General features: G+C 35.5%; 1 protein-coding gene and 1 long non-coding RNA gene across 2 annotated transcripts; both read left to right on the top strand.

The window, feature by feature from the left end:
* The first annotated feature begins 16,148 nt into the window (after window positions 1-16,148).
* Window positions 16,149-18,940, top strand: LOC146730248 (uncharacterized). Its single transcript, XR_014927428.1, has 3 exons — window positions 16,149-16,236; window positions 18,170-18,352; window positions 18,780-18,940. It is a non-coding gene; the product is annotated as an uncharacterized LOC146730248 (long non-coding RNA).
* A 19,493-nt stretch (window positions 18,941-38,433) lies between these two features.
* On the top strand, window positions 38,434-59,069 carry LOC100366428 (suppressor of tumorigenicity 14 protein homolog). The gene is made up of 20 exons (XM_006825028.3): window positions 38,434-38,706; window positions 41,360-41,690; window positions 41,836-42,026; window positions 43,390-43,648; window positions 44,718-44,857; window positions 45,110-45,347; window positions 45,811-45,947; window positions 46,156-46,387; window positions 46,707-46,823; window positions 47,277-47,407; window positions 48,859-49,084; window positions 50,193-50,315; window positions 51,027-51,160; window positions 51,937-52,171; window positions 52,646-52,768; window positions 53,103-53,230; window positions 55,149-55,240; window positions 56,416-56,681; window positions 56,878-57,023; window positions 57,874-59,069. The coding sequence occupies exons 1-20, from the start codon at window positions 38,626-38,628 to the stop codon at window positions 58,036-58,038; spliced, it is 3,495 nt and encodes a 1,164-aa protein (XP_006825091.1). The 5' UTR covers window positions 38,434-38,625; the 3' UTR covers window positions 58,039-59,069.
* Window positions 59,070-72,089: the final 13,020 nt, after the last annotated feature.

The following is a 72,089-nucleotide window of genomic DNA, read 5'->3' as shown; positions in this document are numbered from 1 at the left end:
CGTGGCTCTTTTCAGACCCGCGACAATTCTCTGAAATCGGTAGAAGAGGTATGTACGATCGGTGTCAGTACTTTGGGTGACACCTTTATGTACGTTGAACCGCTGGTGAAACCAGCTACTAAATTTGTATTATCCGGTGTACCACCATTCATATCCAATGCAGTCCTTGAGGAAGCATTAAAGCGTTGTTGGCGTGTTGTGAGTACTCTACGGATAATACCGCTGGCGTGTAAAAAAACAGATCTAAGACACGTCAAGTCTTTCAGAAGACAGGTCTATATGATCTGTGTGGACAAATTAGAAGGCGTCATTATAGTTACACACGAAGAGCAACCATACAGAATTTATCTTTCAACTGATGAAATTACCCGCAACAAATATCATAAAAAGGGGCATATTCAACGCAATAGCAGAGAAAAATCCAAGAAAATGAATATGCCGCATCCATATAAATCATCAGCTGGTCACCAAAACATCACTGTTCGTGACGTAAATACGGTGAAACTATCTTGCATACAGACTCTGAAACTGGTACAAACACAAACAAAACTTATATTGACATCGACCAAAAGGATCAAAATAGTCATAAAAAAGTTGATACAATTGATATGGAAATTGATGAAAGCGACGCACACGAACCATTAACACCAGTCGTGAGTGAAAACAATAACAAACTCAATGAAAACGATATGCAACCAACCACTGATCGCACCATAACGAGCACAATCACACCAAACCAAAATAAACCCGATCACGATACATAGATAATACTGCCGACACTATTGTAAACTATGCAAAACAAAATAAATCAACTGATTATCAAACAAAAAACAAAAACCACAAGTCAAGCCAAAGCAAATGCATATCAACAAAACACGTGTATAAACAATATAAATGGAAATGAGCTCACTCAAAATAACTATTCGACTGTTAAACCTAACGTCAGCAGCGCTAACATAACAGGTATTGAAGACGTTATTTGTAGTCCGTCAATGTCAAATGATAATAAGGTACCTGAAACCCCTGCTGTTGAGGAGAGGGTACGAACCCCTCCCTCACTCCCCTTACCCACGGACGGGCCTGATCCTCCTCTTTTTCCCGGCCCTGGAGACACACAGAGTGTTTTTCGGGCTTTTGATGTCTTTGATCGGCAGGTCGGAAACCCATCAGACGACAGGGAATAGGTTGCGTCTATCGCCTCTGACATATCTGACTTGTCTCAGGTTTTATGGAGAACTGTTTTAATGAAAAAGAAAAAATCTACTTTCCCACGAATCACTTGCTACTTTACTTAGCGATTCGTTCAATTCCAGAAACTTATTGATCATGCAACCTTGTTCTGTCCTGACCACAGACTTTTAGTCAGATCATTGACGCACTACCGTAAGAACACAGAACTCGAAAATAAAGACAAAATCAGGATACCGAGAATATCACCCAGAATAGCAAAACACTTCCACGACCGATGGTGTGGAACGGCTTGCTTTTTTAAGGTTTTAAACAATTTCTAAATGGTCTAAATCAAGATCCAGTCATCATAGGAGGAGACTATAATTGCTCTGCAAACCCTGTTATAGACCGATTAGACAGCCCCGAACCACATCCTCCATCCGCTAATTTGTTATCAAACACTGAAAGGCGCTACAAACTTATTGACTCATGGCATTATTTCAATACCACATCACGGGAATACACATGGTCAAGAAATCAAAGTAAATCCCGTATTGACACTTTCTTTTTATCTAAATCTCTTGCTGCCAGAATTAAAGTTGCATCTATTCAGCCTCATCACGATTTTTCCGACCATTGCCTTATCAAGCTTCGTTTGTCGTTTAAGCAGATCAGCAACCATAACCTGATATGGTGCTTTAATTTAAACCTGCTACAGGACGACGAATACTGTCAAATACTTAATGATTACTGGTTGTCATGGCGTATACAAAAACACGTTTTGACTCAAATGTGCAAATGTAGTGGGATGTCGGTAAACATAAAATAAAAGAGCTAACTAAACAATGTAGTGCTAAGCTCACTCATAGTTACAAACAAACCAAGCACACACTCTGTAAAGAAGTCAATGAACTAGAACAAGTACATGAACCAAGTATCTTAGTCGCTGCACAACTTAATGAAAAAAAGACGCTACTTGATGATTTAATGATAAATGAATGCAAAGGGGCAGCTATAAGGGCTCGCCACAAAATCCTGAACGAAAAACACAATGGGAGCAAAAGGATTATGACCCAACTACAAAAGCCAGACGGTACAACCACTGACTCCCAGGCCGAAATACGCCTGTTAACTAAATAATTTTATACCGATCTCTTCTCCTCTGATCCGGTGTCAGTTGAGTTTCAAAATATCATTTTAGAAGATCTCCCTCAACTTGAAGTCGCCTTGAAAGAGGATTGCGATGCACATTTGTCGTTTGATGAGCTTTCTGTGACCGTTAAATTGTTGTCTAAAGGTAGTTCTCCAGGCATTGATGGTTTACCTGTTGAGTTTTACAGGCACTTCTGGTATCTTCAGGGTCCTGATCTCCACCAAGTTACCTCTGCCTCTCTTGAGGACGGTCAGCTCTCTGTCATGTCGGCGTGCAGTGATTACGCTTCTACATAAGAAGGGCAACAACTGCTTATTGAAAAATTGGAGACCGATGAGTCTTCTATGTGCGAACTACAACATTTTAACGAAATCACTCTCAATCAGGCTAAGATCCGCAATTGGTAACATTATTCATGATAATCAAAACTACTCCATACCTGGTAGGCACAACATAAATTTAGTGCGCGACTGGATCACGAGAAAGCCTTTGATTGAGTGAATCATTGATATCTTTTTAAAACACTTGAAGCATTCGGTTTTGGGAATACATTTTTAAAATACATGAAACTGATATATACTGGCACACAGAGTCTTGTACTTCATACTATTGCTATTGTACCACTTCTGCATTATATAAGAACCAAGAGCGATATACATGGTGTTGAAGTAAATGACTCTGGTGGAAAACACGTGAATCTCACCGCCTATGCTGATGATATCAGCTTCTTTCTTACCCAGCAGTGCGACTTTTCTAAACTTGAGAAATGGCTGCGAATTTATGAAGGCGCCAGCAACTCGCGTGTGAACTACACAAAGTCGCAAAGATTATGGGTTGTGAAGTGGCGAGATAGAACTGACACACCTCTGGGTATCGATTGGAATAGTGACTATTAGAATACTAATATGACTAATACTAGTCTGAGGTCCGCCGAAACATATGGTCGACTCCTTGCAGACTCTTTTTCTTGAGTTCTTTTGGCAGGGACGCCACTGGATTCCAGCGGAATTACTTTATATGATTTGTTGGAAAATGGTAAATGGCTGAATGCTGCAGCATTACATGGATCCGTGCCGAGTTATTCAAAAAGACTGCTGGCAACCGCCCTCAACGTTGTACATAGAGCCATACCGGCAAAATGGAAAACTATTTTAAATAGACACGACATTGAGAGTGATATCACACCACTTGATCTAAAGTACTCACTTGAACTTACGTATATCGATGAAGGATGAAGATATTCTTCTAAACTGTCCACTATACAAATTCGAGAAGGGAGAAATATACAAATTTATCATAGCAAAGCAAAAATTCAGGAAATATGCAAGCCGCTATGATACTGTATGGAGGAACATCTTATCTTTCAATCATGAAGACATCCCCAATTTCAAGGACTGCTATCTAGCTCCGATCACTAAGAAAGACGGTGACCTACAATGGCGCCTACTGCATGGCGGATACCCCACGGGTGGCTTTTTGCTTAAGTCCAAAATACATAACACCGATGCATGTCTCTTTTGCCATAAAAACCCATGACCTGGCTCACATTTTCATCGAGGCCCAAGATTGGCACCACTTTTCAACCTTTTTTTAAAATTATCGTCCACAGACTACTTGACATTGACAAAGTTCAACTGTTCTGGTACATACTAGGTCCACCATATAAGCGACCAACTCCAAGTCACAGCCTCTTATGCTTTAGCATCACCACCATGAAAGCAGCTATACACGTGACTAGATTCAATAAGATGAATGAACTCTTCCATACTGATGTAGTGGAGTACTTTAAAACCAGAATCAGGCAAAGGTTGATAAATGAGTATAACAAATTTGGTGCTTTGGTGCATCAACGACGCCATATCCACTGTTGTTGGACAAGTACTAGAGCACCCGGACTACATGCGTAATGGAGTTGATGTTAGCAGAGGAATGATGCTGATGAATATGCCGACACATAAATATATCAGAACTGCATTTTCTCGTAATTGTTATGTATACGATGTGAATCGCTAGCAAACAAGGCTAGCAAGGTTTTTTTTGCTCCTTTCATACAGTGTTTTTTAATTACTTCCTGTACATATCTTTATTAATGCAATGTTAATTGCCTTTTAAAACATCTCCCAGATTGTACCACTATCCAAGCGTAAGAGAATATAAACAAAGTGCTTACAAAGTTGTGAACTGCTTGTGCACAGTTACATTATCGAAACCTATAGTTTAAAAGTTCGGAAAAGTGAATAAATATTTCGTAAAATGCCGTTTGAATATTGTAGTTGCTCCCGAAGCACGTGGAATTTTTAAACATTGCAAAACATTAAATTTTGTCCAATTTCAATAAAATTCAAATGATTCTCATAGGTGAGTGGTCAGGTGGTCGACCGATCACAAATTTAAAGATCAATCGGTCGTGGTTAGTACTTGCATGGGAGACAATCTGGAAAAACCAGAGGTAGATTTGATTTTTGTTTTGCCTTACACATTGAAAAGACAATTACGCAATTTTTGTGCATTATTTCCTACTCTAATGTCAAACATTTAAAAAGAAATTTGTGGAAATTACTGTAAATATTCAAGTTCATAGAGAGTTTTATAATATGCTTGTATTGTAATGAAAAAAACAGTCCGCACTTAGTTGTTCTAAAGCTGATAAAACAGCGTGCAAAGTTGTGCAAAGCGATTGCAAAGTTGGTAGATTTGTGTGTTTATTTGACCTAAGTTGTTGTTATATCGAACCCTGCCGTTATAAAGTACGAAAAATCTATAATAAAATCTATGTTATGTTTTGATGTTAGCAGCCTGTCATATGAGCCAGCCGTAAAAGGTACAAAAAACAGCTTAAAATTTGAAAAGCGATTGAAAAGTTGGTAGATATGCGTGTACATTTCCCCCTAAGTCATTTCATATAGAACCCCGCAGTTAAATGAAAAAAAATATATACAAAAGTCTAAAAAATCATATATGTTCGCAGATTGTACCACTGCCCAAGCGTAACAAGATAAACAAAGTGCTTACAAAGTTCTGAAAAGCTAGAGCAAAGTTGTCAGATTTACATGGAAATGTTACCTATGGTGTTACATTACCGAGACCTGGAGTTAAATGTTCGGAACCGTGAATAAATATTTCGTAAAATTCCGTTTAAATATCGTAGTTGTCCCGAAGCACGTGGAATTATGAAACATTGTCAAACATTAAATGGTCTCTAATTTCAATAAATTTAAAATGATTCTCATAGGTGAGTGGTCAGGTGATCGACGAATCACAAAAGTAAAGATCAATCGGTCGTGGCTAGTACTTGAATGGGAGACCAACTTAGAAAACCGTCGGTATAACTTTTTTTTTTGGTTTTGAATTACACATTTTGAAAATACAATTGATATCAGGCCTTATCTGATCCAGTGTTGCCATCCTCTCCGTGTTTTGCTCATTTACTATTTCTTGGATTCTTTTCTACTATATCTACCGGATATCTGTGTAGTATCTCTATTATTTAGTGAGTTTCTGTTCAGGCTGAGAACAAAGACAATATGGACGCCATTAGTGGCATTCATCGTAGTTCATCGTAGGTAATATGAAGACGACGGCAATTCCGACTAAGAATAATACGGTTACTATCGTGGATGACCAATTACGCGCATTGGAAATTATTAAGGCTGTTCACGAAGCAACTAATGACGTTAACTCTGTTGTTTCATGTATGATCGTAAATGGACTGTGGCAAGTAACATTACGTGAAAATGAACATTTTGTTTAATTATTGGAACAAAGAATTGATATTGATGGATCTGGCTATGAAGTTCGGGGACTCAACCGATCATTTGTGACCGTTTCTTTCTTCAATGTGCCATCTTTCTTCAATGTGCGGTGCTTGAAGACAAGCTTCTACAATTTGGTTGTATTCTTCGTAGCGCCATTATCAGAAAACATTACAAAGATTTTCCGGGTATCCAAAACGAAACGCGTTTTGTGAGAATCGAATTACCCCATGGTGTCAAATCTCTTCCATGCAGTGCAACTTGAGGAAAATGGTCCGTACATTAGGTTGTTACATAATGACTAAACAAAAGTGAAAAAATGAATGACGTTTATTTCACTATAAACATATATACATATACTAATATACATATAAATGTGGTATATAAACAAATGAGTAAATAAAATTAAGTAAATAAGTGTATAATTTGAATTTTAAATATAAATATTTTTTAGATAGTTATATAAATTGTTTATAGTGAGGATCACGAAAATAGTTCCCTAGAACTAGTCTAGTCCGTGACCCTTTATACAGAATGAACAAAATAAACAGTAAATAATAATATTAATAAGTTATATACAGGTATATAGTTGCATATTTAAATAATTAAATAGATTCAAAGTCTGAAATTAACAAAGAGATAAAAGAAAATAAACCGATTGAAGCATTTTTGTTAATTACTTGGAGAAAAAAAATAATCATACAAAATCAGAATTGTAACAATAAATTTACAATATATATATATATATATATATATATATATATATATATATATATATATATATATATATATATATATATATATATATATATATATATATATATATGAAATTATAGTAGAATTACATATATATATATGAAATTATAGTAGACATTTTGTCGTTTCACTGACTTAGGAGAGCATTTTTTAATTTGGATTTGAATGTGTGTCTGTTCACTTCATTTTTGATTGTGCTAGGAAAGGAATTCCAATGGTGTGTTTCAGTAAATTTAATTGTATCAAATGGAACAGCGAGGGGTTGAAACTGTTGGCTGTTTATCTTGGGAATAATCTAACTTATACGAATCAGAACTGGGCTGAACTTGTTGCAAAAGTAAATAATAAGATCAACTTCTGGAATCACTTTGTTCACAGTATGTCTCACAGAGCGCGCGCTCTTATTATTAATAATCTGATTTCATCGCAGTTAATGTATCGCTTTAATAGCCTTGTGCCGCCATCGGACGTAGTTCTGAAGGTACAGAAAATGCTGCTCGACTTCTTTTGGCAAGGGCGACATTGGGTATCTGCTGCAACACTGTACCTCCCCTTGGAATGAGGTGGACAAAATGTTACACATCTTCCAACACGCATAAGTACTATGCGACTTTCCTATATTCAAAGATATCTATATAATAACCATGACCACCCCTGTTTTAAGTTCACAGACTACTTTTTTATGCAAGCGAGCAATATGTCATATGCAAGTCAACTTCTATGCACCACTATCAAAGCACCTTTACAAAGATTGCCATTATTTTATTGTGAGCTCCTCCAGTGTTGGAAATCTGTAGAGAAAGTGCGTAAGTTCAATGATAATAACGTAACTGATATTCTTAATGAGCCACTGTTTAACAACCCACTCATCATACATCCCATACGAAATGAGCCTTTTGCGCTCAGACATTTTGTTGACGCGGGAATAACCAAAGTATGTGATTTGGTATCAGAAACGAATAAAACTTGGTTGGAGGCCGCTGATATGTCGGATAAAATTAAAATCCATTCCGAGCGTATTCTCCATCTCAGTATCAAGGTCATTCACGATTCTATTCCTACCAAATGGAAAGATACTATCAACACCTACTTCAAGAAGTGTAATCAACCTCTTTCACATCATAGCTTTGAACTGCACTTTTCTGATGAACTAAATTTGCCACTATATAAGTTTGAAAAAGGCGCAATCTATAAATATCTAATACGTGTCCAGTCAATAACACAACACTTACAAAAACTTGACACTGTTTGGCGGGACATCCTTAGTCTGCCTGAAAGTGCTAAACCCAACTTCAAGGATTGCTATGAAACACCAGTCATTAACAAATATGGGGATCTGCAGTGGCGTATTGTCCATGGTGCCTTTCCAACGGGGAGATTTCTGTTCAAAGCTCGTTTGAACAATTCAGATAAATGTCCCTTTTGTGATGAAGTTGACACACTTCAACACATTTTTTATGATTGTCCATCAAATAGCGCCTTACTCCATTATTTTAATAACATCGCGTCGCGACTGCTTCAACCAGATTTTCGCATTCCGATTTGGTGGTTCACTATTTTACCACCCCATCGCTCAAAACACTTTATGTCGAGCAAGGCACAAGGTTTATTTTGTTTCTTAGCGTGCATGGCTAAGGTTGCAATTCATGTCAGCCGTCGTAATAAAAGACAAAACAAAGGATCGAGTGAGCCTCTGGACATTTTTGTTCAAAGTATTAAGTCGAGGCTTGAAACAGAATATGAATGTTTCCGGATCATGAACCAACTGCCTGAATTTGAGATTATGTGGACGGTAGAGGATGCACTTTGTAAAATCGAGGATAACACACTTCGCATTCTACTGTAAACATGGCAGGTACGATCTATTTAAAGCAGGAAGTTGCTTTGTCTTGTTGTTAAACATCGATACAAACGAACATCATTGTATTTACAAACTTAGCACACGCACAGGAGCCAAGAGTTTTGTCCTCTTGGTGGGCTATCATTGCACACACTTACAGCAGCGCATATATGTTTTATGTTACTTGTTCTGTGTTTTAAATGTTTTGATTTTCCCTTGGAATTTGGCAGGGGGGTTGGTACCCCCTTAAGTGCGAACCGGTGTCACCGGCCTGCCTACGGGGTTCCAAGGTGTTTTTGTACTGTTACGTGATCGTCTTTTATTTTATTTTACCCGTGAACCAAAAAGCATAATATAATATAATATAATATAATATAATATAATATAATATAATATAATATAATATAATATAATATAATATAATATAATATAATATAATATAATATAATATAATATAATTTAATTTAATTTAATTTACTGTCGGAACCCCAAACCCAACAAAAATGTATTACATAACAATATGTGACGTCACGTGAAGGATGTTACAGTTGGCACAATTCTAACATATTGTAAGATGTATTGTCCAAGAAATGCCCATTAAGTCGTTTAACTTCTTTACTTTTGAAATTGGTGGTATTAGCATATCAAATCAAGTGAAAATGAACCATGAAGCAACTTAAATTAAAAAGCATTTCAAAGCTAACATACCATATATTTAAAAGCGCATTCATGAAGACAAATTCTGGGTGTAATTCACAACATTTTCTTATGGGAGACTGGGGGTCTTGTGAATCAATTAGTACCATATATAGAATAATACAGTGATGTCTGTGTTCCGTTCCGCTGTGCAGTTTCCCTTTAATCTTTAAATCAAAACACGTTGCTGTTGGTCAAGTTATAAAACATTAATTTTTAACAGTAACATTCATGGATTTTTGAATGCGGTATATTATAATTGCTCTATGAATATAACATGAGCATAATTTAGTATGTAACATATCTTGTGCAGTTCTATTGTTTTATGTCTGTGGCTGTGTCAAATCTTGTTTTGCAAATATCAGAAGAACATGTAATTTTGTACCTAGGTACTCTGTGATGCACTCTAGATGTAGATAAAAAGGTGTGCTTATTTAGATAATTTGCATACTAAAAAATCTTTCAGCATGTTTTCTTGATAACTCTCATCAGTTTGGTCAATGGGAATAAAACTGTATGAATACTGTTTATGTAGGGATTGTGAAACACCAATGTTGTGACAATTGTTAATTAATTGTTAATTGTGTGTATTTTTCATGTTCATCATACCATATATATGGTCGACTGCTCGCGGGCTGTTAGCAGCCAGTGGACACTGATGGCTGGTAGAAGCCTTCAGGAGTAAGGTTTGTGCATTGATGTCAATGAGAATGAATTAGAACACTGATATCTGTTGTTTACAATTTGTTATCTCAATACTACTACAATAGTGCTTTGTCAGACGTACATAGTCCCTCTGTTGTAAGTGGTGTAACACCATACTTCGCCCAGAAGACATGATCGTCACAGTATTCTCCAACAGCAAAAACGTTCTTTCTGATTTTGTGTACGAGAATACCAAATATTTCGATAATAAAGTGGCAATTATTTCTCAAATACAGTAACTGCCAATATTTAGTAACACTGTTTATGTTGTTTATTCATAATAATACAATGATAAAAAAACACAACTTCCACTTATATCAATCCCTCAAAATTTAACAAAACAATCAATGTGAATATATAGACCATGTTATTTTTGTAGAACAATGATCACAATCAGTTCTGGCATGTCCAAAAAATTGTATTCACTATATCTTTCAGAGAATATCCGACTGGGACAAATGAAAAAAAAAGAATAGATATTTTATTTCCTGGCATAAGTAGTGAAATGCATTTAAGTGAGGTTAGTGGAATTATACAACAAACATCACCACCAATCATATTTCCATCTTTTATAGTTTGTACATTTTATATTTGAAAGTCGGAGGAGAGGTTCTCCAATTAAACGCATATAAAGCTGCTCAGAATGGTACTTTGTTCTACAAAAATATCCGATATAGCGTGAAGGCTGGGAGGATAAATTTGTGTCAATTAATATTGATAAACATTGCAACTAAATATTATCAGAAAATTCTAGTTTGTGTCTTCCGTATCAGTCTGTCTGTCTGTCTGTCTGTCTGTCTGTCTGTCCGTCTGTCTGTCTATCTGTCTGTCTGTCTGTCTGTCTGTAAATATGTATGTTGTTTCCTTGAGACGTGCCTACGTCGAGCTCCTCAAATCCTGCATTTTCATCTTGTTTTCAAGCTAAGTTTTCATTATTTGTTGGGTTCCTATATTTTGTATATTGTTTCTGATCTTCTTCGTTGCTTTTTGGGATCTTTCGGCGTAAATCCGCCTGATTTTTCTTGTTTTATTTTCTGGGGTTGGCAAACTTGTCGAGTTGGCGAGATGGCCGCCGCCACTTTGCACAGGTCCGTGCAGCATGGGAACCCTTTTGCTGGTCTCACACGTAACCATGGAGTACGTTGCGAGTCGGTTGCAAGTGTGTGTATTGAGAATAATATTTTAGCTACTTCGCGTGTTAGTGGCAGTGTTATGGTTTTTCTTACTTCGCTTGCTGACATGGACAAGGTTTGTACGAGCGGTCTGTCTATTGGTGACATGTTTGTGTATGTAGAGCCACTTGTGAAGCCTTTTACTAAGATAGTATTATCTGGAGTCCCTCCTTCTATTAATAATAACTTACTAGAAAGTGAGTTAACACGATTTGGGCGTGTTGTGGGTAACATTCGTTACATTCCACTTGGCATCAAAGACCCCGATTCCAAACATGTCAAATCATTCCGAAAACAAGCCTATTACTGATACAGAAATCAGCAACTAGGTAATGTTAGTCAAACATGCAAATCGTCTGTATAAAATCTACTTGTCTACCGATGAAATAACCGTCACAAATGTTTTAAAAAGGGACATATACAATGTAACTGTCGGCTCAATGTTAAATCAAATATCAATCCTGTAACAGCAGATGAAATTAGTGTAAATAGCCAAGCCATTAATCATGACAATACTCAATGTAAATCCGACTCAAACGAAGATGACATAAATGCTATTGTTGTTGGCAATATTTCAGTCATCGATAAAACTAATCAAAGTGAAAATGATACTCATGAAAACCATAAACAAAACCATAGTATTAATGCTAAAAATAAAAATGACAACAAAACTAATGAAATTAACACTGATGACACTGAAGCTATCAAAGCTATTATTGTGCACAGATACACAAACTGTTAACACTAATAATATTAATGATAACAATGAATCTCCTCAAAGTAATTTACAATGTGTTCACATTGGAAATTGTGTCAAGGATACTGGTTGTCAAGACATGATAAATGATCAGAATACAGGTGAGGAGTCGGTACTAACCCGACCCTCTATTGTCTCCAATGCTCCTGAATGCGGAATTCATATCCATTCCTTTGCCGCTGTTGTGTCTAAAACGTTTGATGTGTTTGACCGGAAGGTCAGTGACCTTGGTAGTCAGCTTGTTGATAAAGATGATGTGAAGTCTTTATCGTTGAAAATTATCCGAATTGATGAAAAATTGGTAGATCAGGATGTCGTCTCATCATTCCTTCAAAAGTCATATAGTAATAAGCGCATAGTTGAATTTGCAACAGAATTTTGTTCAGACATTAGGCTACCCATCAGGTCTCTTAACCACATCCAGCGTATGACATCAAGACTCACATGTTATTACAAGAATGTACTTAAAACACGAAAGCTACTGTAAACACACATTAAAATGCAAAAGATGCATTATTCTACACACGACGGGGAGCCCTTCCAGTAGTGGAGGAAAATCGAAAATGTAATTTGTGCAAATCCATGGCTAATACATTGCCTGTCACCATGAACACATGTAATGTGTTCTGCAATTGTGTTACAGGTGGTACTCGTATTGCTGATGATTTGTGCTTTATTACTGTGAGAGTATTTTAAATTTTGATTTAAATTCAAATCGTGATTACAACTGTGCAGTGGTAACCAGAAGTGAGTGTGATTTTAATATAACATAACAATTTCAGTGGGTTTCATTCCCATACGTGTTACATATGTATCTGTACTTAGCGTGCTTGCGATTCATGTCTACAACTTTCTGCTGGTATACAACGGTTAGCGTGATTTTAATGTGATAATCCGAACGTCAGTTGGTTTTATTCACATGTACTGTATTTACATCATGTTCGATGGTGACACTGAAATGCTATTTTTATTACAAAATATATAATGTCGGTTGATTTTTTTTTCAAGTGCACGTTATACATGTTTTCATGCTCAGACATATTGTTAATGTTATCTGCAGCTCTGCTGTGGTTTTTATCAGTTGTATTGACTTCAATATAAAATATAAAACATCAATGGTCTTCACATACGTTTCATACATATTCATACGCGTCATGTTTACCGATAATGTTATTGTTCATAACAATATAAACTACATCAGTGAGAAAGATCTGATTATAAAATACAAATCACCAGCAGGTACTGCACTTGTTAACTTCGATAATGTTATTGTCTACAACTGCACACCTTCGTTTTGTTTATAGCCATGGCTAATGTACAATATGTCACGTGGAACATACGTGGAGATTCTGAGAATTGTTTCATGTCCTGAAATCCGACTATTATTTTCTACAAGAAACACACACAATTAACTCTGACGAGTCTGCTTGGAAAGCGGTTTGGCGCACACCAATATAATGTTCTCATGAAAGCACACACCCTTTGGGCGTTGTAATCTTGCTACATCTTCATAGTACTGTCACTGTCTATAACATATCTGATGTTGTTCCTGGTCACCTGCTCAATCTACATGTTGAGATTGATGGGGCAAGTTTTCATTTAATAAATGTGTATATACTCACAATTGGAGCGGAACGAATGGATTTTTTTCAACTCACTATAGCGCTTGCTAAATAGTCTTGACTCCGATCCTGTCATAATGGCGGGGATTTCAACTGCATCTTGAATCCATATATGAAAAGAACAAATAATCACGACCCGCACACTCAATCGTCTGCCATGCTTCTCAATATCGCGAAGCGTTTCAAACTCACTGACTCACGGGGCCATTTTAATCCAATAGACAACCAGTTTACTTGGGCACGTAATCAATGGTCACAAGAATAAAACATTGTTCTATAAAACCATACTTTCAATTTTCTGATCACTCCCCTGTTTGTCCTTCAATTTGACACTCTCATAAATAAGTCATCGTAATCCCGTCAGGTCCATTAACTGCAACATCCTACATGACGAAGAATATTGTGTTTTCAATGGCGGAAACAAAAGTCGCATTTTAGCTCTCTGCAAACATGGTGTGACGTCGGCAAAATTTACATAAAAGTTATGTAATAACTACAGAAACATCAAACATTATCTTCATAACGAAATAAGTAAACTTGAACAGAATATTCACAACAATCCATCTCAACACAAAAAACTGAGTGAAAAACAAGCATTTGTTAAAATCGAAACGAAAGGTGCTGCGATTAGAGCCAGGCACCGTGTACTTAATGAGCGTAATGCTCCCACTTCGTACTTTTTTAGCGTTGAACGTTTTAAAGAGAGAAGAAAAGTAATGTCACAACCGCAAAAACCGGACAGATTACTTACACACTCACCAACTGTTATGAGGAGTTTGGTCAGAGTTTTCTACTCAAACTTGTTCTTCCAGATCTGGTTTCACTTGATTCTCAAAACACCCGCAGCTGCCTGATAACGTTAAGCACAATTTTTACGTTCCGTTAACTCTTGATGAACTGTCTAAGAGCGCCAAACTGTTATCATGTGGCGAATCTTACAAACGTTTCTGGCCTGTTTTGGAAACTAATCTCTTTGATGTTTTTACTGCGTCGATCAAGGATGATCTTCTTCCCCTGACTTGTCGCAGAGTAATTATTACACTCCTTCCTAAAAAATGGCAACAACAATCTACTCAAAAACTGGCGACCAGTCAGTTTATTATGCCCAGATTACAAAATACTCACCAAAGCCCTGTCACTTAGACTTAAGTCTGCACTTCCTGAATCATTCACATAGATAAGTCAAATTTTTGACAATATTAATCTTATGCGTGATATCATACCATATTCCAACTATAATAATACACCACTTGCAGTCCTTGCCCTGGATCGGAAAAAAAAACCTTCGATAGAGTATACCATGATTATCTATTCAAAGCACTTGAGGTATGTGGTTTTGGTTGTGGTATGAGGCAAGGCTGCTCTTTGTCAGGCCAATTATACACAATAGTCATCGAACCACTCTGAACAAATTAAAATGGAGATGAACAGATTCATATTACGGCGTATGCCGATGACGTAAGCTACTTTTTAACCAGTAGCTTATTTCGAAACTGAATAAATGGTTGTAAACTATAATATGTCTTAAGGTCTGGGTGGCGGTTGCTGGAAGCACCGAACTGATCCACCTCTAAATATTACTTGGAACAACGAAGGTTTAAGGTGCTTTGCACCTTTATTGGCAACAACTCCTCCTACTTTGAGAAAAAATTGTCAGAAATGTTTGACAAGACCAAGGCTAAACTTGAATGGTGGAAGAAATTTGCACCGAACATGTTCTATAAAGGGCGCACATTAGTAATCAATCAGATCGTGGTACCCAACCTGTTGCATAGATTTGTGCCTCTTTATACTCCGCACAAACTACTCAATGATCTTCTGGATTTGTTGCTAAATTTCTTTTGGAGTGGTCATGGCTTGGTTCACTTGCCGACTCGAATATCGTGCTTTCCTCTCAACTTTATTCAACGCTACATTTATTCAGATCAGAATCATTCGAGCTTCACTTTTGCCAGCTATTTCCTGAAACAAGTACAAAACTTAAATTATGATAAACAGATATTTCTCATTAAGAAAATTTGAACAACATTCCCTTGTATTATCAAGATGTACACAGCATATGGCATTCATTGCCGATGGTAAGAAAATGTAGATTGTCGTCGTTCACACATGTCTGTAACGAACCGTTGTTTTACAATCCTACAACAATTGTACTACACCACTTACAAAAACCCACCTTGCTCACTTCCGGAGAGCCGGCAGCACAACGGAAACAAAATGTGGTTTTAAAATGAATGTACGTCAGACATAGTTACAAGGAAACGGTATTTTAAGATCATGTTTGTGCAACCTTGCACAAGTGCATTTGTCAGTGAAAGAGGCTGGTCATGTTCATTAGCATTATTTTTTATTAATTTTTATTTGATTTTAAAATATTTGACAGTCAGATTTTATCAATTCTTAATATGGCAGTTCACTGCTTGAATAAATTGAAACCATATAATACATATTTATCGTTTAACATATGTGAAATCATTTGAATCATCAAGCAAAACATCTCATAAATATTCATGACATATCATGTCGTCATCTAATTACCATAAGATAAACGTGTAAAACATATTTCATCGCATGTTATACGAAGCGAGCGTTGTTGCGTTTTTATCAGAACAGGTAGGTAGACTACTTATTTAATTAATATCACTGCTTTTGTTGACACAATTTTAAACAATATATTCCGATTAATAAGGTGCAGGAAATACCGTCAAATTGTTCATATGGTTTTAAAATATGCCACGTAGTCTTTGTAATTTAGCTTCATGACAAACGTGTGTCATTACACACGTTAACATATATAAACATTTAACACAAATTATTTACTAACGCAGAGAAAACAGCTAATTGTCCTCGAAAATAAATATTTCGTCATTTTTATATTTTCAAATAACCCGTGTCAGGGTAACGTATTTCAAAAACCACTGGTTACTAAAAATATCCTAAATACCATCGCATCGTCAATTTCTGGCTTTAAATAAAACAACAATTGAAATGATAACTATAAGAATTGCAAATGTGGCCTTCCATTTTGTACATCATACAAGGTGTGTACGACTTATTACTTATTAAATTATTTTTGTACATCGTTGTAAACTTCGAGTTTTTGCGCACTCTTTGCTATAACATTAAGTATGTGTTTTTTTTTGTGTTATTGCATATTCAGACTGTTACTGTTAAAATGTCGGTGTTTTCATACACGTCCATTGTATTGAAAAATGATTTTAAAATATAAAAACAAACACATTAAGGTACAGTTGCTCGATTGTGTTTTTTGTATTTTTTGTAATTTAGTTTTGCTTCGTGGATTGGTGAGAGAGGAAATGAACTTTTCAGATCAACCTTGGAAATGCTCCATAACCAACAAGTACATGGAATCCTTTGTTTTAATCACGTTCTACAAATCTGCAGAGATAACAAAGATATGAGATACAACTTTATATCAGTACAGTCTGACATAACACATGACAGATCAAAACTATTATCACCACAGTTTTACGTAACATAGTGCCAACCATTTTTCACTGTACGTGCTACCTGAATCTTCCGGGTTTATAAACGGTACTATAACAACGGATTGTGGTAACAATGGTTCATTTTGACAAGCTCACGTGTGTATTTTCGGAATTGATTTTTAGCCTCTCCAAGTAACCGACTTATTTAGCTGCCCATTAACAGTTTCCATTTTTTAATAAATGCTGAACTATGAACTGCCATATACTGAGTGAGAATAGATTGTGTGTTGTTGGACTGTTGAGTCGTTTTTACCTTTTATTTTGCCAATGATGTGTTTTATAATATAATAAGTCTCTAGAGTCTTCCTCAAAAATAGCTAATATTTTTGAAAGCAATATTGCTTGAAAATTATGAATAAAAACAAATATCATCGTATTTAGATAGAGTAGGCTCCTCAATGATGAGAAATGTTTTATGGTAAAACGACCGCGAATATAGTTCATTGGAAATAATCATGTTATTACAATTCCAGCAAGAATTAGCAAAAACAGCTTTTAAATTACCCAATACACTTATTACCAAACTGAAAAATGAAGAAACTGTGTTGTAAAATATAATTTTAATATTTTGTGCTTGTCAGTAAATATTAATCTAGCAATTAAAAAATCTATGCTGATTGTCAGAGTTTTGGTGCACTCGTTGCTAATTGAGAAAGGTGGGTATAATAATGGATGACGTATTTTATATTTTACAAATTTAGATTGAGTAAGAGATCCACTTTTGCCATATGTCCACATTTTACAAAATTTAAACAACGCTTTATCCCCTCAAACTTCACTAAGCCACCCATTTCCAATACAAAGTCATTAGGTTAAGGAAGAGTAAATTACCAGATCATGAGGACTGTGCAAATATAATATGTTATAAAAAACAACCTTACCTAGAAAAGTGTTAATACATTTATTTGTATGTATGAAACATCTTAATAACATAATGTATGTATAACAGATGACCTAAATTATTGATGAACAAAAAATATTTTTCATACTGTAATTTTTGACTTTTCTGGATAACAACTATTCTGTCTCGTCAACAGATCGGAACATTAGAATGCAAAAATCAGTATCATTTTTCATATTGATTATGTTACTGTCAACCACGCTTGTTTCACCTGCCCCATCACATCACAGTAGTGGTCTCAGGATGACAAAAGAAACTTTTCGTATCGGCAAACAAACTATTGTTAAGTATCTTTATATAGATCACCTGTTACACGATGGTAAGTATGAGAATAATATATTTGATTAATATTGCTGTTATCACTGTTGTGTTCTATTTCAAAGATATACAATTGTTGGGTTTCAATGATGTAACAAATGCTTTGTCAAAATAATATTGGAATAATAAAAAAACAATGAATTTAGAAACCAGTTGTTCATTACGAATACAAATTATTGTTAAATCATTGTGAAAACAAGTGTTTGTGAAAATACTGTTTTAAGTACAAGCTTAAAGGCAGGTAGCGTTAAGTATATGGTAAAGACAACACAACTAAATTGAAAGAATTGAATTTGAATTGATTCATTTTGCTCGATTTATGTATCATATTCATAGATTGCATGAGTATATTTATATACAGCAAGAAAAACATATATGATAAATTGTGATGTACTTTGAATAATTCAGTATTTTTTTTGCTCACACAGGAAGTACCTAATAGCCGATTGTTATCTACCTTCTAGCTTACTCTGGATTATGTATTTAATTCAACTGTTTACAGGTTATTCAATCAATACCTTACAGTGTTGAGATATAATGCATGTTTGCTGAAATAAATAAACGTAGAAATCTGTGTACCGACTTAAAACCTCATTATTATGACACGTACTTAAACATGTATTGAATTTGATGTGTTAGAGTTACTGGTTATTATTATGCTGGATTTATATCATTATATAGTAATATCTGCGGAATACACATTAACATAATAATTCGACACACTATAACTTGTAGAATATTATTGTGCTTGTGACATGTCATGTAAACACAAACAATGGTCAACTGTTATGTCTAGAGCAATCAATGATGCACAATACGAATTTGTAAGGAATTATCAATATCCAGGCGGTTGAACAAACAGTTGTCTTCCCGTACCGTTTACCTCAACACTTTACTACAACTTTTTGTCGAAACTCAGATATACACTTTTCAATACATTTATAGTTGCTTGTAGTTAACAACATAGTCAAGGTTCAGTATATAGGTACACACTATTAGTAATTGTTATATTAAAAAAACTATTTGTCTCTTAACCTGCAATCAAGGACAAATAGAATGTGAGAAATTATATTTGAAAACAATTTTTTTTATACCCAACATTAGCAAAACTGCCCACAAATTATGTACATGTGCCTATAATATATATACCAATGTAGACACTGTCAGGATATTATACTGATATACATAGCATTGTGAAGCTATTTCAATCTTGCTTGCTGTAAATCCAGATATTAAATAATAACCATACACATGATATACTGTATAATGATCATCAGATATTTGCATAATCACCAGATATATGCATGTAAAAAAAATATTAGCCAACTGTTGGTAAATAAATTTTATTGGAAAAAAGTTCAATGGACGGAATAAATCGATATATATTTGCTTATTGTGAAACTTTAGCTAGGTCGCTGCAAAAAAAAAACTAATAAAGAAAATCTTAAAAACCAGCGATAGGAGTTGAGGTACGGTTATTTTCAGAATTCTAAAACATTGTCACCAAACAAATTGTTTTCAAAAAACATTCTTGAGAATTAACAAAAATAGGTAGTTTTATTAGTTTACAAGTGGTTCATATGGCAGAAAATTACCATCATATCTCACAATTCATTTTCCGTTCAAGTACTGTCGCATAAATCCAGAAAATAAATCCAGTCAGTATATACAAATGTTCATAGTACAGAGAATGCGTTAATCAACGTGATATAGTAATGACTATGTACAACTAAAATGTTTGTGTTTTAGTACTTCTAGATTTTGATGCAGCATTTGACACTAGCTTGGTTTATATTATATTTAGATAGTGGATACATGTGTGATTCTATCAGAAGTCAAACATCCCCTATGAAAATGTTAAAATGTGGCCGTCTCCAGGATTCGGTGCTAGAGCCAATCTTGCAAACTTTCTCACTTGGTAGGAATATATAAGACCATGGACTATTGTATCACCTCTATGCTGATATACCAGTTATACATGTCATGTCAACTGAACTTGGTAGATATCATTACTAATGTCAAAAATTTTGTCATTGATTTGAAAGATTAGATGTACAAAAATAAACAATCAAAGAAAGCTAAGAACTTCTGTGTGCTGAAAATATTGGAAACATTAAAAATGAATCAATCTTTCAAACAAGAATATTGGCAACTTATATTTGTCTGCTATTTTAGACAACGTGAAAACAATGTGATCCACATTATTGAAGTTTATACCACTGATCTGTGGTTTTAAGTCTGATTTATTTCAGATCTTCTCTACTACAAATTCAAGAAAACGAAAATTGGCTAATAATAATTAGATAATCAATATTTTTTAGTTTTATTAAACTAAACACGTTTGTTGACGTAAGCATCTATGAACCAAATTTCAATGAAGTGGTCATTGTGCAAAATCGGCACTTATTTACCAAATCTTATTGAAATGCTATAATGTGGTTTTGCAAAAAATGGGTAATTATTATGCATAGATTTCAACGTCAAAATAAATAAGTTTCATTATTCTATGATGATTAATTATTAAAAAAAACGATGTATAGACGAAAAGTAAATAATTATGCAAATTAGGTGGTTATTATTTATTCAACGCTACATGTATTCAGATCAGAATCATTCGGGCTTTACTTTTGCCAGCTATTTCCTGAAACAAGTACAAAACTTAAATTATGATAAACAGATATTTCTCATTAAGAAAATTTGAACAACATTCCCTTGTATTATCAAGATGTACACAGCATATGGCATTCATTGCCGATGATAAGAAAATGTAGACCGTCATCGTTCGCACCATATACAAAAAAACACCTTGCTCACTTCCGGGAAGCCGGCATCACAACGGAAACAAAATGTAGTTTTAAAATGACTATACGTCAGACATAGTTACAAGGAACCGGTATTTTACGATCATGTTTGTGCAACCTTGCACAAGAGCATTTATCAGTGAAAGAGGCTGGTCATGTTCATCAGCATTATTTTTTATTAATTTTTATTTGATTTTAAAATGTTTGACAGTCAGATTTTACCAATTCGTATGTATGGCAGTTCACTGCTTGAGTAAATTGAAACCATATAATACATTTTTATCGTTTAACGTATGTTAAATCCTTTGAATCATCAAGCCAAACATCTCATAAATATTCATGACGTATCATGTCGTCATTACCATAAGATAAACGTGTAAAACATATTTCATCGCGTGTTATCCGAAGCGAGCGTTGTTGCGTTTCTATCAGAACAGGTAGGTAGACTACTTATTTATAGGAATAACTAATACGTTAATGTCAATGCTTTTGTTGACACAATTTTAAACAATATATTCAAGGTGCAGGAAATACCGTCAAATTGTTCATATGGTTTTAAAATATGCCACGTAGTCTTTGTAATTTAGCTTCATGACAAACATGTGTCATTACACACGTTAACATATATAAACATTTAACACAAACTATTTACTAACGCAGAGAAAACAGCTAATTGTCCTCGAAAATGAATAGTTCGTCATTTTTATATTTTCAAATAACCACGTATTTCGACAACCACTGGTTACTAAAAATATCCTAAATACCATCGCATCGTCAATTTCTGGCTTTAAATAAAACAACAATTGAAAAGATAACTATAAGAATTGCAAAATGCGGCCTTCCATTTTGTATATCATACAAAGTGTGTACGACTTATTACTTATTAAATTATTTTTGTACATCGTTGTAAAGTTCGAGTTTTTGCGCACTCTTTGCTATAACATTACGTATGTGTTTTTTGTGTTATTTCATATTCAGACTGTTACTGTTAAATTTTCGGTGTTTTCATACACGTTCATTGTATTGAAAAATTAAGATACAGTTGCTCGATTGTGTTTTTTATTTTTTGTAATTTAATTTCGTTTCTTCGACTGGTGAGAAAGGAAATGACTTTTCAGATCAACCTTGGAAATGCTCCATAACCAACATCTACATGGAATCCTTTGTTTTAATCACATTCTAAAAGTCTGCAGAGATAACAAAGATATAAAATACAACTTTATATCAGTACAGTCTCACATAACACTTGGCAGATCAAAACTTTATCACCACAGTTTTACGTAACATAGTGCCAACCATTTTTCATTGTACGTGCTACCTGAATTTTCCAGCTTTATAAACGGTATTATAACAACGGATTGTGGTAACAATGGTTCATTTTGACAAGCTCACGTGTTTTATTTTCGGAATTGATTTTTAGCCTCTCCAAGTAACCGACTTATTTAGCTGCCCATTAAAAGTTTTCATTTTTTAATAAATGCTGAACTATGAACTATGAACTGCCATATACTGAGTGAGAATAGATTGTGTGTTGTTGGACTTTTGAGTCGTTTTTACCTTTTATTTTGCCAATGATGTGTTTTATAATATAATAAGTCTCTAGAGACTTCCTCAAAAATAGCTAATATTTTATAAGAAATATTGCTTGAAAATTATGAATAAAAAAAATTATCATCGTATTTAGATAATGAGAAATGTTTTATGGTAAAACGACCGTGAATGTAGTTCATTGGAGTTAATTATGTTGTTACAATTCCAGCAAGAATTAGAGGAAACAGCTTTTAAATTACCCAATACACTTATTACAAAACTGAAAAATGAAGAAACTGTGTTGTAAAATATAATTTTAATATTTGTTGCTTGTCAGTAAATATTAATCCAGCAATTAAAAAATCTATGCTGATTGTCAGAGTTTTAGTGCACTCGTTGTTAATTGAGAAAGGTAGGTATAATAATAGATGACGTATTTTATATTTTACAAATTTAGATCGAGTAAGAGATCCACTTTTTACATATGTCCACATTTTACAAAATTTAAACAACGCTTTATTCCGTCAAACTTCACTAAGTCACCCATTTCCAATACAAAGTCATTAGGTTAAGGAAGAGTAAAATACCAGATCATTGAGGACTGTGCAAATATAATATGTTATAAAAAACAACCTTACCTAGAAAAGTGTTAATACATTTATTTTTATGTATGAAACATCTTAATAACATATTATATATAGTACTGATGACCTAAATTACTAATGAAAAAATCCAACTAATTTTCCATATTGTAATAGTTGACTTTATATATTTTGCTGAGTAACAATTATTCTGTCTCATCAACAGATTGGAACATTAAAATGAATAAATCAGTATCATTTTTCATAATGATCATGTTACTGTCAACCATGCTGGTTGAACCTGCCCTATCACATTGGCACGCTATGCGACTCAAGATGAATAAAACTTTTCTGATGGACAAACCATTCATTGCAAGAAGTCGTTATGTTGATCACCCGAGTTATATTTCAAAGATATAGAATTGTTAGGTTTCAATGAAGTGACAAACGCCTTTGCAATGCACATTGGAATAATAGAAGAAATACTGCATTTAGAAGCCAGCTGTTCATTACGAATACAAATTATAGTTAAATTATTGTGAAAAGAAGTTTTTGTGAACATACTGTTTTTTAAAAGTACAACCAGTTAAGCTTAAAGGTAGGTAGTGTTAAGTATGGTAAAGACACGCTATAGTATGAACGCAAAAACTAAATTTAAAGAACTGAATTTGAATTGATTAATTTTGCTAATGTACGTATTTTATTTATAGATTGCATAAGTATATTTATATATAGCAAGAAAATGATGTATCATGCATGTTGGATGAAATGAATACAAATGGAAACCTGTGTTCCGACTTAACGCATCATTATTATGATACGTACTTAAAGTGCCTGTGAAATGGCTGCTATTTTTACGCCTAAAATTATCCATTGAAAATTAATAATATTTATGTTTCTAAGCATAAATTATTTTTTTAAGTGAAAAAATGTGTTTTAAACTCAGTCTACGGCAACTTTATTTTTGTGTATTTTAAAACGAGGCTCCTCATTAGCTTCTCATTTGCATACAGAAATTCCCCTTGAGACGACAGAAAGTGAAGTGGCTGGGTAGCTTGCATTGCCGATATGTGTAAATAAGGCAAATTTCTTGTGCAGTTTTCTCATTTTTGACTAAATTGTCACTTATGTACTTGTTCGTCAAGGAAGAATGGACCATAATGAACACATAGTATCAAGTTTGTTGCATGGGGTTGAGTTAGATGCAAAAAAAAAATAAATAAAATACGGCCGTTCTGGTGTAGCTAGTCACCGTGATCGTCACCGGCACCGTTTCGCTGGACCCCAGCACAGGACAAAATCGACGCCTGAATCGTCTCGTTATTTAGCAGGTTAATAGGCACGTCACTACACTGTTTTATTTCATCGATCGTCTGAGTAAAACAAAAAAAAAAACTTTCAAAATTGAAACACAGTCCCTCTCTCCAGTTGAGTGACTGTGATTAAAATAAAAATAGAACGTATTTTGACATTCTAAACATTAGACTATATTGATCAATAAATAAATTAAAATAATTAAAAAAACGACAAATCACAGTTACTAAATAAATGACAGCCGCGTGAAAATAAATTGACATTTTGTTGAAATAGGGGAACACGTCGGCTAAGTGCGTTAAAGGCGGCGTTTAATTGGATAACAAAACTAATCGAGATCGACACACATACAGATAAATTCAGAGTGGATTCGAGTTAGCGTGATCCATGGCGTGATTGTCATAATTATGATATCATATTAAAACTTTATTTGGCAGCCCAAGCCCGGATTCTTATTCCATAAATCATTACGCAGATCAAGCTGCAAGTAAAGGTAACAGAGGTGTGAATTCGACATTCAACACCAATCACCAAACAATTCAGAAACTTTCAGCCTTCGAAAATGAAAACAATTAGCAGTGTGTAAGGGCTGTGTAATTTCTTGTTTGTCCGACGCTTCGTTTTCCTGTCACTATCAAAATTATTGCTACATTTTACTTAACACGGACTAAATGGTCTCTATAAAACGATTATCAGGATCGCAAAAAAAAGTCAAATCATTTGAAACACTTGCCCAACGTCTGTCTCTCTTCTGAAATCCGCCTCAATGATCATGGGCTGGTCCCGAATCTATTTCTTTCAAAAGTGTTGCGCCAGGTTTACGTTGTCGGCGTTTCTCTTTAAACCTAGTTGTTGTTTTTTTCATGGACGAGGACAGTTTTTTTTTTTTTTTAAAGAATCTGAGGTTAAGTGGACACTATATATGACGCTGCAAGGAGAAGGTACACCCAACCATTTCTCGTTGCTTTCACGGCTTTCGTCCACTGATGAATACTTACACTATAACTATACGTATCAATGCAACTGCCCACAACACAACATCTAAAAACTCTCTCTCTCAAAGAAAAAAAAATAGACACAATATTGAATGACCAGTGTTATTACGGCTCAGGGTATTACTTCCTCTCATATTTTGGCAATTTGTTTCACGATCTGATTTAAGATGTCCAAATGGCGCCATTATTTAAAAATCAGCATTTCTCGGCTGTTTACAGATGGATTGTGTTCAAACTAGGTACATACATTGGACATTATGGGTCATTGATCCAGATCATTTTGTTTTACTGATCAGATTAAAAATGACCGACTGGCGGCCATTTTGATTTAATGAATGTGCTTCTCGTGCCATATCTCTGACATACTTGACTGATTTTAATTATTCATTATACATCATCTCAACCATGATGATATAAAGATATTCAAAATGGCCGAATTGTGGCCATTTTAGTGCTAACATATCATCAAAAATTAAGCATTTCTGGAATTCTGGAACCGGATCTTTGTCGTTTATGGATGGATTTCGTTCATACTTACATACATGGTATATTGCTTTGAGGATCCGATTAAAAATGGTCGACCGGTGGCTATTTCGCTTTAATTAATGCTTCTCCATAGCAATATCGTATGTACTATGTTACTAGAAACAAAATTATATAACATAGATTTGACAACTAACAAGGACTGTACCATGCACGGATTGTGTGTTAGATTCGACCATGGCTCAGATAAATGCAATGTGATCAGAAGCGTTTTCAATCTTGATTCCTAAGAAGATTTATTCTCACTAATGCCGGCAGTCTAACATGAATGTTATGGAAGCTAACACAAATTTCGGAATTATCCAACCAGAATTATGTGCAGAAAAGTTAACCAGGTATGATGTAGAATATGAACATCAAATTTACTAAATCTACACACACTTTATTCACAGAGAGTCCTGAAATCTGTACACGTTTCCGTTCTCATTCAAACTTGAATGTGTTACTTATTTCTTGATCTAAACTAAAATGGCCGACTGGTCACCATTTTGTGTATATTCTAGTCATTTCTCTAACATATATAGAAGCAGAATCTAGAGCAATTAAAAAATCAAAGAAAGCTTAGAAAGAACTCCCATGTGCTGAGAGTATTGGAGACATATTAAATATAATTTGAAATTACTTAGCTGAAAACTAATTATGCAAATCAGAAAATTAACATGAACAGATTTGATTGTAAAACTAATGAGGTCTGCGCAATGTAACAAAAACTCTATGTACCAAGTTTAATTGAAATGTGATTAGAACCAAAAAATTATGAATTATTATGCTAATTGGGGAAATAATATGAACAGAGTTTTACCCCAAACTAATTAGGTTTGTACATTGTCCTAGAGCATCTTTGTACTAAGTTTCATTAAAATGGAAATTAGTACTTTAGATATCAGTGTGAAAGTTGGAAATTGGTTAATTATGCAAATTAGGTGATTAATATGCACAAATATTTACCAAAAACTAATTTGGTCTTTGCATAATTTTAGATTCATTGAAATGTGATGATTAGTACTTTAGATATCAGTAGAAAAGCTGAAAATTAATTATGCAAATTAGGTAATTAATATGCACAATTATTTACCCTGAAACTAATCAGGTCTCTGCATAGTCCTAAAGGATCTATGTACCAAGTTTCATTGAAATGCGATGATTAGTACTTGAGATACCCGTGGAAAAGCTGAAAACTAACTAATTATGCAAATTAGGTGATTAATATGCACAAACATTTATCCGAAACAATCAATCTCTGCATAGTCCTTGAGTATGTAAGTACCAAGTTTCATTGAAATGTAATGCTCACTACTTATATCAAAAGCTGAAAATTAATTAATTATGCAAATTAGGTAATTATATGTACTGATATTACCATAGAAACTATCAGGTCTGTGCAGTGTCATATGACATCTATGTACCAAGTTTCATTGAAATGTGATGATTAGTACTTGAGATATCAGTGGAAAAACCGAAAATTGACTAATCATTATGCAAATTAGGTAATTAGTATCCACGGATTATTACCAAAAACTAATCAAAACCTAGCATTAGTTCAGAAAATCTATGTACCAAGTTTCATCAAAATCCAATGAGTGGTTGTTTAGATATCAGTGGAACAGTCATGGAACCACTAAAAAATAGCTAATTATCATGCAAATTAGGTAATTAATATGCACGGATTTTTACCAAAAACTAATCAAATCTGCGCATATGTTCAGAGCATCTATGTACCAAGTTTCATCAAAATCCAATGAGTGGTTCTTTAGATATCAGTGGAACAGTCATAGAACAGCTAAAAATTAGCTAATTATCATGCAAATTAGGTAATTAACGAGCATGGATTTTAACCAAAACCTAATCAAAACCTAGCATTAGTTCAGAGCATCTATGTACCAAGTTTCATCAAAATCCAATGAGTGGTGCTTTAGATATCAGTGGAACAGTCATAGAACAGCTAAAAATTAGCTAATTATCATGCAAATTAGGTAATTAACGAGCATGGATTTTTACCAAAACCTAATCAAATCTGCGCATTGGCCCAGAGCATCTATGCACCAAGTTTCATCAAAAACCGATGTATGGTTCTTGAGATAGCAGTGGAACAGTCGGACACACATACACACATACACGCATACACACACACATACATACACACATACACACACACACACACACATACAGACACACTAACTGCAAAGACTCCCATTTTGTGCTTCGCACATGGGAGTCAATCAGTGCAAAACAATCTGTTTCAGATAATGGTACACTTCAATCGAAATTAATATGAAGTAATACAGGTTAGATGTTACAAATAACTCATTTTGCTTTTTATTGAACTATAGATTTGGGGAATACTTCTACAATTTTGCTAAAATCAAATCAATATCTTATTGTTATGGTGAAATGTATGAAAGCAAAATGACGCCCTCAGTGGTGAACCTACAAATATACAGATGTACGCAAACACTGCCAATTTATTAGTAAAAATTATATGTCTAATTCACCTCTCAGCACATATTAATTTATTTTGAATGGCCGTGAAAATGTTATGCATGAAAAGTATAATTTTGGTGTGAAAAGCTTAGCCAAATGTCTAATAACATTTAACAAAATAGCTTTCACAAAGCAATAATGGGTCTGTTTATGTGAGAATTTCTGTAAAGGTTTGCATGATTATGCAAATTTGCTGCTCTGTCGGCTTGATTAATTGCCGTTAGTCACCAAAGTTAAAACTTGAATATTTCTTATAGTTATAATTTGTTTTCTGTGAAACTTTTACACTATATTGGTGTTTTGTTTATCTACGAATAAGCGAATTGGATTTCTGCTAGTGCTCTTTGTTTCCTTGCATCAATGTGTCAAACAGAGCATTAGCTGCGTAACCAGGCGTACTCAATTCTGACACCATTGTCTAAAAAAAAAAAAACAATATCAATCATGACAAGTGTATATAATGAAAATAGTTTTTGACATGTTTTGAAGATTTTATTATCACCGAACACACATTTGAAAAATGTGTTTCCACCACAAATACGTATAAAATGTTCGCTATCATAACACTGTTTCTTCTACATACATTTCACATGCCTTTTGCGATCGGGTACATTGCAGTATTCCTCAGTCATTACAACATATAAAACAGTATTATATAATCACGCCAATGGTAAGGTTTGTGTATAACATTAATTTATACATATATAGCTTTTGTAAAAAATAATAAGCATTGCATGAAAGGGTACTTGCTTGAAACTTATTGAGTCCCTGACTTAAGTGCAACTAAAATGCTAATCTTTCGTAAAACAGAAGAACAACACTCAATAACTGTTGAAATGAACACTTCAAAAAAAATAATGATAAACTTATAATTAATTTCAACAAAATATTCGCACTAAAAATGGGTTTACTTTATTTGAATCTTATTCTTCACCTATCTATTTTATCCATTCTATTTTATTCACAATTATTCAACTTTTCTTTCATCTTTCTATCTGCCAAATGTTTTGGCTGTCTATTTTCATTACTGTTAAAAACACACCTAAAATGAGACAGCGTGGCCTTTAAAAGTAAATTCAGCGATCCAAAATACTTCAAAAACAGAGAACGAATATATCCCAAAAATTATTTTTTTTTCTTCTGCTATGACCAATCATTTATTTTTATCTTGGACCAAAGTATTTATAATAAAAACCTGTGTATAATATTGTAATTGGTGTTTCGAGCAATGCATTAGTTTAATGGGAAACACGCAACGTACAGTATTATCTTGAGTTTATATGAAGTGAATATTAATGGATGTTATTTACAAAAAAATATTTCCCAGAACAACTGTAATATTAATTAAACTGTTTTTTCTGTCAAAGTCGGTCTGTAATGTCGTAAATTTTCTTTGGTAACTCAGACCAGGTCGGCAAGGAATTTACGTAGTAAGGATTATTATAGTCGTGTCAGGATTTTAACTAAAAACCAAGAGACGACAATATTTCTTTTTGTTTACCAAGTTAAACTATTTATAAAATAATGACAGAAATGTATAAGAAACTGTATTCATTTAATTTACTTGTAAATTAACCAACAATATGGCCATCTATATATAGAGAGAGATATTTACAGATTCCCAGAATACAGAAATGCATAAATAAATTCACACTACAAAATATACTTTAAGTACATGGAAATAATGGGTGTCTACTTAAATAAATATCTAACACATTCAGACTGGTCCGAATATTGAACGAGTCTTCGCCATGTGACCTTTATTTGTTGTAACACGAAGCTGGAAGAGCGACTTTCCTTTGTCTTGATATTGGGAACACGGTCGGTACTATCCAATTACGCGGACCACAGGAACGACTTGAAACAGAAGACATGACACCTGAGGAACAACTTGAATGAAGAGTTGTATCGTCCTCACAAATTCACAAAAACAAGAAGTAACGGAAAAGAAACTGCACACTTCGACATTACAAAAAAGTGAGAGAAAATGTCTGCCTTTGGGAAATAAAGCGCCACCAATGGTCTAAACCACATTTAACTAGGCACATAGGGAGGGCGCTATTACATTTAATTTCTAAAGCCAGATGAAGTAAACACAATTTATAACATTTTATATCGTTAAGTCTTTATATATTATTGTATATTTTTATTTTTTTATAATATTTTATATTTAAATTAAGCCACACATAACACCATCACCCATAAAAAGGTGAGGTGAACAGTTAATTCCTAGAGCCTGTTCTTCCTTAGTTCCACGGCAGAACATAGATTGCGCCTCGATTCGCCTGAGTTGATTCTCATTACTATTGGCAACACAGAGGACATTTATTACATGAAATGCAATAAACAACATTCCTGGTAATAATACTGAATTCATTATTGACAACATTTTCCTTCGGACCAAATATACGACTTGATTAGACTTAGACTGTCGACAGACGGTTGTACCTAATATCACTCTTGTTATTACTATTAAATTTTGTGTACAAATGTAATAGGTGTGAATAAATTGCGAACGCAGGGAAAGGAAGTATGGAGTGCTGTTAGACACGACCGACTGTCTGGTGCTGCAAATCACTGGTAATATTTCCTACCAGATCCGGGTACTTTTTATATGCAAAAGTAGTCGCCCACAACTTGCGCGAAGTTTTGTTTTGACTTAACTATACTCCATCGCGACACTTTCCACAACAGACGAATTATTCAATTGTAATAGCAGTTTTTGTTATCATGACACAAACAAATCTTGACCAATGCATTATAAAAGTGCTAGAACGTTTAGACTATCGTGATATTTCTTGCAAAGAATACCAGCGAGACACTATCGCAAACTACACAGAGGGGAGAGATGTGTTCGTCAGCGTGCCGTGTTGACATTCGTCTTGTCAAAAAGAACTCGTTTCGAAACCAGGGCTCCCCCTCTTTCAGCTGTCATTCTCGTAGAGGGAAATGCCTGCGACCTTTCCAAAAACTCTCGCTTAGTTTGTTAAACTTTCTTCTTGAACTCATCCGTGTTTTTATGCAGAGTCGACGCTCTCAGTCCACATTTTCTGCACGCGTACGAACTGCAAGATGTAGATCGATCGTCTCTGCCACAACAAATTCAATTTCTTCGCATGTAGTAGTTTTGTTGATTCCGCAAAAAAATCTCCTCCGGTTTTCTATATTTCTTATTTGACTGCCACAAACAATGCACGTTGTTTCTTTGGTTCTAGGCGATTTAATAGTTTTCTTTGATGTTTTGATTGGAATGACTGTATTCATTGTGTTCAACGACAACCAAACGCATTCAAGAGCTCATTTAGAATAAATTTGCATATAACTTATTTCGTATGGTCAGCATCAACTATGAACCATTCATATCAACTAGAAACCTGCAGACGGGGACAGTCTCTCGAGCCTAAAGCCCCTCGCGTAAATGCTTCGCATTTCCCAGGATACTCAATTACATTAGGCCCGAGGACATCGACAGCCCCGATTATACTTTGTAATAAATGGACAAGTATCATCACACCTGGGTCGATTATATGGCAAGGAACAATATTTCGCGGGGTCACTCGTCCACTAGTTTGAACCGACAGCTTCCTCACCATACTCGTCACCAACATGTCTCGGATATAATTCTGGTTTCGTACAAGATACAAGAAAATTAAATACTCTTCATGAGTCTTTAACATGATAAACATGCATACATGTATCTCGAACCAAAAGAATTGTCCATCGCAACTCTTAGTTTCTGTAGAAAAATTAGTTACCATTAAATTAAAACAATTACCATTCAAAACCAATTCCGCTAGACTCAACAGAACATGAGAGCCTCAAAAACTGCCCCTTGATGAGACAATGGGTCTACCGGAGTTGTTCACCTTGTAAATTTTGGGGTTTTACCTCTTCACCATTAGTAGCAAAGCCATTAATGACGTAAGCTATGTCCCCGTTGTAATTCGTCGGTGATATCCACATCAAGTGTATGACATTTATTTACTACATGTCTGTATTCGTTGAATAGAAATTAATGGGTTAAACTAAATGGACAAAACAAATCCCCAAATCGTCTTGTTTGACTGTCGTTTTCTTAGAACAAGTGTGTGTTTTACCGATATAAATAAAATAAATATTAAATATTATATATATGAATAAGTTAAATATGACCTGCACTGTTTAACGTCAGCGATTTTGGGCTTAGAATGTTTCATCACTGGTCGCAGAGATTTACCGAATTGGCACGGCCAGTCGGCACAGGTTTTTGTCGCACAACGCTGCTTGGGCTATCAACTTCCGGGGTCAGGAGTCATGGGGTTGAAGTTGTATGTGTTTACATGTGCTGTGTTGCCGCTAACATTTCTAGCGTTGTTTGCTATATAATGATTTTAGTCGCGCTGAGTTTGCCAAACAAAATTATTTTGGTATTATTTAATTATAATAATCGATCGGAGTTGTAAACCATATCAATATTCGAATTATGTGTATTCAAAAATTACGTACAAATTTGGCACGTGGTATTTATTTATAAACAATTTTGAGATCATCAAACTTTCATAATACAGAAAACGCCACCAACGTCGACATTTTGCATATAACGTCATAGTTTCGAGCCTTAATTATTTATACATTATGATGTTTAAGTTTCGTTGGTTACATTCAATGTACTTATTGGAATTTATTTAGCAATGAAATAGGTAATCTGTATTATTATTATTTACAAACGAAAAGCTTGCTTAAACACACTGATAATTATTATAAACAATGTATGTTTCCGCATGACACATAAATAATATAACACATACCTTCTCAGTGTATACGACACACAATTGTTAATACCTAGAAATATAAACAAAGACTATAATACGTTGATCCTTGGTTTGTAAATATACGCTGCAGCACCGACTGAATTCAATTCGTCTTTTTCGTGTTTGCCTGTGTATAAAATATCTTGAATTTTAATTAAATATATACTATATAGTAGGAATCGGGTTATTTATAAAAAAAAAGCATTTACGGCTGATTTCTATATAATAGATTTGAAATATCATGCTTTATTAATAAAGATATCGCATTCTTTAATAATAAGCTTATATCTATAAAAAGAAACCCATAGAAATAAATGCACAAACGGCTGCGGCGAAGAGATTACCATGATCGTAATTTTGCGGAATCCTGTATAAAAAATATATTCTTCAAACTCAACAAATGTTTTGAGCATACTAATAATGTTATCCTCAGTACAGAAAGGTTTTGCATAGTCTTGCTCATAACAAAGTATGTGGATTCATATCTACCTACCATGTAATTGTAACAATTTGTATTTGGTTGTCATTCGGTCACTAAATGCTGTCATTAGATCAGTAAAAGCTGTCATTCGGTATTAAATAGTGTTAATTGGTCAGACTGTCATTCATTATTCAATACTGTCATTCGGTCACTAAATGCTGTCAATTGGTATTAAATAGTGTTAATTGGTCAGACTGTCATTCATTATTCAATACTGTCATTCGGTCACTAAATGCTGTCATTAGATCAGTAAAAGCTGTCATTCGGTATTAAATAGTGTTAATTGGTCAGACTATCATTCATTATTCAATACTGTCATTCGGACACTAAATGCTGTCATTTGGTATTAAATAGTGTTAATTGGTTAGACTGTCATTCATTATTCAATACTGTCATTCGGTCACTAAATGCTGTCATTAGATCAGTAAAAGCTGTCATTCGGTATTAAATAGTGTTAATTGGTCAGACTGTCATTCATTATTCAATACTGTCATTCGGTCACTAAATGCTGTCATTAGATCAGTAAAAGCTGTCGTTCGGTAATAAATAGTGTTCATTGGTCAGACTGTCAATCATTATTCAATACTGTCATTCGGTCACTAAATGCTGTCATTTGGTATTAAATAGTGTTAATTGGTCAGACTGTCATTCATTATTCAATACTGTCATTCGGTCACCAAATGCTGTCATTTGGTATTAAATAGTGTTAATTGGTCAGACTGTCATTCATTATTCAATACTGTCATTCGGTCACTAAATGCTGTCATTTGGTAATAAATAGTGTTAATTGGTCAGACTGTCATTCATTATTCAATACTGTCATTCGGTCACTAAATGCTGTCATTAGATCAGTAAAAGCTGTCATTCGGTATTAAATAGTGTTAATTGGTCAGACTATCATTCATTATTCAATACTGTCATTCGGACACTAAATGCTGTCATTTGGTATTAAATAGTGTTAATTGGTCAGACTGTCATTCATTATTCAATACTGTCATTCGGTCACTAAATGCTGTCATTAGATCAGTAAAAGCTGTCATTCGGTATTAAATAGTGTTAATTGGTCAGACTATCATTCATTATTCAATACTGTCATTCGGTCACTAAATGCTGTCATATGGTATTAAATAGTGTTAATTGGTCAGACTGTCATTCATTATTCAATACTGTCATTCGGTCACTAAATGCTGTCATTAGATCAGTAAAAGCTGTCATTCGGTATTAAATAGTGTTAATTGGTCAGACTATCATTCATTATTCAATACTGTCATTCGGACACTAAATGCTGTCATTTGGTATTAAATAGTGTTAATTGGTTAGACTGTCATTCATTATTCAATACTGTCATTCGGTCACTAAATGCTGTCATTAGATCAGTAAAAGCTGTCATTCGGTATTAAATAGTGTTAATTGGTCAGACTGTCATTCATTATTCAATACTGTCATTCGGTCACTAAATGCTGTCATTAGATCAGTAAAAGCTGTCGTTCGGTAATAAATAGTGTTCATTGGTCAGACTGTCAATCATTATTCAATACTGTCATTCGGTCACTAAATGCTGTCATTTGGTATTAAATAGTGTTAATTGGTCAGACTGTCATTCATTATTCAATACTGTCATTCGGTCACCAAATGCTGTCATTTGGTATTAAATAGTGTTAATTGGTCAGACTGTCATTCATTATTCAATACTGTCATTCGGTCACTAAATGCTGTCATTTGGTAATAAATAGTGTTAATTGGTCAGACTGTCATTCATTATTCAATACTGTCATTCGGTCACTAAATGCTGTCATTAGATCAGTAAAAGCTGTCATTCGGTATTAAATAGTGTTAATTGGTCAGACTATCATTCATTATTCAATACTGTCATTCGGACACTAAATGCTGTCATTTGGTATTAAATAGTGTTAATTGGTCAGACTGTCATTCATTATTCAATACTGTCATTCGGTCACTAAATGCTGTCATTAGATCAGTAAAAGCTGTCATTCGGTATTAAATAGTGTTAATTGGTCAGACTATCATTCATTATTCAATACTGTCATTCGGTCACTAAATGCTGTCATATGGTATTAAATAGTGTTAATTGGTCAGACTGTCATTCATTATTCAATACTGTCATTCGGTCATTAAAAGCTGTCATTAGATCAGTAAAAGCTGTCATTCGGTATTAAATAGTGTTAATTGGTCAGACTGTCATTCATTATTCAATACTGTCATTCGGTCACTAAATGCTGTCATTTGGTATTAAATAGTGTTAATCGGTCAGACTGTCAATCATTATTCAATACTGTCATTCGGTCACTAAATGCTGTCATTTGTTATTAAATAGTGTTAATTGGTCAGACTGTCATTCATTATTCAATACTGTCATTCGGTCACTAAATGCTGTCATTTGGTATTAAATAGTGTTAATTGGTCAGACTGTCATTCATTATTCAATACTGTCATTCGGTCATTAAAAGCTGTCATTAGATCAGTAAAAGCTGTCATTCGGTATTAAATAGTGTTAATTGGTCAGACTGTCATTCATTATTCAATACTGTCATTCAGTCACTAAATGCTGTCATTAGATCAGTAAAAGCTGTCATTCGGTATTAAATAGTGTTAATTGGTCAGACTATCATTCATTATTCAATACTGTCATTCGGTCACTAAATGCTGTCATTTGGTATTAAATAGTGTTAATTGGTCAGACTGTCATTCATTATTCAATACTGTCATTCGGTCATTAAAAGCTGTCATAAGATCAGTAAAAGCTGTCATTCGGTATTAAATAGTGTTAATTGGTCAGACTGTAATTCATTATTCAATATTGTCATTCGGTCACTAAATGCTGTCATTTGGTATTAAATAGTGTTAATTGGTCAGACTGTCATTCATTATTCAATACTGTCATTCGGTCACTAAATGCTGTCATTAGATCAGTAAAAGCTGTCATTCGGTATTAAATAGTGTTAATTGGTCAGACTGACATTCATTATTCAATACTGTCAGTCGGTCATTAAAAGCTGTCATTAGATCAGTAAATGCTGTCATTTGGTATTAAATAGTGTTAATTGGTCAGACTATCATTCATTATTCAATACTGTCATTCGGTCACTAAATGATGTCATTTGGTATTAAATAGTGTTAATTGGTCAGACTGTCATTCATTATTCAATACTGTCATTCGGTCACTAAATGCTGTCATTAGATCAGTAAAAGCTGTCATTCGGTATTAAATAGTGTTAATTGGTCAGACTGACATTCATTATTCAATACTGTCAGTCGGTCATTAAAAGCTGTCATTAGATCAGTAAATGCTGTCATTTGGTATTAAATAGTGTTAATTGGTCAGACTATCATTCATTATTCAATACTGTCATTCGGTCACTAAATGATGTCATTTGGTATTAAATAGTGTTAATTGGTCAGACTGTCATTCATTATTCAATACTGTCATTCGGTCACTAAATGCTGTCATTAGATCAGTAAAAGCTGTCATTCGGTATTAAATAGTGTTAATTGGTCAGACTATCATTCATTATTCAATACTGTCATTCGATTACTAAATGTTGTCATTTGGTCAGAAAAGGCTATCATTAATTACTCAATACTTGATGTAATGTTGTCATTTGGTCAGTAAAGTTTGGCATTCGGTACTCAATACTGTCATTCAATTACTAAATGTTGTCATTTGCTCAGTAAAGGCAGTCATTCGGTATTAAATAATGTTAATTATTCAGGCTGTCGTTATCACTCGCGTTATTCATTAAAATATAATAATTCTTAAAATTACAAGTAAAATGAGGGAATTGGTACATACTACAAAGTGTGTTGTTCTTCTGTCAGTCTTGTAAAGTTCCCCATAAAAACTCCCTCTCGAAGTTCAGAAACAAAAGATCAGAAATTACACATTGTATGTACAGTAAACTCCTGCAACTCCTTGTGTACTGTCTTCAGACACGCGAGTCTAATACAAATGTCGCGGCAAGTAATAAGTGATTGACCTATGACCTGCGCTGTTTACCTGTTGCCTAGCGTTTACAGTCTGTTGGAATGCGTTGTTTGTTTAATGGTCTGCACAGAGAGAGAGTAGTAATAAAATATACATAAAGTAAATATTGTGTTTATTGTCAAACAAATATGGAAATTACATAGAAACATTCCCAGCGTACATGATATTAATAATGCCGTGTCGGTATCAAAACATCAAAACACAATCAATATTGAGCGTTCATGCAATATTTACTATATAGACTCGTTTGCATCGTGCCATACAATGCCTGTCGCTGCCCGTATTCGGTTAAATCACAGTCCCTTTGATAGAGACTGTGGTTAAATAGACGGTAACGTTACTGCGCCGAATGTGTGTTTCGTCGTAATAATCGCCTCAATTAATAAAAATGTGATCGTTATGGTTGTTATAGTATAAAATATCGTTGCACACTCAGTCTTCCTCCCCCTTTGTGCGCATCATTGGTGAGTTACGACTTTACCAACGCGGACTGACGTCACCAATAAAATTAAATCACTCAGATTATAAAAGCAGTCGTTGACACACAGTTTGTTTTTCGTGAGTAACACGAGTATGCGTCATTTTGTCATGTCAATTAGACTGGAACGTGTCGGTTTCCTGCTGCTATTCACTAGCAAATCAATCTATCTGCGTAGCGCCGCGACTATGTGATCGTATTGTGGACACCACTGTAATCTAAAAATGGATTATAGGATGCTGTGATTACGATAAAAGTGAACAAAATATTTATTGTCATGACGCAAGTTCATCCGTCCACGTACGGCCAACCACCGGCGCCACAGTATGGATTCTCACCCCAGTTTTACCAACCACAGGTAGGTGTGATTTCTGACCGCAGCTACACATATGACAGCGGTAAATACGCTAAATAGAAAGAAGAATAGAAAAACTACAGCTCGATTACTACGACTATGGTGTGGTTCAGTAGGTGTCGCCATTTGTTGAATAGCTAGTGTTATAAATCTCATGATTATTACGAGGAAGTGAATGTTGCGTATGTGCCACAGTAGACGAAAGCTTTGTTTAATGGCGTGTGTACACTTGTGGTTACTTGCTGGCAGTGAACGATGAATGCCGGGGAGAAGCGTATTTTACACCATTACAAAACCACTATGCGAATAAATAGTTAGGAAATGAAACACGAAATATATGTTGCAATGTTTTTCTTTTAAAACACAGTGGCTGGTCATTATTCTGGTGCTATATTGACTCTATTTGCCTTGTAATAACATCAGTGAAATTGGGTCAGGCTGCTAGAGCGGTCAGTACAAAATAGAGCTAGTATCTACATATAATTTACAATTTGATGAATTCACGGCGGGGTGTGAAAAGTGAACCTTTCACGTATACATTTGGGTCGAGCATTTACGTAGCATACGCGAACCTGTGTTCACTTCTCATACAAATTCCGTCGCTGTCGAATTTCACGCCGCAGCAGAACAATACATTGGTTGTCGTAACTCAATGTAAATGGTTGCTATGGTAACGTAAATATATTTCCTTGATTTAAAGGGTGTTATTCATCCAATGCAACAACCAAATAAGTGACAGCGGTTCAGTATATATTTAATCTAGTTTTAAATGCAATTGGCGAATTTACTCGACCCTATGTTTACTAGTACATTGTGTCTCTCGGTTCGGGTAAATACAGTGAAGGTCAGGATTTTATTGTATTTTTAAAAAAATAAAAACACCTTGCTCAAGCCACTACACCTGTATGGGAAAGGGAAACACGGAACGTTCCGTATTTTGGTTGTTATCTCACGTAGATTTATTTTTTAATTCTGCTTCAAATAGTTACATTGTAACCGCTTACACGTTTGAATCTGTGTACAATAATTTAATATTTAGACAGGGAAGCTAATTAACCCAGCTGTGCATCTCAGGCACCTGACTGCTTTAATAGCGAACGTATAAAAGCCGACCATTACCAGCAGTCGCTTAACTAAATAGAATAATCGGTAGAAAGGTTGAATGAACTTAATTGAAATGAATGTAACAAATATGGCGCATCGATTCAAAAACAAGTGGATTCAGTTACTGGCTATATTGCTCTTTCCTTTGCTCTGTGCTATGAAAATGATAAACAAGGTTTTATATTATACAATACGCTTTGCCAGTTAGGTGCCAGGTACAGCTTGCTTCATATCACGTTACCATAGTAACCACCATATTGTGCGCCTTTTGGCGCGTAGTGATGATGTTAGATAACTAGATTACATAATTAATTTCGTTTCCAAAATAGTGTAGAAGAGCATATTCGCACGAACCAATTTACCGTCATGGCGGAGTACAAGAAACTCATTTGAACATACAATGGTCGGTTATTTACCTGTAACATGTCAATGTTTACTTTCCGTACCTATGTCTTGGTCTGTTTGTCTGTGAACTTGAACTTAGTCTGTTCATAAATCAAAATTAGTGAAATTTAAACAAGAAAAAGCGCCAATGTCAAATCTATTTCACTGGGAGTCAACAATTCTTAGTTTAAGGAGGTTCGGACCAATTTGAGAATTGAATGTATGTTTTGGCTAGATCTGCATTCGGTTCAATCTCCCATAAATTATAAGCAATTGTCGACGAGTCATGTGTGTATTTATATTACGAGGGCATTAGGTCGTTTTTGTAATTTCAACTATACATCTGCGTTTACGTGTTTCGCTTCTCATGAATATATCAAAATATCAATTATTTCTGGAGTTCCTGCTATAATTGTAAAACGTTAAGAATAGCAATGGGACACGCTCCAGAATTAATGAATGTATTAAAAAAACATATATGACATCGCCAGGGAATATTTTAATACACTGGCCGCCACGCTTGCTTGTGTAAATGTTCTGGCATAAGACTTCATTATTATTGTTTATTCCACGCCACCTCGTTAGCTAAATATGGGTTAGTGGAACCATCCCGATTGCCACACTATGTATATTTCGTTTCATATTTACTTTGATATGATTTTATTCCCAAACGAAACATAATTTTGTATACACACATCGACAAGGTATTTCAGAAATATAAGATTTTCGACTCGAACTTTCACCGCGTCAACACTATACATCCATCGGAGTTTTATGTGTCAATTGGATATGACCATGATTATACTGCGCTGTGTTTGCGTGTAGAAATTGCGATGTTCGGGAATCGATTTACGCATGTCCATCCGGTCATTGTAAGAGCGAAATAACTACACGCTACATTGAGCCATCTTTTTAGGGACAGGACGACGTGGCGTAATTTTCATGTTTATTTTATGTTAATATATGTATGCCTATAATTTCGATTTGTTATCATCCATCATAATGGCTGGTTTACTGATCATGTGATATACTGATCATGTGATATTTGCATTCTGGAAATCATAAATTTCTAAATCTCAGTCTATCAACAAAGTTCAATGACTGTTTCGCACACGTGACACAATAAACGTACTCATGAATAACCGGGATATTTTGTCTCTATATATAGCTTCAACAGCACCCTGCACAAATCGAACTGCAAAATGCACAGCAGTACCCTGCGTATACACAACAATACCCGACGTACCCACAAGAGTGCCCTACGCAACCTCAACTGTACCCTACGGACGCACATATGTACCATGCGCAACCACAGAACACGCAACTACCTGTTTATGCACCAGCTTCCGTTGGGCCACTCTCTGGTGCGCCAGAATCGACGTCACCCGGGACGGTTGCTGTAAAATCTAGCAAGCTGAGTTTAGGAGCTAAAGTAGCTATTGGTCTTGCTGTAGCGCTGGTATTAGTGGTTGCTGTGGGAATCGGTGTCGGTATTGCTGGTATGTATAACGAATTGAACAGCACTGCGATCTTACAATTGAGAGTGGTGTAACCCTACAATAACCTTACAAAACGTAATGCATAAAGAATGAGACAAAAAGTACAATCTGCGCACATTCTAAATCAGTTTTGTTTCGATTGCAGTAATAAGTAACAATAGTAATAAAGTGACGGATTATTTCTTAGACGTATCTACGGCATCTATACCACATTTATGTGGCGAGACTACTCTCAATAACTCCACTGGTGAAATCAGTTCTATGAACTATGATGGATCAACTCTGTACGACGCGAACGCCTACTGCACTTGGCTTATTAGAGTCGATATTGGACAGGTAGGATATGTATAATAATTCCCTTGTATTGTGACTAACCAATAGCATAGTTTAGTGGCAAACCTTGAATGTTCACGACAGTGTCCCCTCGAAATCTGGGAGGGGATACTATACTAACGAATGTTAGTATTTATTCGTATTTGCATACACCGGGGGAGCAACGTCAGAATAAAATTACTTTTGAACATGTTGGTAACCATGTCTACGTAGGTTAAAATACAAAACTTAGAGGCAAATGGAAATATATTAAACTATTAAGCCAGTGACTTAATAACCAAGATGGGTCGTGTACATCTGCTTATTTTGGAACAAAGCACAACCGCTTTTTTAATGAGTACAAATATATAAAAAGTCTGAAAAAGATAGTTGTGGTTTTCGAAAAAGGGGCGGAGGAACTTAATTTTAGGGAATTTTATGTGAAATAGCATGTTCAAATTACAAACATCACAATTTTACAATATTATTTCTTAAGATAGAGAAAAATTGATTGATAAGTTCAATTTTGTATACTACTATTTATGTTATTAGCCTAATTTACATATTCATAATTAATATTCATCATTCATATAAAACCCTCGCTCGTCAAACCGTAGAGTATCATACAAAGTGTTTTGTTTTATAATTTATGCTTCTATGGTAACAATGTAAATTATATTGTTGTAAAAACATGATAAAAATATTCGAAATGTTAAGGTGTATTTGTGAAACATGACATGATAAAAATCTAGCACAAAAGCATCGTAGTATATAATAAACGGAATTTATCGAAATTACCATAATGTAAATCGCCTCACGCATCTGTATTTAGTATTATGATGCACAATTCTGTACTCAGGCTTACCACAGTGAGCAGCATACTCATCACATATATACTATGGTCTGTATACACTGCATCCGGTTATATACGTAGTTTATTTTATTATACAAGTTGTCACCATAGATAATTTTAGATTTAGGTCATTTATCCCCATTTTTTTATTTTCAGAGGTTGTATTTTTCTCTAAGATGGGGAGGAGTAACTCCTTAAATATAGCTATTTTGAAATTACCCACATGCCTAAACAACAACTGATCACACGGGCCAGTGATTATGAAATCGACAACATGAGAATATGAAACTGGACTATTGTAACATTATATTCAAGTACTATTTTATTTATATTTAGTATGTTCTAGGCTATCGCGATATTGCACAAATATGTATATTTTAAATTACACTGGATGATAAAGGCAGCAACTACTGAATACTGTTTTCTATGTTTTTGATGTCTCACGTTGCGAACAAGCCCATTGTGACCTTAGACAAATTTCACACTCGGGCTGTCATGCAGCAATAATGCTTCACAAACTATTTTCTGTTCTAGGTAATTTCACTGTCATTCACTGCATTTGAACTTCAGTGGGGTCTCAGGCAGGATTATTACAACTTCTTGTGTGCGTACGACGCCGTTACTATTTTCGATGGCGAGGACAACACGGCACCACTGTTGGCGTCACTTTGCGGTCAAGACCTGCCCTCGCCTGTAGTGTCTTCAAGTAATACCATGTTCATTATCTTTTATTCGGATGGTTCAGAATCGTATACTGGCTTCCAGGCTTCGTATATGGCATCTGACATGAGCGGTGAGTACCATGGTATCAATGTAAACTTATAATTAAGCTACGTGAATAATATGCCCAGAGGCGGCGACGCGAAATGTGTGCATGGGGGCCGAGATCTGCTCATCAACCTTGAGCCAAGGCGCGACCTCACTGGGGGCTCCGGGGCGTGCTCCTGGTTAAAAATTTTGAAATATAAACCCTCTGAAACGCTATTTCTTGCATTTTGAAGGAAAAATTTTGCTGACACAAAGGGTTTCAGCTTGATTTTGGAGGGACGACGTCCCAACAATTTTTTGGAAGGGTGGACCTTCTCCTCTGCCCCTCCCTCCTGTGCTGTCGCCACAGAATGGTGTCAGCTAATGTCATTAGTATGTTGTTACAGTCTGATATTAGCAAACACATTTCACTATGAGCCTAGGTATAAGTGCATTTTTGTTAATTGCGAAAGTCGTTACATAGTATTACGTCATCGTATTAGTAATTATACGAAGGAAGACAATTCTGGCAAACAAATAGTGACACAAACAATAAAAGTAACATATTTGGTAGCATTACATTATGTGATGAATTGTGTGGTTTTTGCACGATATTACAATAATACGTCATTATCGTCTGTGTTGTTTAGATATCACTGCCAATCGTTGTGATACAATTGATTTGAATCGGGCCGCTTTTAAATAAGGCGCATTCTAATTTGTTAAGAACCCTCTGAAGCTGTCAGCTGCGCGTGATAATATTCATGTGATATGATGCAGTAATACAAACAATGTGCACCGCCACACGTATGTACCTACGTCGAATTTGTTATCAGATTTCTTTTCAATTATTACAAATTACGAATTCCAAAGACACTTATATCAGAATTATTCGCAGCCTCTAGCGACGACGCGACTTCTATGACGTTTGCATGACGTAGATGGCAGGATTTTTTGTGCAACAATCACACTTCTGTGACAGAAAAGTTAAATAGCTGGCGAATTGAACATAATTCATTTTAGCAAATCTTTTATAAAAAATACTTGTCTGTCTAGCCTGATTGCAGCACATTCCACTTATGATCGGCGTTTTGTTATATATTTTATTTTCCCAGTCGGGTTTTCTGGATGCGGAGGCGATTATTACCTAAGTGGCTCATCCGGGACAGTTACGAGTATGAATTTCGATGGTGGCTTCTCCACGTATGCTATGAATGCACAGTGTGAATGGTTAATAGAAGTTGCTAGTAATAAGGTATGTCGTATTAACATATATCTCGAACTGAACTGTTTTGCCGCAATCGTTTTTTTTTTCTTTTTCTTCCTAACCCGAAAACATACATGTGGTCGGGGACTGTCCTGGATGACTAATCATTTTTTTTTTTGAAAAATTGTGTCATATGTCACGTGACAATGTTTATCAATTGTTATTTACAAATGTATAGACATATTTCAATAGTATTCAATGAGATATATACATATATTCTTTTCATTTTAATTTTACCAGCTAATCGAGTTGACGTTTAATTATTTCGATTTGGAGTACCATTCCGTCTGTGCGTACGACATTCTGAGTATATATGACGGCCCCACTGTATATCATTCTGCATTCGGTCACTTTTGTGGTCCAGAGCTGCCGGAGACAGAAATATCATCGTCTAATAAAGTGTACATGCAGTTCACAACTGATGCACAGAGGCAACTTGGAGGCTTTTCATTGGACTATGCAGCTGTAGGATATACAGGTAAGGGGTTTGAAGTTTGTCGCAGTCACGCTGGTTTCGAACGTTGGCACTGGTGATGAGTAGGTTTGCGATACTCTCAAGTATATCAATAGCAATGTAATATCGAACAGAGGGGATAGTCACATGACCTAATTATACAGGAGCATAAATTGTCTGACCGTATCAGTGACACTACGGAATTGTACATTCACAAGTGCGAAACAACGCTTAGAATGGAATAAACTTACTGTAATGTTGGAAAAATCAACGTTTTTTTAACTCGTTGATTACAATGACAGTCAATTCATTTGAATCATAAATCCATATATAAGTAGATCATTTGATAATGTAAACACAAGTTGTTGTTTCACTGAAGTATTATTATAGCCTAAAGTTGGTCCCTAATACTTTCATTTAGTTCTACCATGGCAAAATAGTATTCATGTACATTTAGAAGGATATGTGTGTTCATATCATTTTGCAGGAGTGTCGTCGAACTGTGGTGGCGATCGTTATTTGTCAGCGGGTAGTGGGACCATTTCTAGTATGAACTACGATGGATCTACATTATACGATAGCAGTTCTATATGTGAATGGGTTATACAAGCTAACACTGGCGAGGTACAGATTTTACTACAATCGTCTTATTATTGTCACATTCCATTCCATTCCATTACCCTGAAATAAACATACACATATTAATATCATATTTTAACGGCTCTAACATGTGTATATGTATGTGTTTTCTCCGTGTTCAGTTACATTATTTCATGTATATTATATGTATATTATGTTGTTATCGTCGTGGAATGCATGCTATTGTTTCCAGATAGTAGAGTTGACTTTCACTGCAATGGACATTGAAGACGCGACAGGATGTGGTTATGATTACGTCATCCTGTTTGATGGTGATGCGACCTCAACATCAGAAATAATTAAATATTGCGGGTACTCGCTGCCATCATCATCCTTTGCTTCCACTGGTACTACCATGTACATTAAATTTTTAACTGACCACGTTATCGAATATACTGGTTTCCAGGCAACTTATACAGCAGTAGGTGAGAGCGCCATCAACGTTGAGAAATTCCATTCGAAGAATGTGTCGACCTGCCGTGCGTGGCATGATTCGTGCAAAACTGCTTTGGTCAGTTTGGGCTGAATTGATTTAACTAACATGATTTAAACGTGTAATAAATAATCTATCGTAATAAAAATATTTATATCCACTTTATGTTATATTTTGCAATGTGCATAGACTTTTGTGTACGATCGTCAAAATAGCAGACATACTTTGATTTATTATCGTGTAATGCCTGGGGTCTAATTAAGTTGGTCTTGTTCGCGTTTATTTAATGTACGGGTACATTTGTATTGCAGGGCAATGCACGCCAAGTGAGTTCCGCTGCGTGTCAGGTGACTCCTGCATCTCAGCGAGCTTGGTCTGTGACTCCAATAACGATTGTCCTGACAACAGCGACGAAACAGGCTGTTCATGTAAGACACTTTTTCTTATCGTAGTTCTTCTGGCGTCTCGGCTAATAATTGCCATTTTATGAGCACAATAATAACATCGAAATCTATATTAAGTGTACCAAATCCTAGATGTCACAATTGGAGGCTGGTAAAAAATATGATTATGTGACTGAGCCACAACGTCGTTAGAGATCTGGTTAGGCGGTTAAATGCAAACTATCCCAAAATACTGTGCGATGGTTTAATATCTTTCCGAATGAAAGCAGTAATAATTGTTGCATTTACAACTTCAAGTGCAAGATTGACAGAGAAGTTCATCGGAGATAAGAGTAGACTCAATATTACGGTTTTTCTACCACGCTCATATTTGATGAAGTTACAATGAAGGGTGAAACTTTTTCCAAACTTTACAATGTGATGTTTTCAAATATGTATTTAGACAAACATTGACCCCTGACCTTTCATCTGTTTCAGCTGACACTTGCGGTGCATCGGAAAGCTTTACAGGTGCAAGTGACACATTTAGCAGCCCAGGTTACGATGGTACATCTCTCTATGCACATAATTTGAATTGTGAGTGGGTAATCACTGTGGACACTGCAAAGGTATAACTGCGTTTCAGAATACTGTAGTACACGTGCAATACTTGTAATATATCGATATAACGTAATGTAATACATGGGCATTACGTGTGTAATACATATCTAACTCGTATTACATTTGTAATACACATGAACTTCTATGTAATCACGTGTGTGTATTGAAAAACAGAATGCATCAAATGGTACTGCTTGCTTGAATTGTGTAACTTTGATTTGTTAGTGAAATGGCAAGACTGGTCAACTTTTCAAATATTGCGACAAGGTGGCTGGATCGGCCTTATTCTACCGTGGCGATACTTGTACTATGTGATTAAAAAAACACCACTATTTCAACGTTTTGTGATTTTTAATACGCAACCACTACTCATTTCAAATTTTTACATTGTCGTTTAATAGTTCGATTTTCTTAGGCCTAATGCATTAACACATTAGTAAAAAATAAAGACATATACACTCAATATACGCCATACAGCCTCACACTGTAGTAGAAGTGACGTCAGTGTAGATGCTTTCGACGTGTTGAAAAATGTAGCACAAAAACGAAGATTCTGAAACGAGAAAAAGATAGATATATACGTGGTTCTTGTAGCATACAGCGGAGTTTTTGTTCGATGAAACAATTACATTTACTAATACCCATTTACGATAATTGTTCCGGTACGTACAATTAAAATCACTGCACATGCGTATTAGTTTGTTTCCAATTGCACTCATCAAATACTAATGCGTGTGCTGCAAACTATTTTTTTTTTGCCACTTGTTAGGGACGACGTCAAAAGATCGATGTCGGATAAAAAACTTAATTCCTTTAGTTTTTTTCCAAACCCTCCTACCCCCACTAAAACTTAATTGATAAATATTGGTCATGGCGTCAGACTACATTCACCATTAAATACAAATTGATAATCGGACAGTAGTATTGCGTAGCAGTTGGTTGTCGGGTGGGTGTAAAAAGATTTTACAAATGCACCTCATTTGACGCACTCGAACACTCGAACCAAACCATTTTTCTATTTTTTTCCCTTTTCGGTTATTTCTGTCCATGATTGGATAGAAAAAAAATACAAATACTCCAAGATTTTTTTGACTTCGTTTAAAAATAAAATCGTTTTTTGTAGGATGGAAACTTTTTGAGGTCAAAACCCCCCACCCCCAAACTAAAGGAAATAAGTTTTTTATCCGACATCGATCATTTGACGTCGTCCCTTAATTAACATGAAGTATCAAACATCGATATTAAAATATATATATATACATGTTTTAGTCTATAATATATCTCTAAAGCCCCACGCTGGTCGCATCGTGTTGTTTACGATTCGGGTTCTATGCAATGTGTACGACTCACAGTAGTTCATATTTATTACATCTAAACATACCTTTGATAATAAATATAACAATACCAATTAAATACACATTGAAACACAGTCTTTTCTTCATTTTTGTTTATTTTTCAGAAAATTATGCTGTATTTCACCGACTTTAAAATTCAGTACAGCTCACCCTGTAGTAATGACTTCATAGCCGTGTATGATGGCCCGTCCACGTCGGATACTTTGATTGGAAAATACTGTGGCGATCTCCCTAGCGCCGTTTATTCCTCTGGCAATCAGATGGCTGTCACCATGGTAACTGACGGCAGTATAACTGACATCGGATTCCTTGCCGGATATGAAGACGAAGGTGGGACGCATGTGAAATCATAATACCTATGGTTTAGACCAAACAGAATTCTTCCACCATTGTTATGTTCTGAATATTTTTCTTCAAATGAGACCAGTAAAACCATAGACCTTAGCACAGTCCCTCTGGACTGTGACCTTAGAGAACAAGGACATGCAACTGTGGGCACCCCTTTCATTTATCCATGGAAGGTACTAACGTTAGTACCTTCCATGATTTAACTTTAGTTATAATCCTCTGTCCGATTAACACCTTAGAGGAACTGACAATAAAGCTATGTCAACACCACTGTTACATCCTCTTCTGTTCAATAGGCCAAACATGGCTGCCAGGGTGTAACTACACAAAATCACCGTCCCTCGGGTGTTGCGGGACGGTGACAAAATGAGCCAACTTTGTGGTTAGAATATAATCAGAAAAATACATTTGATCAAAACTAAATAGCCTAGTTAATTTTATTGATACGATAGAAACTATAAATTGTGAAAGCATAGACCCTCTACAGATTAGAGGGTCTATGGTGAAAGTAACAGTTTTTATTCCACTGTGAAAGCATGAAATGGAAAGAAAAAGGGTCAATTGTCTCTACAAGGAAACGAAACAAAACTTCCTATTATTAAAAGTCAACAATGACCTGTTTAAATTTGTGCCATTTATAATCAGTGCATTTTTTATCATATTTAGAACCGATATATCATATACACTGACAAATGTGAATATTGGCACAGCATAACTTATCAAACATATAAAAAAGCGTAAAAAGATAACAACTAAAAATGTATAAATCTACTAGGTATATGCATTAATGGGATTATCTATACAGCAGAATATAACCCACGCTGCACACAGGAAACTGTACAGAATTTGCATGTCCCTGTTATCAAACACAATAGGTATTCACCGTACCATTTCGTCACGAGTGACTAAAATCTTGCGTAAAGTTGCGCGCACACGGATGAGTTTTGCCCGAGCTGATAGCTCTCGTGTGCGCCAGGCTTAATGTCTGGTAAAACACTACATTACACGCTTGTCGCTGGTCTCTCACAGTACACGTCCAATGGTCAAAATATATAATTATTAATACTTTTAACGGTTTTGTTTTTCATAGTCGTATGTACTTCAGACCAGTTCCAGTGCGGTACTGGGGAGATGTCTCTGTGTATAAATGATGTGCTTCACTGCGATAATAATGTTGACTGCGATGACGGCTCAGACGAAGATGGGTGTCCAGGTAGGTGCAATATCGCACAAGATCACTAATTGATGTATAATAGATGGCACTTTAATGTCAACTATTTTTTTAGTGTAATTTTAGTTAATGAGAGCTTGTGTATGTATATCAGATCAGAGAGAGGGAGTAAACACTTTTAAATTAATGGGCAACACTATTTACTGTCTTTTAAGTACAACACAAATCGCTCTAGAATATTCACTTTATCTATCTCGTTATTAAGTATAACATTACTAATACCGTATTTACTATATTAAATGCGCATCTCAAATTTAATAAGCTAAACTTGTATGTTTTGGTGGGATTTTAACACCACTAAACCCACCCAGTGGTTTGTTTAGCCAATGAGCTCTATGGTTTAAGTTAATGGCTTTTACTTTAAAGGTATGCACTGCTAACAGGGAAAATACGGTACCTCTGTCCTATGTGAGTCAATGTTTTGAGATAGTGTGTCAACTATTATAAATATCTTCACACATAAGTTGTAAAAAGAATGACCCACTTTTATTTATTTGTTTGTCTCTAAACGTATGCCTCCAGCTACTATTATTTGAAATTCCCGAAATTGTGTGTTCGTGGAAATAATATATTTACCTTTGTTCTGACTACGTAATATACAAAAAATGTCATGCATTTATTATAACGTTTGGTATTGTTTGCCATGTCACAAATTATAAATCCACAAATAATATATTATCGTGTTTGTTGTAGGAGCATCGCCATGTGGAGGTCCCGCAACGTTTACCTCAGATAGCGGTTCATTTTCGTCTATGAATTATGATGGCACGACTCTGTATGACAGCAATGCGGCCTGTTATTGGCAGATCACAGTGACAGTGGGAAAGGTATTTGTGATAATGTAGTATTATTCACTGTTCATACATCGGAAGTATGACATTATACACATTCACAGAATATATTAATTAATGCTATATTATGGGATATATTTTGATTGTACCATCTGACGTGTAGAGTAGCATGTGTCGTATAGAATGTGCGGTATTCGCAAGATATTTGAATCAGAAATTGTTAGCTAACAGCCGAATATTGATGTATAAACCTGTGATAGTCAAGTTTTCAGAAAGATTGTGTCAACATGGAATCGCACGCGAAACTCTCTTCAATCTGGTCTACTTAATTAATCAAACTTCGACGAGAAGCAAGTCGGGAGATTTGTTCGAAGAACATGCACTTTTTAAGCTGTCCTTTCATAAGATTTCCTAACATACGTTGCTACTGGAACATTTCATACTTTCTTGGCGAGTTGTATTGAGCGTGTTTGTGGCAAAGCTGGATTCGTGATGTATGTCGGTGTTTTAGGTATTCCAGATAAAAAAAAATCAGTCAGGTTCTAACACACATAACTCGTGATCGGCGTAGTGCCTGATTCAAATCTAAACTACTTATTTTTGTGTATTGAGGAACGGGCTATAATCAGTGGTTGCATAAAGCTGGGTAGCAATGGGCACGATGGGAGGAGGATGGGACACAAGGGGAAACAAGTCTTGTGGCTCACTTTCAACGAGATCTCGTCGTCTATTTACATCGTGTATATTGTTCGTTGTTGTAAAGTAGTCTCATCTATAGTCATATGTAAAGCGTATTGTGTGTTTTCCAATAGATTGTATTTCTGTCATTCAATTCATTCGATTTGGAGAGCTCCTCGACCTGTGATTACGATGCTGTCAGTGTATACAATGGTGCCGACGACAGCGCCACCAATCTGCTACTGGGGAAATACTGTGGGCGTACAATTCCACCGTCAATACGGTCCACGGATAATCAAATGTACGTGACGTTCACTTCGGACATTTCTGTTCAATATACGGGATTTGAAGCGGAGTTCGTTGCTGAAGGTAATTTACATGAATTCGAAAATTCTGGTTCGCTTTATATTCTGTTAGGTTCGTGCAAGTTTTTCAAAGTCTTCCGCAACACGCTTGACTGTACATACATTAAAACGTGCTGTACGTCAAATCAATCATTTACTGAAATCACTAGTTATTTGGAGGACTGTTTCAGTTATTATAACACATTACGAAAACCAAACGCAAAATAAACGCGAACAAACGCAAAATATAAAGTGACACTGGAGTCAGCTATATTCTTGAGTATTAGCAAAGAGATGAATCAAGCAATCAATGAAAATTCCATTCTCAAATGGCATTATATTTTTTCATTTTATATTTAATTTTTTTCATTCAATATTTCACGTTCGATATTTCAAGCGGAATATCTTAATTTAACTTCGTGGAATAGTTTACTTCTTGTGGATAAGCAGCTGTAAAAAATTAAATTTGTGAAATTCAAATCGTGTCATTATTTTATAGTGGCCTGCTCTGACGACGAATTCCGATGCGGAAACGGCACATTGGCAGTGTGCGTTAGCAGTTCACTACGTTGCAATGGCATTGAGGACTGTAACGATAGCAGTGATGAAAGTGGGTGCCCAGGTAACGAGAATATACTCTGGAGGCAATATGGCCGCCAAAATCTCGTTGAGTGAGAGAGTCGCGAGACTTGTTTTTGCTCCTCAAATAGTGTGCCACCCACGGTCGTCATGTGCACTGTCCTAAGTTCTAAAAAACCGAGGTATTTGGAACAGTGGGAGATGGTAGAGAAATGAACGCTATTGGAGTGGCAAAAAGAAGTCGTGTGTTTTTTCGCCTTTATCGAGATCTTCGGCGAACATTCGCGTCTTAGAATTATTCACAAACAATGTCTTAGTATGTTTATCTACCTCAATAATAAATTATATTAACTGCGTTTTCAATAAATCATTTCCAGGGAATCAAGCTAATTGCGGAGTTCCGGCGTATATGCCGACTTTGAGACGAAGAAAACGTGGCATTCCTAACTCAAACCAGCGAATAGTGGGCGGAGTAGAAGCCGATATAGGAAGTTGGCCGTGGCAGGTGATGATTTTAATAGTGACTATAGTGTTTCGCATCATTATTGATTTAATTTGTATCGTGTGAGAATTACCTAGCTCAAAGTTCACATAAAAATTGTTCTCATATTAATATATATAAATATTTATTTATAATAGTTTATCAACGCTAATAATATGAAAAATCAATGAAAAAAATAAAGCAATAATGTCTTGAAACCAATATTTTAAAAATAACTCAAAACAAATCAAATGCCATGATATACTATATTTAATGTTCATCCAACCTTCAAGCAGCATGTTGAGATGACACTGTAAAATACTTGTATTGATAGTTTTCATATTGGTGTTATTGGTTATGAGTGTAACGTTTGAATGTTGACAAACACACTGTGATGTTGGGGGGGGGGTCTACCTTCAGCTTTTCGAGTTGAAAATCATTGAACTCGCGACTGATTGCCTTATTTCAATTCCATGCACGGTAGTGTCACTGTGTGTCTATTGCATACGGTTAATCACAGTCTCTCAGTGTTGAGGGACTGTGGGTTAATATAGGCCGCCGCGATTGTTTCCGTTATGCTCGCGTGCGCGTGCGCAGTGAGTGGAATAGGAATATTTTTAATCAGCGAGCGACATTTGTTTTCACACATTCACATGCTGGTTGGCAAAAATGTAAACATATGACGTCACACTGCGATGGTTTATACCCTTAGGGACGACGTCAAAAGATCGATGTCGGATAAAAAACTTAATTCCTTTAGTTTTTTTCCAAACCCCCCTACCCCCCACTGAAACTTAATTGATAAATATTGGTCATGGCGTCAGACTACATTCACCATTAAATACAAATTGATAATCGAACAGTAGTATTGCATAGCAGTTGGTTGTCGGGTGGGTGTAAACAGATTTTACAAATGCACCTCATTTGACGCAGATTTACACTCGAACCAAACCATTTTTCTATTTTTTTCCCTTTTCGGTTATTTCTGTCCATGATTGGATAGAAAAAAAAATACAAATACTCCAAGATTGTTTTGACTTCATTAAAAAATAAAATCGTTTTTGTAGGATGGATACTTTTTGAGGTCAAAACCCCCCACCCCCAAACTAAAGGAAATAAGTTTTTTATCCGACATCGATCTTTTGACGTCGTCCCTTAGACAGCCGGCAAGGTACCCCCTCAACTATTAAGCACATATTGCATGTCCATGAGGGCACTATTATACGTCTATTTCCCCGAGGGAAATAGCAGGTATTGTTGGTACCCTACAACCCCGAGGGGAAAATAGACGTATACTAGAGCCCGAATTATGCCATGCAATATGTCTTTTATAACACATTACACATCCATTAATAGTGAACACACTGCATGTCTTCTTCTCGACGTCTGCTTGCGGTGTCCCGATTTCTTCACAAAACGATGTACAGACGCTTCTAGAAAACCTGATTGCGTCCTTCGTCTTCGGTGCATCTTAATTTTCTACTAGTCTGTCAAGTTCTCCTTCTGAATCTCTTTTGAGGCGGACTATCGATATCAACGACCGAGCTAGCAGACGAATTATTGGAAATCACACGATCAGGTGACGAGTGACGTCATCCCCGGGCACGAGTTGATGTTCTAGTCTCCCTAGGGTACTAGTAATTTCCCTGGCGCTACTATGGTAATTTAGCCGATAACACGTGATCCTGTTTTGACCAATTACAGTACAGTATTAACGAGTGATCTGTTATAATTGCAAATATCACACTTTTTTTTTACTTGAGACGTACTCGCACACTGTTTAAAAACGCTACAAAATGACACCAACATTGCTTAACGCATTCATTCTTTTCGGGGTTAACGACGAGCTGGTGTTCCGCCACATCATGAGACATACATCGCATTGAATTTGACCATATTGCTATAACATGTTGACAACGTATACATTTCTTTTCTTTTTTAGATAAGTCTGGAGCATAATGATTATGGTCATATTTGTGGCGGTACAATTATTAACACCGAATGGATCGTAACAGCCGCTCATTGCGTAGTCGAGTAAGAATACATTATTTGATACGGCTTTCCTATTTTGGCATACCACGTTCTCCCCTGTTTTAGATGTTCAAATATTCGGTTGTTAATGTCAGACATGTGTACAGTGGAGTCCATGTCTCGAGCTGCTCGCATATAGCCTAGAACATATGCGGTGTTTCACTCCTTGAATTCCACTAATGTGTAGATACGTCGCTAGTATATCGGGTGCATCCAACAACAAGTTTAAAAACATGAACATTTGAAAACATATTCCAATCTACTTGACAAGCTGAATTATAGGGAACAGATATTTTTGGAAGAAAGAAAAGGCTGTCCATTTCTGTCCTCCACTAAAAATACACAGTTTCTCCCCTTCAGCAAGAAATTCCCCCATCCCCCACTGCCCAAAACATTCTACCTATCAGGATACCCGTTCCCAACTGGTATATTTTATTATTCGTTCAGTCGTATTACAAACATAGATGCCACGCCTACATGGAGATAAAACAAAACCATGATCATTGGTCAGTTTGATTGGTACTTTTCATATTAACACTTTCGATTCACCAATCACGTCAAAGGTCATATGACCGTGTCAAGAATATTACCAATATATAGAAAATGGCAGTAGATGGTCGCAGTCATTAATTATTAATTAATCAATATATTACAACAAGTGGCCTGTCTTCCGTTGAATATCTGAAGAAGTGCTAACACCCGTAACGTATTGTTCATATTGAGTAATAATTATATATGATTATATTTTCCAGTCCTAGTAGGCTAGCCTGCATTGCACGTCTGTTATGAAAGACAAATAAATTCATGCCATTCAACACCTACCGAGGTTATAAACTGTCATTCCAATAGTGCTTTTTAAATAGTGTTGTTAATGTGTGGCGAATGTTCATTTAAAGCGCGGGGGTCGTAACCTGCGCACGCGCGGGAATTAAGTCCCAAGGGACTATAACAACGCACGCTAAAAACGCAAAGGCTCATGGGTAGACACTTGTATGTAAACAATGACACGTTCTGGCCATCTGACGCGTGCGCAGGTGACGACCCCCCCCCCGCTTTAAACGATACTTGTATCCTCGACTTATACTTGGGTACACCATTAATACAAATATTGCGACATATTTCTAATGAAACTATAATTTCTGTGCATTCGATTTACTTAAATTTTGCTTTGTTTTCAGTGATTTGACCTCCTCGATGTACACGATTGTAGCGGGCGAGCATGACCGAGGGACAAGCGACAGCAGCCAACAGTCGCGTTCCATTTCTACAATAGTAGTGCACGATAGTTATAACTCGTTTACGCTTGATTATGACATCGCGTTACTGAAAGTGTCCACCTCTTTGTCATGGACGAATTATGTTATCCCGGCATGCCTTGAGGTTGGAGGGCACACATTTTCAGATGGGAAGATTTGTTATATCACAGGCTGGGGTGACACGCTTGGTACGTAAAGCAACAATGGTGTTATTACAGTAATAAATACACAACATATACGTTAACGTCACTACCCTTGTGCATTTCTCATACCAGCAGAAGCAGTTGTTCTTGTAGCTGCTGCTGTTGTTGTTGTTCATGTGGTTGTAGTTGTTTTGAAGATACCATATTTATATAATTAAATAAATACATTTACTCATACAAGGAACTGGTGATAATACTTACCTATATCAAGTAGATGTCCCATTACTATCGAATACAGTGTGTAATCAGCCTAGTTATTTGAATGGACGCATTACCGATCGTATGATGTGTGCGGGATATGATGAAGGTGGTAAAGACAGCTGTCAGGTAAAGTTGCTTGAAACACCAGACGAACCTAAGCTAGATGAAACGGTCTAATTATCTACTAGCCAATGTTCTTATAATTATACCGTTCCGTGATTTGTTAATATGTTTATCCATCGTCGATTTCACGCTTACATAAATTTGATAATATGAACGTATTTTGCGATTTACAGTCGGAAGAAAGTTCGAGAGAAAAAGAATTTGCCACGTAACTTTGCTAATGTTTATTCAAGCACCAGGGAAGCTGATGTGACATAATTGTTTTATTTCATAATCCCATTTCACTGAATATGTTTTAAACATTATGATGGAACAAGTCACGCGACAAATAGACCACATGCCTTATATTCTAAGCAGATTCACATTAACCACAATAGCGTGAGACGGTCACTCAGAACAACTTAGGCACGCTGCTATACCATGACAGTGAGCTGACTATTGATGTGTCTCGTGTATGTAAATGTTGATGATCAGAACATCACGTCGACTACCAAAAGAGTTGATACTACAACGACATATTATTATCGAATTATCTCCACCTGTCACATCAAAACTTTTATTTCTAAAATGTGTTTACAAAACATCGCCCATTACATGTTCAATTTTAGCTGTCACGTGCAAAAATAATTGCCACACAAATAAATCCCAATCGGCTATATCACATCGTTCCTATTGTATAACCCGTCAACTAATTTTCAATTCTCAGGATTTCAAAACACTTCGTGAGTTGGTATGTTAATGTAGTAGGCAGAAGCATTTTCCCTAATTAAGTAGTTTAAATAATAATCAACAACTTATTATATGAAAAAATATTGCAAAGCATATAAACTTACAAATATATTACGTTTTTCAGGGTGATAGCGGGGGACCATTAGTATGTGAAGATAGTGATGACCGATGGTATCTGGCTGGTATAGTCAGCTGGGGATTTGGATGTGCCGATCCTATGAGCCCCGGGGTTTACGCAAGAACAAGCTATTTCACAGAATGGATATCACAGGGCTTGTTAGACAACTAAATGTATACTGATTGGTTGACCTGGAAGTATTTTAATACAAAATATTAGTACCCATATTGCTTCAAGTCAAGTTCCCCGAGTAAAAACAACCTCATATATAAAAAGACTTCAAAAAGAGATTCCAAATAACCATATGTTATAATATGGAAACACGTTTTTACACAACACTGGATTACACAGTCAACTGTGTAAACAATATTATAATAATATATTTACAGAAAAATCAGATAAGGAAAATACCGTGTTTTTGAAAGTTTGATAGATTGAGTTACATATGTTTTTATCTGGCATGTTTGTTTGTTCACTCCGATATTTTATGCTTGTTGTATTGATATTATTTCATGACAATATTCTTGAACTCTAGCGACCAAAGAAAATCGTTATAATTAATAGTTATTTATTCAAACTCGAAATGGCAATTCGTATAATGTATATTCCGAAAGCGTATACATAGGAGACTGCACTCACTGGATATTGCTGACATTGTGTTCGGAAATATATTGTTTCCATTTGTTTTGGTCAAAAAGTACGCGACAGGTGATTGGAAATCAACAAAATTGAATTGTATTTTCTGCAGATTCTGATGTGCAATGAAACGGCAAATAGATATATTTTTTTATTATTGTGATATAAATGCCTATCCAGTATGAGTACACACCTTGTGAGAACAGGATATTTTTCGCGAGATTCCCCGTTGCTAATGAATAACACGTTAAATAATTTGGTTTTCTATGTATATATTGTCAAATATGCTATTAAATAAGATACATCGGAAGATTTACAGAAATAACGATTTAATAACGATTTCTCTGGTTGCTCAAGTCCATTATTCTCCGATTTTTAACTCTGCTTTTAATTTCTGTCGGACAGGAGTGGAATACATTTTGTAACACAGATTTACATTACACAAGCTGCTACATTTATTCAAGAAATTTACAATTTATTTAAATATTCAAGACAATTAAGTCCATGTATGTATATATTAGAATGTTTTTATTTAAAATAAAATAAAATATTTAAAAATGAATAAATAGATATACATTACTTGACAACATCTCAATATATCAACAGCTGTGTATGGAATCGATGTCATTGTTTAACGCATTTGAACATAGCAATAATATTTTTTCCATGCCACGCACTATCGTCACTAACTGTAAACTAGGTAGTGGATACCCATCAACGACACCTACGAAGAATACGTCATTGCCGGTGGCATCGCTTTTTTTTTGCACTGTGTGAACTGGTAGTCATCGTGTCCCCTCCGCAGCGCCGACTACGTTCACCTGACAAATTTATATCGTGAATTTGACAAGTTCTTGTGACTGTATAAAGCCAGCAATTCCTGAACCTAGAACTAAGCCTGAAGATTTATAATTGAAGATTTGAAATTTGATTCTTTCACGCAAACAATATAGCCCTTGTATACGCTTATTAATATTTTCGTTTACTGTGTCATCTGATACTAGATCACAATGTGTTTCATGATCCCGAAAATATATGTTTAAAACATGAATTCACGCTAACCACTAGCGACCGTTTTTTTTCAAAACGTAGATGAATCTGGCACACGAATTTATTAAAGTAAACGAACTTGAATTGACTAACATTTATAATTCCAAGAACAAACAATCTAGCAATTACTGCCTTGTTGTGGTGCCAATATGAATATGGAAATTATCTAATTTGTATATTGTTTATTGAATTATCGACTGTATCTCAAGAACTATTTTAAAAAGTACGATTACGATGGGTATGAAGAGGCTTACCAAAGTAAATCGTACCAATTTAACAGACAGTAAAACGCCGATGCCCACTGACGAAAATAAAGCAGCCAGTTGACCACATTTATCGATTAGTAAGGGGAAGGGGGAAATGCCATATTGGTGTGTAACTACACAGAGTAAATGGATTGATATAGAACTGACGGTGTTGATATTCTAAAAGAGAACCTTTATATATCATGTTCATGCAATTAACAAAAACATTTAACATTTTAATTGGAGCCAAACGAAGGTGAGGTAAGCAATATCCATCATTTGTAATTAAGTTGATTATAAATAAATGTTCAATGTCAGTTTTTCTGTCGTAATCAACACACACATTTGCACTTTTGTAATATGCTTCAGTTTACGACTCTAAAGTGCCAGTACGACGCCAAAATGAAGTTGTCGAATACATAATCATGTTTGTTTCGTTCAAACCCTCCATTCGACATATATTTATTGAAACCTGAAAACTTTCACGTTCATACATTCTGTGTAGTGTTTGTTACAATTATACTTGCAACATGCTGGGATTACCTTGTCAAGATATCGATAATCGCGGAACATAGTGTAGTATTATCGGCTCAAAATTGCGTTATGATTAGTGGTATTGGGACAGTGGAATAATTCTACACTATTTCATGAATCAGATCATTGGAAAAACTAGTTAACCAATTAAGTTAAGCAGTAATTATTTAACAAAAAAAAATGGATTATTCTTTTTTACTGATAGTCTTTTACTGCAAAGTTGGTGGCAGGGGTTTATGTGGTTTACCTGCAACCCTTCACGGGTTATGTGTTGTCACAACGTACGTCAATGGCTGTTATAATCGCACCTGGTTTGTGTATTTATCCACTTACTTAACTATGCGTTCATGCGTCCGGACATTAGTGGTCTGAGTACATCGTGATGGGAACGTTGTGCCATCGACTTCAATCATATGGGAACAACCAAGCTCTGAACTGAGTCTTCTAGTGAACGAACATTGTTGTGAACAAAAACAAGTACACAGCTACTGCTTGGAACCACGGTTACTAAAAATCTTTAACCGTATTGGAACCTACGACTCTTCTCTAGTGTCTTTGTTGGAACCTCAGACTAGTAATTGTATTACTAGTCTGAGTTGGAACTAAGAACAAGTTTGTTCATAGTAAATACCGAACGTAAAAGATAAACTATGCACAGTCCTTCTATCACCGGTCTCGAAACGCCTATTGTCTTAAGGGGATTAGCAATAAACAAATAACTATGTACTGGAAAACGAGGTTATCAGCTTTAGAAACGATTTCAAGCCATAAACTCATCGGTGATCGTGGTTCTCTATTTCAAAATCACAATATTCCTTGGCATATTTGCACAATTTCCAATAACTGAACAAATGTGACACAGCACAGAAAGTTGTAATACATTTAAAGCTAAAAGTTTTAATATACCTAAATTTATTCCTGCTTATTAGTATTTATTTATAGAATCGTACCCCTGTTACCGAAATGGACGATGCCATGACAGATGGATTTCTAGAAATCCCTGATCTAATTCAGTGCCGGCTGCTGTAAATTTACATACTGTTATGTAACTTTTATATTTAGATGAACAATGAAATTATGATATATACGAACCCTGATATATACATGTTTAATCACGGGATACCTACTTAGTTCAGTCAGCATAGTGGCCATTTAATGGCTTAGATGGCACAATTCCAGAAGCCGTACCTACACACGAATTGGTGACAAAATACATGACCATCAATCTGGGTCGTTTGGTCGGTATATATGAATTGGTATATACAAATTACAATAAAGATACTTAAGACATTACAAATAAGGTAAAACAAATCACGTGACAAAATAATAATAATAACGGTAATACATCCGAGCTTAACAGATGAACTGAACGATCATACAGTCAGTGGGGTCACGCCAAGGGACACACACTCCGTTGCAACATGGCCGTTTGGTTGAAACTAGGTCATGCAGTGACAGGCGCAAAATACATCAGTAAACACTCACACAATCACAATAAAACGAGGAAGTGTTTGCATATTACGGCGTAGCAAACATGGGAAATGGAAAAACCACCTTATACAAATGTAAACTCAAAGTTGTTGTTGAAATAGAAAGTAAAGTAAGCAAATAACACCGAATAAACGGCAAAGTAAATACTACGTCAAATTACCTTGCTGTTTATTCGGCGTTATTTAAATGCTTACTTTACTTTATATTTCAACAGCAACTATGTCGAATTTACAATTACCTCTCAATACTTATTAACTTTTATAATGCTGTACCATTACTTTCACCACAGTCCCTCTATAGAGGAACTGTGCTTTCACCATCTTAGTACTGCCAGATCTGAAGCCCTTTGCCGCATTCTGGCGACGCTGTGTGGCGCGGATAGGATGGACAGGGTTTATGTTCTTTGCACTAAAACGCTCGGCATCCCGGTGGCCGAGGGGAAGAAGTGCAGTGGCGTGAAGCTAGGCGATTAGGTGCCGTCCGCGAGCGCCGGTTCGAGTCACGCAAATGCCCTTTCAAGCTAATTTTGTTTTGATCTCATGGCACGCTTGTGCACCACGCCACGTCGTTGGTCGTTGAGTGGTGTTCATTTTGCTAAGGGACGGACCATTTGATATCCTGGGGGCCAGGAAAATTGAAATGAAGCCTACTTTTTTCCCCTATCTGATATAGAATTTTTTTTCAGCAGACCTTTTACATGCATATAGTGTAGGTTTTTGTTCACGCATTTTCATAGAATTTTTTCCACAAACAACCCCCCCCCCCAGGGACAGGAATACTGGACGACGCGCAATTAGTTCAACAGTTACCAGATCGTGACAAGAGATAAACAGAAGACCAAAGTCAAGGTAAGTTTTACTAGATATTAAAGTGTCACGACGGCGTTCCCTATATCACGAAAACAATTCAGGTAACAGAAGAATATATTCTGTGGTGTAGTGGTAATTATACAGAGCCTGTGGAAGTGATTATTGAGGGTTCGTATTCAGCAGTTAACATTACCAATGATACCAGTATTTTTATTTCAGTATTTTAACAACTTGTAATAGTGGAAAATAATTAAAAAAGATTTGTTTACACCAAAATAAGTATCAAATATTTGTTGAGACATTTGTTATCTCAATTCAAAAACTTGTAATGGTGGAAAAAAATTAAATGAGAATTGTTTACACCAAAATAAGTATCAAATATTTGTCCACACATTTATTCTCTCAATTTAACAACTTGTAATGGTGGAAAATAATTAAATGTGAGTTGTTTACACCAAAATAAGTATAAAATATTTGTTGAGACATTTGTTCTCTCAATTTAACAACTTGTAATGGTGGACAATAATTAAACGAGAATTGTTTACACCAAAATAAGTATCAAATATCACGTAAGCTGCCATCAAGGTTTTACCGGACTCCACGCAAAGAAGTTCGCTGATTCTGTTCTAAACATTTTCAGTTTCGGCATTTCCATTGTGTATGCTTGAGAATGAAAAGATGTATAATAATAAGTTTATTACGAGGATACGTCAAAGTATGCACTCAGACAGTACACCGCCGCATCGACCAGCGCGCACTCCGTTGTACTGTCTTCGTGCATATTTTAAGGTATCCTCGTATTAACCTCACAGTATTACAACAAATTATTTATTTGTGTGACTACTCACATGGTCAGCAATGTGAGAGATCGCAGGTTTGAATCCTCTGGTTAAATTAATGAATATATTCATGAGCACATAACCCCCTACACCACGAATAAGTTAACATACGTCTTCCAGAATTATGCCGATCTGGCCTTAGTTGGCGGTAATGCACTCACTTAATTGCCGCACAATACAATAGTGTGACGTCACTGACTGTAAGAACAATTATAAGAGGCTGTATAAGAATAATACCGTGTTACTGATTATCTACTGGTATCTACTGTCGCCGCCTTAGAATACTTAATCAGGTACGTTCAATTCCTGATGTAAAATGCGTGTAGAAATAATTTAGAAGTATAATTAGATGCAATAATGCATGGAAGTAATCACGTGACAGAGTTGATAAGAAACAACCGAGCAATGAATAAAATGACAACGATTACTGCAGATACCACACATACACATGGATAGTAAAAAGACACATTTTCTTTACTGTGTTTGCAAAGAATCTAGCGGTTGTCTATAACACGCTAAACCGGAACAAACAATTACGTAACAGATAAAACAATGGTCAATTCAAAGAAATACGTACCATTAGGGTTTTGGTTGATTTACAATATTATCAACATATATCATTTACCCCAAATTTAGATTTAATTTCTGAATCATTGAATTTAACTCATTTTAACACTTCAATTAAAATGTAATTTTGCGTTGTTCTACATGCAGCGCCATAAACTCTAACAGTCAAGCCAGTCGATAAGCAACTATTCCTCTACATATCAAATCCTTGGACTCAGCTACGCAAATAAGCATCTGAATACCGTATCAGATGTGCTATCCCCCAAAAATCATAAAATAGGAATAACGAACAAAATAAAGAAGATTAATGGTATATATCAATATATCACATTTTACTGATTTTATGCTGGTGTGTCGTCTTGCATAAATCGAATCCTCGTTGCATGGGGTCGCGAGCAAATGTATTTTCGTTGTGTGTTATACATCGTTAGTTTACATGCAAATGAAAAAAACCGCCAGCATCAAATTAACAAACACGCTCCACATTTCTGAGACTCAAATTTTCAACATACTGATTATACTAGATGAATCGTGTTGTCAATAAGAGATTGAAACAGTGCATCAAATAACGTACGTAATTTGAAGAGAAATGACGGGTAAGGTAATAATACGTCGTTGCATGACGGGGCGCTACATGAACTGTTTAACTAGGAAACGAATACTCACGTCATTAAGGATGCACCTATGTAACCACGTTTTCTAATGATGAAGGTGACATTTAAAACATGTCATGTTATATATAGTAAGAAATGGCTAATATTCTTGTGCTTCGTTAAATGTGGTCGATTCGTAACTTTGGATTAAAATTGTAAAATACAGCTTGAAACATTTTTTATTCAATTCTGTGCTAATTGATGCTGTTCAAAATATCTTTCTACGACGATAAAAACGTTGTCGTTTTCAGTTTGTATTTGCCATTGTTTTAATACAACAGTGAATCGAATATTCTGATATTACATATATTATTCTTTCGGTCGTCTATTCCGTTTCATTCTATTATAGTGTATTGATTAATAAAAAAATGAAAAAGATGAACCAACAAAAGATTTTGAAGCTATGTCAAATTGAATTTTATTTTGATTGCCCTGAAAAAACAGAGGTGTTTGCTAATTTACATATTTGAATTATTATTTCTAATATCTATTCGATATTTATGTACAACAGACTGTAGAGATATTCCTTATATAGTAGATGGGGGCTTGGTTGCAGTTCTAGTAATTTATATAAAACAAATGCAACGTTGAAAATATAGTTCTAACATAAGATTTTTCGAGTATTTCCTACTGAAAGAGAGTTCATATTGTCACTGCATAGCAACATTGACGTATGTGTGAGGTGAAAACAAATCTGACAACTTGCATCTCATAAGCATATACTTTGAAATGGATGATAACGAGTGAGTCAAATTTACCCTTTGCTATATTTGCAATATTCTAGCATAAAGCGCCATAGTTTTCATTCAGAGCGCGTTAAGCCGTGTTTTATGAGAGGAATATTGCACTCGACGCGGTGTAGGTGACGTACTTTAATATAAGGAAAATAAAGGAAGAAAATTGTTCCCGGAATTAGCGAATGGGATTAGATTGCATCCGTGGCACGATACCATCAATAAAATATTTATATAATACATATCATATTCTGAAGAAACAGCAATTCATAAATAGATCATTTGAGGGTTTCTGTGTCACGTGATATTCATGTCCAAATACGTTACAATTCCCTGCCTTTTGTCGTCCATCTCCTAAGTTGAGTGGTATAAAAACAGATGGGATAATCCTCAAAGGATTCATTTGATGCGAAGTTTTTGTCGACGTGTCGGAAAACTTTTTACCCAGTACAGTAAACCCCTGTACAGTTGCTTTGTAGAAATTTAAATAAACATGAGACTGCGTTGTGCGTCATGTATGAACTACGGACAAGCCCGCAAGTATACTGACGTAGCCGAAAAGCATATAATACTCACTGTCTATGGGTATTACTCGGCAACATAAGTCAAACTAATACTGAATCCGTACTCAAAATCAATATTTACATCTGCCCGCGGGATGTACCGATGTCACAGAGAAATATGAAAAGGTAATATAAATAAAATATCCGATCACTACTGAAACGTGATATACTGAAATCACGAGACAAAGCACCAGATTTAAAAAAAATCAAAACATATTATTTACAGCACTGTCATTTATCTGTGTTTTCTTACAAATGTTGATGGTGCTTATGTGTATGCACTAAAGTGTTGCTATTGCGGGGTTGTGTATAATTGTAACGTTATCTAGAAGTCCCTTGCTTGACAATTCTCACACGATCCGCGGTTCCGTCCCATGCGTGAGATGGCAAGCCCATACGTTCAATGTTCGTGTTGTGACATTTCATTTGACCGATATTTAATAACATTAGAAATAGCATGAATATTTCCTTCTCCTTGAAATTATGTGACAATACTCAATGCATCTGTTCAGATGTTTGCCCACCACGGGAGCGTGGTTTAATTGTTAGATCGTGCAGTCAACATCAATTAGATTTCCATGATTTCTGACTGCCCACTTAGCTGTAAAAAAAGAGGATATTCTGTCTACTTGGCAGGCGTGGCATCAGATGGGACGTAACATTCTGTGTGCTGTTTCCGTCCTCAGTGCACGTAAAACATCGCAATATTCTTATCGTAACGCGTAGTAGATTACAGCTGGATAACTGGAACTTTCTCTTGAACGCCTGTCTCCTTGGTAACGAGTATTGACTACTATTAATGGGGTACCATATATAAATATATATAAATTTGAGGTTGGTGATATTTGGTGAAAAGATTGTCATTGTTTGTAACGTTTCGAGAAGAAAAACATGTTTCCTTTCACTCCGATTACTGAGTTACTACCTTGACCTTTTTAATTATTTAATGAAAAAAAACGTCGAAACCCGAAGAAAACAATGTGTCGGTAATTACATTAACAAATATAAAAGGACTTAGTGTATCTATAATGATCCTCGTACTTCACATTAATTGTTGATGCTATATGTTTATTCTAATTCTTTAAATAGTTGTAGAAACAAACATATAGGTTGGATGTTACACGACATTATTAACATTGAACCTAAAAACAATATGGCTAAACGGAAAATGACAAATTCCTTGCACCAACATGACACAAATGTCAAGAACTAAATTAAATTATATATGAAAATAAAATATAATTTGTCGATACATGTCTCTGCTATTTCTAACAGCGTTCACAGTTTGCGTATTATTAGGGCAACATCTTTTATATACTATGAATGTGTAACTGATCCAACATTGTCGGTGTCACACGTTAAGTGTATCTCCATAAACTATATACAAACACAATATACACCTCTAGTTATATGTCAGCTGCGGTTGATGGAGATGAGATTTCGCTAGCGTCCGTTACGAAGAAAGTTGATGCGTTCAAAATACCAGGTTGAGTAAGTTTATCCAGTGTGTTAACATTGTACATGCTAATTATATTGATCACTATTACATCATACATTTCTGATCAAGTTTATCACTAATTATAATAATAATTCTCGTTACTACATGTATACTACATCGTCAGACGAATGAAGTGGAAGTAACGTCTAATTAGTTAATCAGTTCGTAGCTACGAAATCTAATTACAGAATTATTAAGTTTTTTTCACAACGCCAATAACACCTTAATATATATCTGCCACAAAGGACATACTTATATGTGTACTATCCACAACTGGGCACCGGGCTATTACGCCTTGAGAAATGTACTTTTGAATCGATGACAGGGCAGCTAATATGGTACTCAGAATGGTACTTGCACATTTTTATTATATGCCTCCGGGAGCTTGTTCATATTGGAAACTGACTTTTAACGTTTTGTTCACAATTTGTGATTTGCATAGCTGATTGAGCTATCATGGTGAGCATGTGGTCTTAGACTAGTACTTCGATATGTATAACTAATAAATATTTTTTATAGATCAAATATCACAATATTGTTGTCAATACGATTAAAACATAAAATAAAATACTAATCTACTATAGCGGTTTAAACATGCTTATACAAGGAAGGTTTGTTATTCTATACTACGCTAGACGAAATGCGGTTGTGTGGTAATGTTGAAATCAATGCGTTGTTGTACGGGCCAGTGATGCAGATTGTAAAATTTGCCATAACGAAGAAATAACTACACGAATATGATTCAAACAATTAAAACCAGATCCTCCTTTCAAAATCACGATTCGTAACATATAAATGCATATGGAATATGCACGTTATATCGTACATCATGATCAGCTGAACTATCTATCACACAGGCATAGATACAACAGGCAGCGTTCTGTTTTCTACACATTGGAGAATACAAGGTCATGTAAATGTGGCAGCCATTAATGTGAATAGAACGATGGACCGTGTGACATGTCTTTGTTGGTCACGTTTAATTAGGTAAGCGACCGTGCGTGCCATGCAATCTATGGGTTGAAAATACCACTTATTCAATCACGTGACTAGGCAAGGCACTACTAATGTAAATATAATATTGCCCAGACTTTCTACTCGTTTGAAAATCAACATAGATACTTAGTATTATCGTTTTTCGGATCGTGGAATTGCAAAACATAGATGCAAAAGACAATGATGGGTTTGTGCTATGACTATATCAGTGGTTGCTCGGTACATGCCACCTAACAAACATCAAGTAAAAAACTAACGTCAAGGTGTGAACTGTATTGATCAGGTGTTGTTTGTAATATATCATTTGACTGGTTGCTATAGGTTGCTGAGCGTAACAAGTGCCCATTTTATTTTATTTTACTAAGGTATTAGAGTCTATGCAAATTAATGAGATCACACGAGGTATATTGTCCTCGGACATGATGTTTTCCATATGTATTTTCCAATGCGTTCATCATAAGTTTAGTTGCATTTCCCCATACTGGTTGCACTCTCGTAAAGATCAGCAATTGAGATAATACAGTTATCTACAATATTGAGATCGCCTGACCGATGCCATCCTTGGCTGCGTGCTTTCATCTACAAAAGTGCGTGATCTATTAAAGTTATGCATATTGATGAAGTCCCATGGCCATAAATAATCATGTGACATATTTATAGTCAGATATCATTTCCAATCCATTGGTTGCTGGTATATTCTGTATCAGTGCGAGATTGGTATATTGGTATGCGACCATATATAGTCATAACTCTTATCGAATACCTCCAATATAACATTGGTTGGTTGCATGTTACAGTGCTAGAGATATGCATATGAGTGTGGTCACATGACAACCCCAATCACAACATTCAATGCCTAGGGGCCACAGAGAGCCGAAACTACACTCTGCTACAGGCGACATTTTACACAAAAATTGTTGGTATTCCGCGATTTTTTAAATAAATCTGTTTATTATATCCTAAGCTTCTGTTGAAAAAATTATGTGTTATAAATAAATATATCAAATATTTCTACATTCAGTGTTCAAATCATTCCAAAATGTAAAAATAATAAAAAAGAAGATCCTGCGGTAGGAAAGTAGATGTGAATCGTCAGTTCAGCATGGAGTGTGTTCGAGTCGTCGCCTCGGAGTTACGCGGGCGCCTCGCGCCTGCTCAGTTTTTGTTTGACTGCTATGTGACGTCACAACTAGGCCGACTCGGGGCAGGTTTTTACCATCCGTGCTTGCAGAGCCAGGAAGGTTTGAAAAAAGATAGCGAACTACGAAATCGATAGGTAAAACGGTTTTTAAGTAACTTTCTCAAACATGCAATGCAACTGGGCGTTTCGCTCGCATAGCAACGGGCCAATCATCTACTTCCTTGGGAATCCTTTCGTTGCCACGAGTCACTACTGCCACGTCGGTCGCGGCACCCTCAGGGAGCGACGGGAGTGTACTCATGGCAAAGCAAAAAGTAGACCCGGTCATTAATATTTAATTTAGCCTGTGGCAGAGACGAGTGGGGCGTTCACTGGCGACGACCTAGCTTAGTGATAAAAGACCCTTAGTCTATGCGAAGAAGAATGCATTCAATGTTATCTACAATTTGTCCTTCGAAGAAATTCAAATTATAAGAACATACATCTCGAGTGGCAACCTATTTATAATGTTCTTTTTGTTGCTCATTCAGTATACAGTGCACACTGGTCCCTCCCAATACCCATGATGCATTTTTGCATAGCTCAATATGAAAACAAAAATGTATAAAAACATTCACAAATTTTTATCTTCGAAATGGTTGGATGGTTTTGTGAAGAGTAACTGAAGGTTTGGTAGCCTGTTTAATGGCCATCGAACTGATTGTTTTAGATTTTTCTTCAAAAACAATTACTCAAATGGCAAAAATCGAAAATAATCAGTTTCAGATTTTTACAAAAATCACGATGGCAGGCTACGTAACTTGGGAGCATGATTTTCACAGGGTAGAATGTGCTACTAGATTCAATGACACATGTCAGATCTCACACCGATTAGACAAGTAGATAATTGGTCAATTTACGTTGTTCTACAGGGTTAATTTGAAGACATTTATTTTAAAAATGGTGTGTACCAAATTAAAAATGGCGACCAAAGTCAAATTACCACTATTTTTTATATAACTAATACTTTACACATGACATAGATATGGCACATATGGCCACACACAAAAGTCCCACTTCCGGCTTTAACAAAATCCAAGATGGCGGCCGGACCTCTTGACTAATCAAAAATCGGTTTCAGTCACTTTGTAGAGCGAATAAGAAGACTTCGTACGAATGGCGACAAAAATATACAACAGTTATTCATGTGCCCTTTGGCAATAAACACATGTTTTTAAATGACATTGTTGGTTTAACAAAACATGATTCCTCAGGCCAGGAAAAAAAAGTGTTTCTGACATCTGTATTATAAAAAACCAACATCGAATCCTTTTGGTAGTTGTACTTAAAGATAATCCCCTGTGTAAAATGAATGATTAGAAGATTACTGTAGTATAAGTTCCAGAAGGTTCACTTTCATTCTCCTCCTATCAGTAGTCTCAAAACACTCTCTCGTTCCTTGCCATGCTACCTCATGCGTGCATCAATTGTCAATAATGATAAGAACAAGAACATGTAGCTAGGGAAATACACCTTATTTAAACGAATGCAGACAGAATAATGCCAGAATACATTATGTTTGTCGTCTTGAGAAATATAACTTTTGATAAAAAGAAAATCGTGAGAGCGACTTAGCTCGAGCCATTCCATTATAGCGAGTTCGTTCCATTAGAGAGCGGTCTTAGCGATCAGGTGACAATGTCATGTGATCAACTCGGCGTAGACGTGTGATCACCTCACTATCGCTGGGTACACGACAAAAAGGCAAATGCCGCCAGGTTTAGCGACTTTACTAACCGTGGATTTGCTTGTTCGGAAGCCTTTTTTTTATAAAGGCGCCAGTCTTAATCGACACACTGTTTATTTACAGAGTCCTCCCTGGCATCATATGCGCCCAGGCTTAAAGCGAGTGGAGAAAAACGCGCCCATACCATGGCATGAACCGACTACTGATTTACTTTATTGACATGTGAGCTTTACAATATAAGTAATACAATATATATAAAACCGTTTTGAACGTTTCAATTATTTAATTAGCCAAGCGATCGTTTCATTCCATTAGTCGCTCTTAAATCCCTTACGGGACGTTATGATTAAAAACACCCAATAACGTCTCTGTATTTACTTTATTTGACAAGGAAGCTATGGAATATATATAATACAATGTATTGGGACCGTTTGTAACATTTCAATTCATTTCAATCATAGATAAGTCGTTTTTGTGTTTGTCACTAATTGAAATCATTACATCCATATTCACACATTTATTTAACATTTTTATAGTTTTTATAGGCCCGACACGGTGTTGACTGGTTCAGTAAGTTGGATATGTAATTGTTTGATTATCACTAGCTGACTTGGCAGTAAATGTATTTAGTTATTAGCTCAGAGGTTTAATATGCTAGATAATTTGTGTAGTTCCTTATAAATGACTTCTCTTGTTTAGTAGTGTCAATGTAAGTCACATCGTTTCACTCACGTGAGTAG

This window comes from Saccoglossus kowalevskii, chromosome 19, assembly GCF_978046115.1.
Source record: "Saccoglossus kowalevskii chromosome 19, keSacKowa6.1, whole genome shotgun sequence".
NCBI classification, from domain to species: Eukaryota; Metazoa; Hemichordata; class Enteropneusta; family Harrimaniidae; genus Saccoglossus; species Saccoglossus kowalevskii.
The sequence above is the reverse complement of the archived record's forward strand: the minus strand, read 5'-3'. Positions and strand labels throughout refer to the sequence as shown.

Coding starts and splice junctions, on each gene's coding strand:
- LOC100366428 (XM_006825028.3), top strand. CDS start 38,626: ATGACGCAAGTTCATCCGTCCACGTACGGCCAACCACCGGCGCCACAG. Junction 38,707..41,359: donor CCCAGTTTTACCAACCACAG/GTAGGTGTGATT, acceptor CTCTATATATAG/CTTCAACAGCACCCTGCACA. Junction 52,172..52,645: donor AGCGGAGTTCGTTGCTGAAG/GTAATTTACATG, acceptor ATTATTTTATAG/TGGCCTGCTCTGACGACGAA.